Source organism: Miniopterus natalensis, chromosome 4, assembly GCF_054644295.1.
Source record: "Miniopterus natalensis isolate mMinNat1 chromosome 4, mMinNat1.hap1, whole genome shotgun sequence".
Taxonomy (NCBI): Eukaryota; Metazoa; Chordata; class Mammalia; order Chiroptera; family Miniopteridae; genus Miniopterus; species Miniopterus natalensis.
Window position 1 is genome coordinate 78,681,278 of NC_142084.1, and position 60,948 is coordinate 78,742,225.

The 60,948-nt window shown below is 53.4% G+C and overlaps 1 protein-coding gene across 1 annotated transcript; it reads right to left on the reverse strand.

Moving 5' to 3' along the window:
• Positions 1-33,477: 33,477 nt before the first annotated feature.
• Positions 33,478-60,410, reverse strand: WNT9A (Wnt family member 9A). Its single transcript, XM_087816078.1, has 4 exons — positions 60,300-60,410; positions 39,432-39,688; positions 38,485-38,747; positions 33,478-36,442 (listed from the first exon to the last, which is right to left on the reverse strand). The coding sequence occupies exons 1-4, from the start codon at positions 60,392-60,394 to the stop codon at positions 35,963-35,965; spliced, it is 1,095 nt and encodes a 364-aa protein (XP_087672204.1). The 5' UTR covers positions 60,395-60,410; the 3' UTR covers positions 33,478-35,962.
• Positions 60,411-60,948: the final 538 nt, after the last annotated feature.

The window sequence follows — 60,948 nt, forward strand, 5'->3', positions numbered from 1 at the left end:
GTCTCTGATGCCTTTTGAGCTGCTACCCCAGCCCTGAAGCTCAGATTGACTCTGAGTAAGTCCAGACACAGGCCCTTTAAGAGGAACACCTGGCTCTCCAGCTAACTTCTGTCTCACTCAGCTACAATCCCTGCTGGTTTTCACAGCCAGAAGTTATTGGAACTTCTCTTCACAACACTGGAACCCTGGGCTGAAGGCATTTGGTGTGGAGCTGGGACTCCTCACTCCTCAGGGGTGACCTTTACAGCCCAGATATCCCTTCTGATGTTTAACCACCACATATGGATGTGGAACCAGCCAGTTCCCCGCCTCTATCCTTCCTACCAGTCTCGATGTAGCTTCTTTCTATCCTTAGTTATACAACTTCTGTTCAGCCAGATTTCTGGCCATTGTGAATGATGGTTATTCTATAGTTTAGTTGCAATTTTTATGTGGTTTTGGGAGGATGTGAGTACCATATTTACCTGTTCTGCCATCTTGATCAGAACTCTCAATGTCTTATAATTTTCTGAGTACAGGTCTTTAAGCAGGTTCTTGATTAAATTTATTCCTATATATTTTATTGTTTGATTTAAATGTAAATAGGAGTTGCCTTAAGTTCTCTTCCTGATAGTTCATTATTGGTGTATAAAAATGCAACTGATATCTGAATATTGATTTTGCATCCTGCTATATTACTGAATTTATTTAGCCATTCTAATAGTTTTTTTGTGAAATCATTATATCGTGTCATCTACAAATAATGACATTCCATTCCAATTTGGATGCTTTTTGTATCTTTTTCTTGTCTGAGTGCTGTGGGTTTGACTTTCAATACTATGTTGAATAAAAGTGCTGAAAGTAGACATCCTTGTCTTGTTCCTGATTTTAAGGAAAATGCTTCTGGCTTTTTCCCATGAGTATAATGTTAGCTGTGGGTTTGTCATATATGGCCTTTATCATGGTAAGGTATGTTCCATCTATTCCCACATTACTGAGAGTTTTTATGCTAGGTGGATACTGGATTTAGTCAAATGCTTTTTCTGCATCTATGAATATAACTATGATTTTCATCTTGCATTTTGTTGATGTGGTGTATCTCATTAATTGATTTGTGGCTATTGAACCAGCCTTGCATCCCAGGAATAAATCCCACTTAATTATGTATGATGTATAACATTTTTAATGTGTTGCTGATTTTGGTTGGCTACTGAGGCTTTTTGCATCTATGTTCATCAGGAATATTGGCCTATAATTTTATTTGTAACATCTTTATCAGGTTTTGGAATCGATGTAATGCTCATAATATAAGCTTGGGAGCCTTTCTTCCTCTTCCATTTTTTTGGAATAGTTTGAGAAAGATAGTCATTAAGTCTTCTTTGCATGTTTGGTAACATTTACCTGTGAAGCCATTTGCTCCAAGACTTCTGTTTGTTGGAGTTTTTAAATTACTGATTCGATTTTATTAGTAGTTATTGGTCGGTTCTGATTTTCTGTTTATTCTTAATTCATTCTTAGAAGATTGTATGTTTCTAGGAATGTAGCCATTTCTTCCAGACTGTCCAATTTGCTGGCATATAATTGTTAATGGCATTTTTGTATAATCATTTGTATTTCTGTGGTGTCAGTTGTCACTTCTCTTTCATTTCTGATTTTATTTATTTGGGTCCTCTTGATGAATTTAGCAGTTTATCAATTTTATTTATTTTTTTTAAAGAACCAGCTCTTGGTTTCATTGATCTTTTGTATTTTTTGCTCTGTTTCACTTATTTCCACTCTGATCTTTATTATTTGCTCACTTCTACACACTTCAGGCACTATTTGTTTTTCTTCTTCTTCTTTTTTTTTTCCTTCCTTAAGGTATAAGGTTATATCATGTATTTGAGATTGTTCTTGTTATTTATTTTTTTAGGTATGGCTGTATTGCTATAAATTTCCCTCTTAGCACTGCTTAGGGCTCTTTCCCATTGGTGATGAACTGCACTTGATATTGGGTCATTGTGCCTTTATTTTCATTTGTCTCAAGGTATCTTTTGATTTTTTCCTTGATCTCATTATTAACACATACATTATTTAATAGCATGTGATTTAACCTCTGTGTGTTTGTGTTTTTCATTTTTCTTCTTGTGATTGATTTCTACTTCTATACCATTGTGATCAGAGAAGATGCTTGATATAATTTCAATCTTCTTAAATTTATTGAGACTTGTTTTGTGGCCTAATATGTGGTCTGTCCTGGAAAATGTTCCATATGTGCTTGAAAAGAATGTATATTCTGCTGCTTTTTGGTGAAATGTTCTAAAAATATCAATTAAATACATCTACTCTGTCATTTAAGGTCACTGTTTCCTTGTTGATTTTCTGGTTGGGTGATCTGTCCACTGCTGACAAAGGGATGTAAAGTGCCCTACTCTGACTGTATTACAGTTGCTCTCTCCCTTTATGTCTGTCATTATTTACTTTATATATTTAGGTGCTTTTACATTGGGTGCATAAATGTTTATAAGGGTTATAATTCTCTTGTTGAATTGATTTATTTCTCATTATGAAGGGTCTTTCTTTGTCTCTTGTTAAAACCTTTGTTTTAAATCTATTTTGTCTGATAAATATTACTACCCCAACTATTTTTCATTTCCATTTGCATGAAATATCTTTTTCTATCCCTTTACTTTTAGTCTGTGTGTGTCTTTTGCTCTGAAGTGGGTCTGTTACAGGCAGCATATGTACAGGTATTGTTTTCTTATCCATTCAGCCACCCTATGATTGGAGCATTTAATCAATTTACATTTAAAGTGATTATTGATAGGTATGTACTTATTGCCACTTTATTATTCATATTTTAAATTTTTTAAATTTTTTCTTCTTTAAGAAATCTAGTTAATTTATTTCTTATAATAGTGGTTTGGTGGTGATGGACTCCATTAGCTTTTTCTTTCTGGGAAGCTCTTTATCTCTCCTTCAGTTCAAATGATAGCCTTGCTAGGTAGACAGTAGTCTTAGTTGTAGGTTTGCTTTTCATCACTCTGAATACTTCATGCTAATCCCTTCCGGCCTGAAAAGTTTCTTATTGAGAAATCAACTGACAGTCTTATGGGAGCTCCCTTGTATATAACTAACTGCTTTTCTTTTGCTGCTTTGTTTTTTCATTTTTATATCACATAATTTTTTAATTTTAATTTTAATTTTTTTCAATTACAGTTTACATTCAACACTACTTCATATTAGCCTCAGGGCACACAGCATTCTCTTGCTGCTTTTAAGTTTCTCTCTTCATTTTTAACCATTGGCATTCTAATTATGAAAAGCATAGACCTCTTTGGGTTTATATTGTTTGGGACTCTCTGTGACACCTGGACTTGTATGTCTATTTCCTTTGCCAAGTTAGGAAGATTTTTAGTCATTCTTTCTTTCTTTTTTTACCCTCATTCAAGGATATGTTTATTTATTTTTTCTTAGAGAGACAGAGAGGGAGGGAGAGACAGAGACACACAGAGAGAAAAACATCAATCTGTTGCCTCCCGTACACACCCCAACTAGGGATTGAACTTGCAACCTACATATGTGCTCTCACCAGGAATCAAACCCGTAGACTTTTGGTGTAAGGGACAACATTACAACCAACTTAGTCACCTGGCCAGGGCCATTATATCTTTAAGTAGGTTTTCAATCCCTTATTCTCTCTCTTCTCCTTCTGGTACCCCTATGATGCAAATGTTGGTGTGCTTGATTTTGTCCTAGAGATCCCTTAAACTGTCCTCACATTTTGAAAATTTTTTCCTATTTGTTGTTTTGATTGGATCTTTTCTACCTTGTCACTAATTCAGTCCTCTGCTTCATCTAATCTGCTATTAATTCCATCTAATATATTCTTCATTTCAATTATTGTATTATTCATTTCTGACTGGTTCTTTTTTATGGTTTCTTAGCACTGAGTTGATCTATTTTTCCTCTAAATTCATTGAGCATTCTTATACCCAATGTTTTGAATTCTGTATTTGGTAGATTGCTTGCCTCCATTTAGTTTAGTTCTTTTTGTGGAGGTTTGTCCTGTTCTTTTAATTTAGGACATGTTTCTTGTCTCTTCATTTTGGCTGCCTCCCTGAGTTAGTGTCTATGTATTAGGTAGATCAGGTGCATTTTTCAATCTTGGTAGAGTGGCCTTATGTGGTATGAGACTTCTGGAGTCTAGTTGCATAGTCTTCCTGATCACCTGAGATGATGTCCACTCCAGGGATGTCCCTTGTTTGGGTTGTGTGTGCCCTCTTGTTGTAGTTGAGCCTTGATCGCTGTTTCACGTCAGTAGATGGGATTGACCCTCCTGCTGACTCCCTGGAAGGACTGGCCATGCCTACAATGGATAAGTGGTGGTGCAGGGGCTAACCTCACAGATAGGGGTTCACTTTAGTAGGGCTCTGGTGTCATTTGTGAAACTAATTGAGTGGTGCTCTGGTGTGGTCTGAAGCTGGCCACCAAGTGTGTTGTTTCTGGGTTATTTTCTATTTTTTGATAGTAGCCATCCTAGTGGGTGTGAGGTGATAGCTCATTGTTTTTAATTTACATTTTTTAAATGATTAATAATGTTCATCTGTTCATATGTTTGTACCCTGAGGAACTAGACAAAGAAGAGTGAACTAAACTTAAGCTAGCAGAAAATAAAGAACTAATGTATTAGAGCAGAAAGCAAGCATCTAACCATGAAATCCAAGTGGACATGTGGCCAGAGTTGCCCAGGATAAGCTTACCCACCAGACATACAGTGCAAGTGGGCCTGCAGCCCACTACCATGGCTCCTTGGGATTGGGTCCACTCAGGTTTAGAGGGGACAGTAAGCTGCATAAACAGGTTCCTCCATGACACCCCTGCCATTGTCCAGGTGTATTTTCTCAACCCCCCCTGGCCTCCTGGAGGCCCCCAAATCTGGCTGAAAGAAAAGGAAGAAGCCAAAGCTTGGCTCACAGATGGTTTGGCTTCATGAAAGAACTGCTGCTGCATCCAGGGGAAGCCCTGAAAACAGTGGTAAGGGGACCTCCCAATGGGCAGAGCTCCTGGTGGGACACCTAGCCATCTACCTTGTGGCTCAAGATAAAGATATAAAGGATAATGAAAAATATATAGCTAAAAATAAACAACAAATGGCTTAGTTGGCTGGTCAGGGCCCTGGAAGGAGGAAACTAGAAGAGTGGGGAGAAGGAGGTCTGGGGAAGATGCCAGAGTGGTGGACTTATGGGAGTATGTACAAAGAGTGAGATTGTCCCATCACATGCTGAGGTCACCTGAGAACATCCACTGCAGAAGAGGCAGCAACCACCATGTGCTATGCAGAGAGCTCATGGAGCCTGGGCTCAGCCCTCCAATATGGATTTCTGCCTCTCACCAAGGCTGATCTGGCTGCCTGTGCCCCACTGAATGCCCACTTGTCAGCCAAAGAGACCAAAGCTGAAGCCCTATACAATAAAACCCCCTGAAGAGGCCAACCAACTTGGGGCCACGTTGCCTGCATGGGACAAGGCTTCCTTATCAAGACTGATTGGTCTCTGAGGATGGACTTTCCTTTCTGGCCTAAAGTGGTTTAGCCAACCCCAGTCTCAGCTCACTGATTTACCTACACAGGATCCCATAGAACCTCATCAAGGGGTTTCCTTTACAACAATCATTGGAGCCACTGGTCTCAACTCTTGCACAGTACAGAAGCTGCCTTTGATTGGCCTCTGGAAGATGCAGCGGAGGTACCAGCTTAGAGGTGAAACCCTATAAGGACAGGGTGCCATCTCAGGATGTGGCATGCACCTTAACCAATGGTTGCCATATGGTGCAGAGCTCTTGGTTTCCAAAAGTAAAGATACCTCCACCAAGGAATGCAGTAAGAGTCCCACCAGACTTCTAGGGATAGATTCCACTTGATCAATCCCTCTACTGCCAGGCGTAGTGGGCCTTGGTCACCACCACAAGATTATGGTCTGGGGCTACATAATGGAAGCAGAGGTGGAAAGACCTGTGTGGGACCAAGGTGAACCCTGGGGGTGTCCCTCTTCCCATGCCTGGTTGTGACTATAAGTGGCAAGTGCAGTCACCATGGCCTAAGAAGGGTCTCAGAATCCTCAAGGAAGAGGACCTGGGTTACCCCACGCAAGCCAGAAGGCCAGCGAAGGGGAATGAATGTAGAATGGAGGGGACGGGGAGATGGCGAGTATCAGGGCTCAGGACCAATGGCCACAGCCAGACCATGGCTTATCCCACTAACTGTCCTCCTCAACCTTTTTTCAGAAATTGTGACCAGCAGAATCCCAATAAAGCTGTCTAGATAGAGTGGATTAATAAGGGAAGCAAGGGAGTGGCTTCCTCTCAGATCCTCTATAGGAGAGGTGTCCACTGGCCAGCTGCTATTAGTGTTGGCTGGAGCAGCTCACAGCTGTCCTTTCTCGGAGATCTATCCTCCCTCAAGTGGGAGTGCCTGGCCTGGGAGGCTAGCACCACCCCTTGAGGGCAAACTTCAACCAGATGGACTGCTGGGATGGCCAGCCACCAGCTCTTGGGCAAGAGTTTTCCTGTGGCTTCAGTGCAGACCACATCCTGGCTCGGATCCCTCCTCTGCCTGCGCTGCTCCATGCACTTTTGAGAGCACCCCGCCCTCCGTGAGCCTGCTTTAATAGTTTAGTCAGTTCAACCTAAGACAGGTCACCATTTACAGCAGAATAAAATGTATTACCTACCCAGGAATAAATCTAGCAAAGTATGTATAAGGTCTCTACCCAAAAAACCACAAAAACAGTATTGAGAGAAATGAAAGAATCTGTAGATAAACAGAGAGCTATGTCATGGCCATGAGTCGGAACACTCAATCCTGTAAGGTGTCAATTCTTCCCAAACTGGACTATAAAGTCAATGCTACTGCAACAAAAATTCCGCTATGTTGTGTAAATTGACAAGCTGATTCTAAAATTTACCAGAACATGGTAAATTAGAACATGGTAGAAGGATTTTCTCCACAAGGCATAATCAAGCTTACAGAGGTAAGACAGTGAGGTGCTGGTGTAGGTTAAAAAAACGAGCTGGGGTGGCAGAACAGAGAGAGCTGAGAAGTAGACACATCTCCATGTGGACACCTGATATAAGAAGAAATAACTCTGTAGGGTGGTGGAGAAAATGGTACTTTCAATATCTATGTGGAAAAATGTTGAAACTCAACCCCTCCCTCCCACGTTGTCAGTTCCTGGCCCACTTGGATCCAACTGTGAAAGACAAAACAAAGTTTCCAGAAGGCGATGTAAAGTATCTTCCCAACCTGGCTGTAGGCAAATATTTCCTTTAAAGGGTGAACGTACACAGGAAAAACATTACCCATGAGGGAAAATGTAAAATTTTTGAGATTATAATTAAAATTTTATATTCATCACCCCTCCCTCTGCTTTTTGCTCCTCCTCTCTGTTGCTCCACTGCCCATCTCTCTGGCACATGGACACCCATCGTCTGATGGTCCACCCTCCCTCTGCCCACCTCCACTGTGGCCCAGGCTGACCTCTCGGCCTCTCTCAGCCTCAATAGATCATTGTGTGGAGAGCACCTGGTGTTGGGAGAAGGGTGTGGCTCCTGCTGGCCCCTTGCCTCTCCCCTGGGTTCTGTACCTCACACAGTGGTGTTGGGGGTAGGGACCAGCAAGACTTCCACTCCCTAGGAGTTCTCTTTTCTCAACAGAAAAGATGCTCTCGTGTCCCCAAATCCCAAAAGTTGGACAACACCCCTACCCCAACCAAGACCCAGCCAGCCTCTCAGCTTCCAAACTAAGGGATGAGATGGCCTATATACTGCCCCCAACTGCCAGGTAAGGGGACTCCATGGGGAGTCAGCCTAGCTGCACCCCTACCTGGGAGTAAGGAGGTATTTTTAACCTCTGAGGTTATTTCCTCACCTGTGAGCTGTATCGTAACACACTGCCCTCAAATAGCACTCTCAGCTAGTGCTCACAGTCAAGCCGACTCCCAGTCCCTTTCTGCTGGGCCAGTGGATGAGCCTCCCACCGGGCAGGACCTAGCAGGTCCCTGGGGAAGGTATTCTGCCCCAGAGCCCCCATGCTCAAATAGACAAGAGGGTATGGGGACAGATGAGCCCAGCACAGCCCTCTCCACAGAACAGCCTGGAAGACCCTCCAAGAGGCCTAGGGGTTCAGCCAGTACAGCAGCTGCCAGCTGTTCCTGGGTCAGAGAGAAGGCTGTGTGGCCAACTTCAAGGTCAGGGCTGTGGCCTCATGGTGAGGCACCAGGAAGGTCACAGAGACTAGGCCAGTCACCCCAGGCACCAGGCTGTCCTGTGGTGCTACCTGCCTGGGATCCCATCGTAGCTGTCCCCTCAAGGAATCATTCCTGGGACAAATATTCGTATCTCCTGCAGGCCTGTAGCTTCTGAGTGGATGTTTGTTTGGCAGTTCACCTGGGGTCCCTGGCACGGATGGAGGTGGGACCTGAGGCATGGGGGTAGCAGGAGGAGGGCTCCAGGGCACAGGAACCCAGTCCTTCTCAGGACTAGGCAGAACAGTTGGGTGGTGGATTTGCTTACCCCGCCCCTAGCCCTGCTGATGTGGCCACTGCCTCAGCTCTGATCACCCTGGGGTTTCCAGGGGGCCCAAGCCCCTCCCTAGCCCTCCCAGGAAGCCCCCCACCTCTGCTAGAAAAGCCCCTCTCCACCCCCCACCCTTCCCAGGTGCTCTGCCTGCTCCTGGGTTCAGTGCATTCAGTGCACAGGGTGGGCCTGAAGCCATCCTTCGGGGAGAAGCACATTTAAATTTGATATCTATCCTCTGCAAACTGGAGTTGGAGTGGTGCTGCTGTGGGCCATTGTCCTGCCACCCCTCACTCCACAGGGTCTGTGGAAAGGCACCGGCACAACCCAAGGCCAGAGTCCTCTCCCCATTTGCAGGTGAGTAATCTACAAGAATGCAAACCAGTCCATCCACTTAGACCCCCACCATGGCTCTTCCTATTAAGACTGTCCTTCTTCCACTCAGCACTGCTAGGGGTGCTGCATACTGTGAGTGCTTAATAAGTGCTGGAAACTGACACCCAACTGTGGCCTTCAGAAGCGTCAGAGTAAAGCCATCCACCAAAAGGAAATGGGTAGAAAGGATAGAAAGGTCTCCTCACCCATCCACTTCAACCTGGATCCCCCCACCGACCCTGGGTTGGGGGGAATCTTCCACCCGACTGTCCCAGGACTGTTTCAAGAGAGAGTGTGTTAAGTGCTGCACCCCTAGCCTACCTCCATGGTCAGGCCAGCTCCCCAATCCACAGCCAGAGGTCTCACTGACCGCTGAGCCCTGAGACCCCAGGCAGGACTGGGATGGGGGTGAGCCACCTTTCACCAGGTGGGCAGGATCCAAGTGCCTACTTCCATGAACCACCACCCCCTAGCCCCCAGCCCCAATCCCAGTCAGGCCTGCCACCCCACAGCAGAAGGGAGACCTGAGTAAGAGGTTACCTCTGGGGTCATGGGGAGGTGGGCCCTCTCAGGCTCCCCTCCCCCAGTGATCCAGGTGACACAGCCCCTGCTGACCACCCAACCCCCCTGCTACTACAGCTTTCATGCGGCTTAGTACCCCAAATGGACCCAGGCCCAGGGCTTTTGAGGCTGAGCCAGGAGAGACCCCAGAGCCAACTGCAGAATCCCTTCCCTCCATCTCCATCTCAGAGGGTCAGGGGTCAGCTGGGGTGGCCCAACAGGGGTGGGAGCATGTTCCCCAGCCAGAGCTGGGGAAAATACATACATAAGTACATGCAGCTTTTATGAAAGCAGCCGGTATTTCTGTGTGGAATTACAGCCGAGGAGTGGACTGGGAAGGGTGTGTGGCCACCACAGGGAGCATGTGCAGGACCAGAGGTGGGCCTGTGGGGCTCCAGGTCTGAGGGATCCCACCCACACTGGCTCAGTCCTGGAGAGGAGAAGATCCTGGGTGGTTTCTGGAGCCCTACCAGGTCTCCCCTCCCCAGGACCCTCTCTTCTACCAGGCCCCCTCCCCCAGAAGCCCTGCCTGGACCTCCCTCTCCTTGCCCAAGGAATCAGCCCCGCTCTCAGCTCCTAAGTGGGGCTCTTGGTTCTTTACGAGTCTCCCACTCCATAAAAAGATCACCGCTGTGCACAGCCCAGAACCTCTGGAAACAGCTGGCCAAAACCCTGAAGGCCCTGCCAGGCCCCTGGCAGCGTCTCTCCCACCTGCCCCACCCTGAGTTCTCTGAGCGTGGGAAGTGCGAGCTGAAGACCCACAGAGGCGCTCTCTTGATCTTGGTATTGGTCTCAGCTGGCCCGGGCCTGCGTGGTTGTGACAGCCTCAGACACAGCCAGCCTGGCCTCAGACAGTACAGACAGCGGCAGCCCTGCACCACCGGCCCACCCCTCCGCTGACCCCAAGGCAGGGCTGGACACCGCAGGCCGAGGCCCTCTCAGGAATGTCCAGAGAGGTCAGGCAGGGGTTAACAGCAAATGCCTCCATTAATAAAGATTTGATGGGAATTTCATGTGTCCACAAGGATCCTAAATATTTTCCAGGAACATCTAGTGGAGGTGGAGCCCTATTTATGATTCACAGTGAGAACACTCTTTCCAGGTCCTCAGCCTGTCTTCTTCCCTCTCCTCCCACCTGGCCCACGTCTTACCTGGGAGTAGACACTCACTGGGATAGAAGCCAGAGTGGCCCACCCATGGGAGGGCCTGGGGCCTGCTATTCCCACTGGCCTCTGCCTCCCTCCCTCCCTCCCTTCCTCCTTTCAGTATCCCAAACCCCACACTATGGGGATGGGGCATCCTTCCTGGATGCTGTCGTGGCACAGGTGCATGGCCTAGGAGGGGCTATAGGGGCAAGATGGGTGAGTTGCTGGGAGGGAGCTCCCAACCTCCACTCTGTGGGGTGGGGGCATGGGCTGTAGCCCCCTTTGACCCTCCCCCACTTTTCTGGGTCCAGCACCTGCTGGGGCTTCAGGAGTCCTTGAGAGGGGCTCCAGCCCAGAAGAGACAGGGCCTTGCAACCCTGGGTCTGTCTGAGGTAGTAACAGGAGAGCTGAACTCCTGAGCATAAGGGTACCCAGGGCAGAAGTCAGCAGAGGGGTGTGCCCAGGGCTGACCTGGAGGTGAGAGGTTAGAGGTGGGGATGCGCCACCCGAGCAGCAGCAATGGGACAGGCCCAGGGGCTTCAGGGACTCTCTGCAGATGCCTCCCTTAGGAGGGAGAAGGGGGCTCAGAACAGATCTTGTGACAAGTCAGGCTCCAGACAGTGGTATGTGAAGGCAGGAGCCAGGTAAGGCTTGCACTCGAAGGACCCTAGGCCTCCAGCCCTAATCCCAGGGCAGAGCCGACTGGGAGGGGACTTCGGGCAGAGCTAAAGGATGGGACCCAGGAGCAGGATGGGGCTCACTGTCTGGAACCTTGGGCAAGGAGACCCTGGGGCTGGCACTGGGATCGGAGTTCATCCTGCATCCCCGAGGAATGAGTTGGTGGAGAGAGGCCTACCTTTCTGTCCCCCACTGCAGGGCATGTGCGGGCCTGTGTGAGGGCACTCGGCTTCTGTGGGGTGGTCAGTGCCCCTGGGAGGGAGTAGCCCACGGGGGATGGGGGCAGAGAGAGGAAACAGCTGGCCCCCCACCCTATGAGGCAGCTGGGGCTCTCTCTAAGGGAAGTATCTCCAGGATGCCCGCCCCTGGGCCTGACGGTACTGAGTCCTGGGCTGGGGCTCAGGGTCAGGACTGGGAAGTGTGAAACCTTTTCAAAGCTGGCCTGGCCCTGAGCCACTGATTCTGCTCAGCATCCCCTGGGTGTCAGCTGCCTGCTGTGTTCACTAAGCAACTCTGTGACCAGCCTTCTCCATGTGGAAGCAAAAGATGGGCCTCCTGACCTTTATGCCCTGGAGGTCTCTTCCTACCTCGAGCCTGGAGTGAGGTTAGTGCAGCTGAGGCCGCTGGACTGCCTGTCCAACGACGCCTGCCACCATGTCATGGGGACTTGGGCGGCATGTGAAGAGATCTATGGGAAGGACACTGAGACCCCAGCCCAGCAGTCATGAGCAAGTTCCCCACTGGAGAATGGATGCAGCCCCAGCCACCTGCAAGAGGCCCACAGCCAGAACCACCAGGCAGACCCCCAAAACAGGCAGTGAGCAGTTGCGATTATTGTGTCAGTTGCCCACTTTGGGGCTGTTCCTTATGCTACCAGCACATTATCTCCCAAAAGCCCTCTGTGGGTTTTCCAGGCATCATGGGGATGCTCTGCCATCCCAGGTAGCTGTGCACACAGGCATCACGGGCTGCAGTGCCCAGTCACCCCAGAGTAGCCATAGGGTTGTCCATCCATCTATATCCCAGTCCCAGTGTGATGTGAAGCCCCTGCAAAGTGTGCATGGGGGGGGGGGGGTGTCGGAGCTGCTCTTGTGGCTGAGAAGAGGGAGGGTAAGGATAGGCCCTCTGGAGTGGGGATTCAGGACCCGCACTACATGCCATGGCCCCAGGAGAATGAAGGTGCCAGGGGCAAGCGGAGCTCACAGCACTCAGCTGCCCTGACCCAGGGCCTCTGCCTAAAGCAGGGGGTTCAGGAGTGACGTACAGAGTCTGCAGCTGGGGGGTGAGTAAGGAAGGCCTGAGGCCCTAACCCATCATATGTGAGACCTGCTGGTCTTCAGAAGCTGTGTGTTCCTCCTGGTCACCTCCTCAGGCTCCTCTTCAGAAGCAGGTATCACTTTCCCAAGCCCCCCTCACCTCATCACACAATGCCAGAGCCAGCCTTGTGTGCATGGGGAAATTGGGACACAGAGAGCTAGGGAGCAGAGCCTGACTCAGTATGGTCCCCTGAGACCAGAAGACACCCTGGAACTTTGGGGAGCTGCCATCTGTCTGCTCTGGGGAAAGCCTGGGGTCATTCCCTGGGGCTGGGGACCACAGTGGGGTGTGAAGGGCCCAGTCGAGGTAGGGCAGGTAGAGAAGGCTAGTACTGGTCCATCCAGGCCAAGGGTGAGGCCTGCAGGGCTTCAGGAGCTGGTCTGGAGTAAACGGAGACTACTCAGACACATTCACACACACACACTCTCACACACATGCACACACACCCAGGAGAATGCACACTCACACATGCATGTAGGCATGGCTGCCAAATGAGCCTGGGCGTTCCCTTAGTTTCTGGCCTGGAGCTGGGGGCAGCTGTCACTGGCCAGCCCCCTCCCTGACCATGACTCAGGGATACTTTGTGGGAGGCAAGTAGGATGGGGCAGCTAGCAGTTGGACCGCAGACCCAAACTAGGGAAGCTTGGCGCCAGCCCTGGGGCCTGTGCACACGTGTGAAAGACACAGGGGGCCACAGCATGTGTGTGCAGTGGACCTGGGATCTGGGCCTGACGATAGGTCCTGCACATGTGTCAAAGGCATCGTATTAAGCACCAGCATAAAAATAATATATAGATCACCACAACATTTTTATGACCTTCCCATCCCTGCCCTAAAACGCTGGATCCAGCAGGTGAAATAACACACATGTCAACGGCTGCCCTGGGCCACTGCACACACGTGGCCTGGACAGCTGGGATGCTGTGTCAGGGCTCACATCCTCTTGGGGAGCAGAACCAGGTCCATATAGGTGCAACCCTGAAACCCAGACTCCCAGCTTAGACAGGCCGTGCAGATTTGCAGCAGAGGGCAGCCCATTGGGCCTCCCTTCACCTCTCAGTCTGTGCCATGGGCAGGCTACGGAGGCCAAGCAGGGAGAGTACATAGAGCCCTCCACTTTGGGGTCAGGTAGGCTGAGCCATTGCTGGGACCCTGTCACAGGAAAACATGACCCTTGCCTTGGGGACGACCTCTGCTATAGGAGAGAGGGCAGGTGATGTGGGTGAAGGGGGAGCTGCAACCTCACCCACCAGGGAATATGAAGATGTATCAGTCAACTATGGTTATGAAAAGGCATCCCTGTCACACCAGAAACATCCCCAAGGGGAGGGGCATCTCCACATGGAGGGGTGTCCCCACGTGGAGGATTATCCCCACATGGAGGTTGTCCCCACATGGATGGGTGTCCCCACATGGAGGGCATTTCCACTGGGATAGTCTTCATCCCTGAGTCTGTGGGAAGCCCTGTGGAAGCCTGGTCCTGGGCTTTCACAACACTGTCTGGAGGGGGACTGGGCAGCCCCAGCCCTGGCTTAACAGCCACAAGGATCTGCTCTTTCTCTCTGGGGCCACAGCAGTCGATGGAGTGGCCATTCTTTGTGCCCAGGGCCCTGTGCCCACACTCACAGGCCTACTGGTTCCCTCTGGGCTGGAGCTTTTCCTCTGGAGCCCTCCTGAGTTGACCAGATAGATGACCACTAGGCTCCAGCCTCTGCAGTAGAAGCAAAGTCTCTGGCCAGCTCCAGCAGCTGTCCTGACCCCGGCTGCCCAGCAGGATCTAGACTCAGGGTGCTTCCCACATTGGGGTCCCACACACTGCAAGGGCTCCTGCAGGTTAGGGACTTGGCCTTGGCTACACAGAGGCCACGGTGAGTCTGGGATTGAGGCTGTGGCCAGGACCCCCTGGACCTGGCAAGGGCCAGCTCTGGCAGGACAGAGAGGGACACATCCATCCATCCAGACGGCACAAGTCTGAGGCTGGATGAGCCTGCAAATGTTCAGTGGGTGTGGGCAGGCAGGGAAGGTGGTGATAAGGGCAGCTCCAGAAGTGCAACAGAAGGGAGTCAGGGGAACATGAGGGTCCCTCTGGGTTCAGAGGGAAGGCCTGGCCAGGAGAGACAGTGTGGGTGGCCCACAAAAGTGGATGGGGCAGAAGAGACAGCCTCTCCTGGGGCTCATCCTGAGCCTCAGAATCCAGGCCTCATCTTGAGGCCCCCAGAATCCCGGCCTCTCCACTCAGACTGGTTGCAGGCAGATGGAGTGTAGGCACAGTCCTCCAGCTGGAAGGGCCCTGGCCTAGCATGGCCCTGGTGCCCTCCAACCCTACATTCCTCTGACCCTTGCCCGATGAGGGACCCTGGGGTGGGAAGACCTCTCTGAGTGTGAAGCACTGTTAAGGTGGCTGGGGTTGGAAGTGGGGTCTGCTCACAGGCCATATCAGGCGTCATGTGGGGGCCTCATGTGGGGGTCCCAGCACCCCATATCCAAGAGGGCCAAGAGTGGGGGACCCATGAGGGGGTGGCACAGTCCAGGACCCTATACACCAGGGCAGGGTCCATAGAAGTGGCTGCGGTAGGGCCTGGAGGATGTCCCCAGAAGCAAGCAGGTCCCTCAGGAGCAGAAAGTGGGCTGTGAGGCACCACCCACCCAGGAGGGACCCTCATGTAGGCTCCCAGGCCCCACAGACACCTTATCTACACCAAGCCTGCTGGGGCCCTGGGAACACCATGGTGATAAAGCCAGCTGGAACTTCCAGTGAAGGTGGAGTGGGGTGGGGTGGGCAAGGGTGGGGGTCTAACAACAGACAAATACGGAATTAAGATGTGTAATAAATGCCAAGAAAGAAAAATGAAGACCCAGAGAGAAGACGTTAGGTGGGTGGCTAAGACAGGACCCTCCAAGGACCAAGAGGACAGAGCTGCCCACAAGGCCTCACCATGGGAGGGAAGGAAATGACAGGTGAGGAGGTGCAAAGGCCTTGGAGTGGGGGTTGGGGGCTGGCTTTCCCTGGCAGCAAGTCTTCCCTTTGGGTGCCGGTGGGGGCTGTGCACTCCTGGCCTGGTGCATCCACGTGGCTCTTGCATTTTCCAGGAATGTTACCAAGATATTTTAAGCCAGAACCTCAGACCTTCCCACTGGGAAGTGGGGAGTCCCCCGTCAGAGGGGGAGCTCTCTGATCCCTTGGACATGAGGAGGATGACCCCAGGGGACACAGCTTCCACCTGGAGCCCCCACAATGCTGTGAGGAAGCCAAGAGTGGTCAAACCCACAGGCCCTGTGGGGCTTCCCAGACCCTATGGCTGCATCAAGTGGGGACCGGCCATCCACCAGCTCCTGTCCCAGCCGAGACCCAGAGCAGAATGAATATTGCTGCTGGGAGTGGCCCTGTCATGGGGCAGGCATCATGCAGCCCCCACCCTGGACCCTAGATGGTGGTGACTCTGAGGCAGTAGGCTCTGAGAGGCTGTGGGCACTGCTGAGCGCTGGCCTGGACCTGCCTGGAGGCCACAGGGCAAGGACTGGACAGAAGTGCTGGGGCTATGGCTCCTGGTCCCACCAGCCAGAAAGGAGACTGAGAAGGAATTTCGGGAATCTGAGGGGAGAGGGAAGAAAACCAAGGGAGGAGGGATGCCCCGCCTGCCAGATTCTCTGAGGGGTGGTGCACACTTTTCTTTCTGCTTTCCTAATCAACAGACAGAGTCTGTGTTATGTTTATAACCAGAAAAAGCAACTTTTAATCCTTAACAGCTCCCCACCCTGAGGCTAAGGCCATGCTTTCAGTTCCTGCTGACCACTGTGGCTACTGCCACCTCCAGGTCCCACCCAGGGGCCACAATGGCTTTGAATGCTTTCCGTGCCAGCATCCAGGTGCAAAGGTGAGACAAAACCTCCACCCAAGGCCCCACCTTGGAGTCCAGGGGCAAGCAAAGCAAGGACATACAGCCAGGGCCAGATATTCTCAGTGGCCAGCTCAGCAGGTGACACCACACAGCACCACAGGGTCTGGGGAGGGCCATCCGGGTCTCAGAGCTGTGTGCCTGGCCCCTGGGGAGGGCCTCTGTGACCCCAGCTTCTGAGTGTGGCTCCAGCAGACCAGGGCCTGGCTGGCAGCAGGCATCTAGCTTCCACACAGCCCTGGGGTTTGATGCTGGCAGAAGGAGGCAGGTATGCACACAGCCCTGGGAGAAAAGAATAGAGCAGCACTGCCCCCCCTCACCTGCCCCCACAGCGGGCAGGTGGTGGGCGCTCCCGGGATCCTGTCTGCACAAGCTGGTGGGCTGTGGTCCAGCTGCAGCCCTGCTGGACAGTGAGCCACAAAGACAGGAGAAGGGAGGAGGCTCATGTTCTGTCCCAACAGCCCACTCCCTCAGCAAGTCCCCCTGTGAAAACCCACAGGCTCTGTGCATGGGGCCAGAGCAAGCATTGCAGCCTCAGGAGGCGCCTCAAGGAGGGAAGGTCTCCCAGAAGGGGCCCTGGGAAGGCTGTGAAGAGGGGGGAGGGCATTTGGGGGTCCCTGAGGTCCCCTCCTCTTGGCCACACTGACTTCCGCAAACCCCGGGGAGGCGGGGCATCATCCTAACAATCAGCACCTCCTCCTGCAGGAAGCCCTGACATCTTCCCCTTGGAGCAGCCACTGTTGGGGATGCAGGGTGAGTCTGCAACGTGAGGGTCCCGGGGATGGGGTCGGCCTGGGAGCTAGAGTCCAAGTTGGAGCATGTAGGAGGTCCCCAAATGACCCCCTCCAGACATGATTCAGGGGCCCACCAGCCTCTCTACCACTCAACTCACCATACTTGAACCTTCAGACTCTGAAAGAGCAAGAACAAAACACAGAACAAGGTGAAAGGAGACGACTTATCTCCTGGTGCATTTGGGTCTGTTTCTCCTGAACCTTAGAAAAACAAACTGTGCTTTGCAGTGTGGCCTGGAGAGGGGGTTTTCTGTATGAGAAGGGGAGCAAGTGGGGTGGGGGTCGCAGCCTAGGATCGCAGGACAGATGTGAGCCAGAGAGCCCAGGAGCTCAGAGGTCTATACCAGCCCCACACACACCCAAAACTCCTCGCTGTGGGGCCTCTGGGAGCCTGGACAGGGGAGGGCCTGAGGGGCTTGGTGGACAAAAACAAGAGAGAGGGGGGCTGGCAGAAGGAAGGGGCACAGGGGACGACAGGCTGAGGCCAGCTTCTCGGAGATGGTGCACCTGCTGCCCTGGAGCCCTTACACCTCAAAGGCCCAGGGGCCAGCTGGTGACCAGTGTTCAGATGTTCATATGGTGGCCCCAGTTGGCCCTTCTCCCTTGCCTGTCATCCTATGTGACCCTCTGGGTCATGCGGTTGCCACTGCTCTCAGTGTGGGGACTCAGGCAGTTCCCTGTCCTGTCTCCCCTCTCCCAAACATTTACAGGGGACACAGAGACCCTGGGGGTCCAGGTGGTTACCTTAGGCTTTTGGGGCAGCCTCAGAGCCCCCCACCACATTCCAGGGAGGGAGAACAGGGGTCTGAGTTTTACATACAAGGCCTGCATCCTGTGCCTCCCTCACCCCCCAGGGCCTCAGTGTCCTCACCAGAGAAATAGGTGAATGAAGGCCACCCCAGGATGGCCACGAGGGCCACAGGAGCCCTGGGTGTGTTGTGCATGCCCCTTCCCTGTCCACCCTCCACCCAGGGCCCCCAGTGTCTCCGTCAGAGGAAACAGGCCCGGCCCAAGCCCATCTCCCTATTTATTCCTTCAAATTCATTTCCCACTTACAACAGGACTCTGCCTTTGGAGTATTAAAGAACCACATCAATTTGTTTGTTTTTAAAAAGTACTGGAACTTGATTTTTAAAACCGCCCTCACACAGTGAGACTGGAAGGAATCAGAAAGGCCTAACAATGGGGGTCAGCGGGTTTCCTAGGGAGCAGTGTAGCCCCCGTGGGGGGATTTCCAGGCCAGTGCCTGCCCTCCTCCGGGAATTCACAGAACAAAAAACACAGAGCTCTCCGTGATCCCCGCCCCGCCCCTTGTCAAAGGCAGGTTCTGCCCACTGGACTGTGGGGGCTGAGGGCCTGGCAATGCCAATGTTCGGCTCACACTCTGAGCAGGGGCAACATAGGTCCAGCCTTGCTGGAAGGGACAGAGGGGCCACTCTGGGCCAGGCAGGGCCCTGTCTGTGCAAGAGTCTTGGCCCTCTCCTCGTGGTCCAAGCACGGTTGCTGTCTGCCAAGTCTCACATCTGTATCCCAGGTTAGGACAAGGGAAAGAGCACAAAAACCAGAATGGGCCAGAGAGCTTCCTTCATCTTCTTCCTTTTAATATATGTCTTTATTGCTTTCAGAGAGAGGAAGGGAGGAGAGAGAGAAACAGCAACGATGGGAGTCGTTGATCGGCTACCCCCTGCATGCCCCCTGCTGGGGATCAAGCCGGCAAGCTGGGCATGTACCCTGACCGGGAATCAAACCTCCATCTCTAGGTTCATGGGTCGATGCTCAACTGCTGAGCCACACTGGCCAGGCACCTTCCTTCTTTTGTGGAAGTTTCACCCAGGCAGGTGGGCAGGCCTCCTTTCAACATCTGCAATATCTCTCTGGCCACAGGGGCTCTACCAGGGGCCTCAAGGCCCAAAGAGGGGTGGATGGGATAGTGCTGCCCCTCAGTGAGTCCCATGTAAGTACAGGCCCAGCGCTCAGAACAACCCTGGGGTTCAAGAAAACATCGCTGAGGTGACACCTGAGTGAAGGTGTGGAGTTGATGCTGAGGAGGACTGTGCCAGGCTCTGTCCTGGGGCCACAGACCTGGCAGGTGGGAGCTGTGGGAGGGAATAGGGGCCTGGGTTTGGGTTGTTTGGAGACTTCATCAAGTGGCCAGGAGGAATGGGTGTTCAGGGGTGGCCAGGTGGGGGACATCTGAATGAGAGCTTGGCAAAGCCACTCATTGGGTGCCTCTAGCCATGGCAGATATCACTAGTGGCAATGTGTGCTTTACCCAACATCGAGCTACATAGGAAGCTAGCCCCAGGGTCCCAGGGTGACACACCACAGGAAGCAGGGCCCTGGCTGACCCCTGGGTCACCCACTGAGGTCCTGAGTGACTAGAGGCAGAGCCTTGATGAGCAAGGGGAGCAGGCCAGGGTCTGACCATGAAGGACCAAGGCCCGATGCTGGAGTAGGCAAGGCACTGGGGATGCCACCAGCAGTGGGTACAGCAGCTACCCCTGGGGTGCTCATCCCACTGTTCAGTGGACAGAGGGTCACAGTACTGGACCCTGCTCTGAGCCAGATGCTGGAAGGAGGATCTGCCAACTACTGACAGGTTCCAAACTGTCTGCCTTGCAGTGGGAAACCCCTTCCTGGGCTCAGGAGTAAGGGGCTGAGAACAGGGAGAGGAAGGGAAGACCTTGGGTGGAGGTGCATGGCTGGATTGGGGTCAACCTAGGACTCTGTGTCCAGCTGACCCTGCCTGGAAATCCTTGCAGTCTCCCAGCCATGGAGAGCCCCCACCTCCTAGAACATAATGATTCTGTAGAACAATCCTCCATGTTGGCTCTACCAGGACTGGAGATCATCGGCTCCCCACGTGGGGTGGGTCTCAGGCGAAAACAGGACTGGGTCCTTCCTGCAGGCTGAGGGGTCTCTGACCTGGCTTTACCCAGAGGCTCAGTGTCAGCCTCATAGCAACCTCATTAGACAAATGAATGAATGAATGAATGAATGAATGAATGAATGAATGAATGAACAAGTAGATAAATAAATGAACACATCTGGGTGACCACATTTCCTCAGCCTCTTGTCCCCACAGGTCTCATGCTTAAGGACCAGCCTTCTCTGCTAATGGCATTTTTCCCGGGTTACTTATCCCTTTGCTCCTGGGTTCTCAGTCACTGTCGCCCCTCCTAGAATGTTCTCTCCTGAGGTTTGTTGGTACCGTGGGTACCGTGGCTGAGTCTGGCATGAGCATGGCTGTCTGATCTTTCATTCTCTGAACTGTCCTTGGCCAGTCACCATGGTCATTGTCCTTCAGTGTTAACTTTTACAAAATGGAAACAGAAACCTCTGACCTAAAAGGCCCCACTGGGCAGCCGGGCAAAAAGAAACATGTGCCCTGTCATGTGGCCCCTTTCAGCCCCTTTCCAGCACCAACGCCCCCTCACCAGCTCCCTTCATCCCTGTGCAGTTATGGAGCACCAATGGTGTGCAGGCCCATCCCCCGGGCTCACAGCCTCCTGGAATAAGGCCAAGTCACACAGGAGCCTGGCTGGGTGTCAGCCACCCCTGTGAGCAGCCCTCCCTCCTTGGATCCTCCCTCCTCGGGCCCTGGGAGAAGGTCTGGGGCCAGGGAAGGAGCAGGCAGAGACCCCACCCTCTGAGTCCCTCTCCCCTGATGTGCCCACCTCAGGTGGCCTCTGAGGGTTTTCTTCTCCCCATCTTGCTGCTGGTGCTCCAAGTGCTGCAAGGCCTCCCTTGCTGGACCCCACTCTGGGTGGGCCTGGGCCTGTCTCAGCCCCTCCCCAACCCTCCCGGCAAGCTCTAGCTACACTCCCCTCAGCGAGAGGAGGATGACTTCACCCCGCCAGAATCTGGCAGCACGAAGTATTTACATAAACACTTTGCTCCCCCCATCCCCTGCCCCTGGAACTGAAGTGCAGAAAGGTGGGTAAGCTGCTCAGCTCCCCACCCCCTGGGTCCAGGCAGCTGGCCCAGACCACTGTCCCTCTCTGGAGCTACTTCTCAGGCTGCAAATTAGGCCAATTAGGCATCCCCTCCATGTGCAGTCCCAGCCGGCAGAGTGCCAGGAGTCCCGTCCTCTGGCTTTCCATAGCTAGCCCACCCTGACCCCAGAAAGGCCCCCTCTCCCTGGACAGACCCAGCTCCACTGAGGATAGAAACATTCTCACTCAGGGGTGCACCTAGGCCTGGAGCAGGCAATCTGGGAAGGCTGCCTGCAGAAGGCAGCAGCCATGAGTCTTGCATAATGGGATTTCATCAGGCAGATGAGAGGGTCAGGACCCAGGCAGAGTTCAGAGGCCTCTAAGGGGTTTGGGCCACAGGAAGGGAGAGGACGCTGGCCAGCGGGGCCAAAGCACGAGGGCAGGCCACACAAAAAGAAAACAGCAGCCTGTTTCTGCATTGGAAGCTCTGGGAGAAGACTAACGGAGAGAGACTGCAGGGACCAGCCTCACAGGTGCAGATAGTGTTGGGAGGTGCCCAGGGCAGAAGCTTGACGACAACTTCAATGAGGGCACCGGCTGCCTCTGGGCCTCACTCCAGCATCCCCCCTGCTCTGTGGCCACTCTCCTCTAACCCCTTCTGGTCACCACCTAGACCTGGGCTCCTGAGGGTCTCAGAACAGGTTCCATCAGTTTTGGGCCTTTACTCCCAGTCGTCATGCCAGAGGGGGCAGCACTGGGTCTTCCTTGGTGACACTCCTCACCCGGTGGGGCTGAGGGCCAACCTGGACCTGGGGCCCAATGCCAAGGCCCCCCAGGTGTTAAGCTGGACCCCTGGGCTCTTGAGCACTGTCAGAGAGAGGGGGTCATGCTGGCTCCAGCCCCTCAGGTCTCAGTTTCCTTACCCATGCATTGAGGATGTCGAGAAGGACCCTCCTGAAGGTCCAAGGTCAGATAGATGGACAGAAGACTATGTCTGTCCTGGAATCCTCAGGACTGCCTTGAGACAGGGGTTTTAGGCCAATGCAGAAGGGAGGCTGTCATCACAGCCCCTGACCCACCCACCTGAGGGGGAAAGGGTCCTCCAGGTCGCACGGGGACCTGGGCAGCTATGGTGACTGGATGGAGATCAAGTGAGAGCCAATGCAGAGAGGAGTGAAGGGTGAGGGGGCCTCAGGCCCATGTTGCCATTCTGAGCCCAGGGAGTAGTAGAGACCACAGGCAGGAGAGGCTATCCTGGGCCTCACAGACCTCTTTCTGTGGGTACCTGGGCCAAGACAAGGATGCTGTCCCAGGTGTGGAAACCCAAAGGACCTGGGAGCACAGGCGAGCTCGCCACACCCCGCAGCAGCACCAGGCTGAGGTGGGCACAGGACACCCAAACGATATGGGGTGAGGGGATAGCCAGCTGACTGTGTTCACCCTCCATCTCCCCAAGGACTATGGGTTTCAGACCCCACCTGGAAGAGGTGCAGATTCAGGAAGTTAGCCTCAGAGAATCTGGAGCTGGCCCTGGAGTCTGGGGGACACAGCTCTGCTCTGTGGTCTGGTCTGGGGGACACAGATATGCCCTAGGGTCTGGCCTGGGGCTCCTGGATGTAATCAGAAGGGCTGGACAGTCCAGGTGCCCAGCAGAGTCAGAAGCTAAGCTGTTTCCAGGCCATGGGTGCAGGGTGGCTCCCACCCTCGGGCATGTGGAGGGGCGGGGCTCAGCTGGCCATACAGCAGGCCCTGCATTCCTCTCAGCCGCTGGAGCGTGTCCCTGCTTCAGTCCAAATCTCATCTGTTCAAGAGCCTTCTTCCAGGCTGGGACCAGCCCTCCTGACACCCTGGACCTGAGGCCTGCATGGTTGGGCACTCACATGGCCTGCCGCTCTGAGGGTCCTGCCACCTGGACCCATAGCAGAAGGCAGGAGAATTTGGGGACAGTCCCTTCAGGCCCCACACAGACCCAGCCTGGGAAGCATGTCACTGCCAATAGATATGGTCCTGGGTTTCTACAAAGCCTCGTGTGCAGAGCAAGCCGGGCACCTCAAGGTTCCCCTGGGTACTGTCCAGCTGCACTCAGCTCTTTTTCAGGAACAGTTAGGGGGCTGGGGCCCTCACACAGCTGTCCCCTGACATGAGTCCAGGGGACTCCACCTCCATAAAGACTGGCTTCGATGGGGCCTTCCTGTCTTCCCTGAGTCTGCTCCACATATGAGCATGCATTGAGCACTCTGTGTGCCCTGAGCTCTCAGCCCCTCTCAGCTGGGTAGGGGAACACAGGCACAGCCCCTCCCCCTCCCAGCCCTGCTGGACAAGGGAATCCAGCCAACCACGGCCGCTAAGACATTCCCCAGCTTGACAAGTTACATACTTGGCAGAAATTGGACCCGGGCAGCGGCCGGGAGGACCATTCAGCCCAGACGCCTGTAATGAAGTCAATACAGCCCCCTGTTGTCCTAGTTTCATGTGTTCGTCACATGTGGCCCTGCTGAGCTGTCTGGCATGGAACTGCCCACCTCCCAGAGCAACATAAACGTCACTGGCCATGGACACCATCAGCAGTGACATGACCAATATCCTAGCCAGTGCTGGGCTTCTCCTCCTCCCTACCTGTTATGTGGCCTTTGGAAGCTCTCACCCTCTCTGGGCCCCCACCTGAAATGAGTTTGGAAAGATGCAAGAGGCGGGGTGGGGAGTAGGGGAGAAAATGCCTCAGAGTGCAGGACTGTGGGTCCAATGCAGAGTCATGGCCACACAGAGAAATGGTCAGGGTGACACTTGAGGTCCCCTCCCAGTACCACCACCCCTGCCCTGGGCAAGAATCCTTCAGCCCCCAAGCACTAAGCCTGACCTGATAGGGCTGGATCTCTTGCTTTCCCACAGTGGTCCAGCCCCTGGGTAATCCCACAGGGAAGGTGGTTCCCGAGTTCACATACTGGAAGCTTCCAGGCTCTGCTCCAGCTGCCCTGCCCTGGACACACCCATTCTCAGACCCTAGGAAGCCCTGGCTCAATAGCACCCAGCCCAGGGCTGGAGTCCCTCTAAGCAATCTCAGCTCACACACCCACACTCACAGACACTCCCACTCACAAACACATACACACACACACATATGTATACCCACACATGAGCCCTTTACCTCCACCCCTCCCCATAGCTACTCTCTGGGTCTGCCCAGCTGGCCCTTCTACCAGCCTCCCCTCAGGCAGCCCTCAAACCCTCAGCCCCCGCACCACTCTCTCACCAGGCAGCCTTATCCCAGGTTCCCCAGCACCTATGCCCCTATCTGGCTGAGAGAAGCCCTGGCTCCTCTCATCCTTAATCTGGAGGTCCAGATGCCCACCACCACCTTGCAGGGGGCAGCATCTTCAGGGCGTAGTTATGAGTCCCTCAGGCCTCATATCCAGGCTCAGAGGACACCTGCCTGATCACCCTGGAGTAGTCCAGTGCAGTGACAGGAACACTGTGGGTAGTCTGCTCGAAGGAGAGAGGGCCTCCAGGAGTCACCCTTAATCAGCCCACAGCCCCATCACCCAGGGTTCCCCCACCCCAGCTTCACTGTGGGGCCAGAGGCCATGGCCCAGAGGAGCTGCACCACAAAGTGGGGACCTGCTCATTGCTTATTGCCCCAACTTGGCTCTTCTCCAAATTCGGGATGCAGGGGATGCCTCTGAGGGTGGGTAGGAACTGGCTCCAGCTTTGGTGAAGAAGCCCCTCCCAAACACCTGCCCCTTGCCAGGGCACCTCACCCCTCGCACCTCCACAGCCACCTCCATTTAACCACAGCTGACTATGGCCCTGCTGAGGCTCTGGGCCCAGCCCCCTCAGGGCCCGCTCTCACTGCCCCTAAGCCTTCCGCATCCACTGTTTCTCCAGGGAGACCCTCAATGCTCTGCCTCCAACAATCCTACTGGGCCAACCCTCACCTCATCTGTCTGCACTTGGACAGCTGACCATGGTGGGTGGCCGGCAGGCACACCCTCACCATGACCTGTTCCCGGGGCCTGTGAGCCAGCACCACCTGCTTACCTATGGCTCCTGGCCCCGACTCTCTCCTGCAGGAAGGAATGCCCTCTTTTCTGCACATTCAGTTGCTCTCTGTTGCTCTCTCATTTCCACTCACCCAGAACAGGGTATGAGTGGTGGGGCACCCTCACCCATGTTCCTGTCTTTAGGGTGCCTCTATGCTGAGATTGTACCCGTGATGGATTGTCCTGTGCCTGTCTGTGTAGTTTTTTAAATATGTTTTTATTGATTTTAGAGAGAGAAAGGGTGAGAGAGAAAGAGGAACGGTAAGAGAGAGAGAGAAATAATCGGTTGCCTCCCGCACCCAGTTGGGGATTAAACCCACAACCTGGGCATGTGCCCTGACTGGGAACAGAACCCATGGCCTTCGGGTGCACAGGATGATGCTCCAACCAACTGAGTCACACCGGCTGGGGCCCTTCTATGTATTTTTAATTTACCTGAGTGGCGCTACTCTGAACTTTTTCTTCCAGATTGTGCTTTTGGACCAGCCTGTATTGCTGTTTGGCTCAGTTGGTGTCCATCATCCCCTCCTCTCAGCCTTCCAGCTCCCTGGAGATGGGGGGGCCCCAGGTGGACAAGAGGCAGCAGCAATTGGCTCTCTGCCCCTGCAATCTTGTGCTTGAGTTGTGGCCAGTACAAAGATGTGTGTCCTGCCCTCCAGGACAGTGATGGGGACATGGTTCTGCTGGTGGCTCTAGGAGCCTCCACAACTCGTTTCCTGTGGGGTGGCTTGTATCTCTGGCCCTGGCAAGAGTGCCTCCGTGGGCAAACACTGGAGATGCCTTTCTGCTTACTCCCCCAATATAATCAACATTAGCACTCTGATTTCGCCTTGTGTTCTTGTGGTGTGTTCACAAAGGTATTTCCCTCTGTTAAGCTGATAGTTTTAATGTTTACATCTTTAATTTCAGCATTTGCATGTCTCAGATGCTCAACAGGTATTTGAGTGAGTGAATGAATAAAGCACTCTTTTTTAAAATGGCCTCTAGGCTGCACTCCCTCTCCCTTCTCCCCCACAGGGGTCTACACTCCTCTTCCCAGCTGACCTCTCCCCTGCCCTGGGGTTCCTGCCCCTGCCCAGCCATTCCTGGTTTCTCTCTACTCTCCAGGCAGAACTTCATTTTCAGCATCCCCTGAATCGTTCCGTGCAGTGCTTTTTCAAATAATTTACCAGAAAGAGTGTGTAAACAGGAGTGAACTTTCTGAGAACTTGCCTGTCCCCAAATGCCTCTGTTCTGTTTTTATAATGCAAGCCTGGTGAGGCACGACTTCTAGGCTGGAGATGGCAGTCCTGAGTTTGAAAGGTATGGCTCCACTTTTGTGTAGCGCCCCAACTACTGACGATGTCAGATGCCTGTCCATCCTTCTCCAGGCTCCACGTGGGGTTAGGAATGATCTGGGTGGCAGATAACAAAACTCAACCAACTGGAGTTTAAGAAAACAGAAGTTCATTTGTTTTCAATCACTTGGGAACACACACACGCGCACACCAGAAACAGAAGAGGCAATGTGGGGGTAGCTCTTCGGAGTCACTAGGAAACCAAGCCTTTTCTATTTTTGCCTCTTCATTCTTCATGCGCAGCTTCCATACTCATGATCCCAGGATGGCTGCTGCAGCTGCTCTATCATGGCCTATGTCCCAGGCCAGAAAAAGGTGGAAGGGTAGAGGTGATGAGCAAAACGAGCATTCTCTTAGTAAAGCTTTGCCTTTTCATTAGAGAAGGGACCCTCTCCACAGGAACTTATCACAACATCTCCTTGGCCAAAACTGTCAGGGGAGCTCCATGGCTGCAAGATAGCCAAGGAGAAGTTGTTTAAATTTCATTTGCTATATTTTTATTTCCAATAGTTTGCTTTTCTTTTTATTGTTACTTTTCCATTGATTCTTGTTTTGTGTAATTCCTTCACAAACCTTTCTAATGATGCTAATGATTTTACTTAAAACTCCTTTCTGTGTCCTGAATTATCTCTATTTCTTCCAATGTCATCTTTTTGTATATCTCCCAAGAGCATCCAGATTAATTCTGTAACCACATTTCACTTCTGTCTAAAACCCCTGGAATCCAGAAAAGCAGGACATCCTTACAGACTGAGAGAAGGAAGGAGAAGCCACTTGGAGGGGCCTCCCAGCCATGTCTGGAAAAACTGTCAGTCCTCAAAGCATAACAACAGCATTGTAATATAAACTTCAAATGGAAAAAAAGGCAATCCGTGTGTCTACAAGAGTAAAAAGTCTGTGAAGGGAAGTTTCTTTGCAGAAACAACATGTAGTAACTGCAGCTGGAATGGCAGGATTAGGACATTGCCTGGAGAGCTTCTGGTGCCCGTAACAGAGCAGGGGAAGGCTGGCTATCGCCTTGCCCTGGACCCACCTCAGCAGCCCTGAAGGGCAAACAGTACATGGTCTATGGTCCCGGATCAGGAAACAAAAAACAAACAAGCTACACAATGAGGTTTTTCCTCCATGTTCAATTGTTGGGAGTCGTGGGTGACTGCCCATGTCACGGGAAGATGCACTGCAAATGACAGGTGATGTGTTGGGATGGGCCAGTGACTCTCAAAGGGTAAAATAGATGTGTGTTTTGGGGAAGAGAACAAAGCAAATGCGATTAACAGTTGGTGAATCGGTACAGGATCTGGGCTTCCAGGAGGCAGACAGGTGCCCGTTCCCTGCCCATAGGCAGTGCTCATTGTAGGTCGGCTAGAAAGTCTCCTTCACAGTTGGAGGCAGAATCACATAGAAACTGCACCATGCCCCTGTGACAAAATCCTCACTGAGGCCCTGCAGGCTACCTTGCCCCAAGCCTTACCCCACTCTAGCTCCTGCCCTCCAGGTCCCAACATTCCAATTCCTGTCCTCCAGGTCCTGCAGCCTGTCCATGCCCCTGGTGTGCAGGCTTCCCACTGTCTACTCCAGTGTCCTGATATCAAGCCGCTGCCCTCTGCCCTCCTCCCTCCTCCTCTCTCTCCTCCTTCCTCTGCTTACCCCTCCCTCTTTTGCAATCCCCCCCTCCTCCTGCCTCCTCTTCCTCTCCCTTCCCCCTCCTGTTTTCTCCTCTCCCCTCTTCTCTCTTGCTCTGGGAAGGGCCTCTGGCTACCCAGCTAATAACCACAGCAGGAGCCTCTGGGCTCCTGCTCCAGCCGTTTCCATGGACGAGGGCCCAACACAAACATGGATGCTGCAGCTCCCCTGCCAGCCCAGGACCCCCCACAGCACAGGGTTGGTGGGCAGATGAGGTCATTGCCACAGGGGTGGCAGGGGGAGGGGTGCGGATATTTGTTTGGTCTTGTTACCATGGAAACCTGCTAGACCCCTCCTCCACTCCACTCACAGTTTGCTGGTTCAGGGGACTAAGCTGCCCCAGGCCCCTAGCTCCACTTCCCACCCTGGCCTGGCCCCACCCAGAACCCAGGGCTGTCAGGGAACAGCCATAATGGTCAGCCCCACCTCCAAATGGGGAAAGTGAGCCTGGGAACCAGGCAGACCAGGACACTTGTCCTCAGACTGGGGTCTCCCTCTATTATCATCAAAATTAACTAGTTTATTAATATTAATAGTAGGAAAAGAGCAAAGACATTATAAGCAAGGTCATCTGGGCAGCTTCACCGGGAAGCTACAGCTTCACGCTCCCCAGGGAGTCACCAGTTCCCTGCAGATCATGGGAAAAGGGATCGAACAAAGGGGGAGATGGATGCCTGCGCAGTGAAGTCAGGGTGATGTTGGGAAGGTGCTTGCCTGTCAGTCTAGCATGGGGAACAATGGATTAGCTATGGACCCATCAGACGTGAGTGAAATCCTGGAAAGTTGGTGGGTTAGTATAAAGAAACTCCTGGTTAAAATCACTAAGGTCCCCTTGCTCCTCTCCTGTTCTGTCTCGTTGGTGCTTGTTGCCTGTTGCTCTCTCTGGCTCCATGACCCACACTCGCCCGTGTGCTCACCTGTTCTCTCTCCATAGCCATGTGGCCTTAACCAGTGGCATGGCCCATGGCAGTGCAGACCCCACACGAATGGACTGCAGCTGGGAACACAAGCTAAGTTAGCCAGATGCTGGACTGGACTTCAGTATGGAGCAGAAACTATGGGCAGTGGCCTTAATTCTGGTTCTGCTGAAGATAAGATTGGACTTCTTCCATGGCAAGATGGACAGGACCTCGGAGGGGAACCCCCTTAATTTTACATCATCAATAAAGTTTTCCACAAAACCCATCCTCCTGTGGGGGCCTCAGGAAATTATTTTCCTTGCACCCCAAGAACTCCATTTCTACCAATAACACCTCCACCTGGGAGCTCAGGTGGGCATGCAGCCCCATCACCCAGAGTTGGGGGGCCAGGCTATGCCCCAAAGCTGACTTGTGCACTGGACAGTGGGCTGAGAGGATCCCATCCAAGAGAGGACCCCCCAGGCAGTAAGCAGGAAGGGACTCAGAGGAGCACAGTGGGAGAGGGCATTTCAGGTGGGGAGGGAGAAGGCAGCTGGAGTGGAGCTGAGAAGCTAGTTGAGGCAGCGCAGCCTCAACCAGCCTGGACATCCAGAGCACTAGCACACAAGTCCAATGCAACGTTGCCACAGTCCCATTTGTGTGGCTTCCGTCGCAGCCAAGAGCCTCAGGAGGGGTGGGATTCACTCAGGCCATGGAACACCCAGAGCAGGGCCAGCAGTAGGGACTGTGTGCCTGCCAGGGTGGTGGTGGAGTGACCCTAATCTGCCCATGGACTCCTAGCTTTCAGCCCTCCTGGGCAGCCTCCCTCCTTCTTCTCCCATCTATCCTGGGCTACTCCCCGAGCACCTGCTGTGTGTGGCTCAGCCAGTTCCTGATGGTCCCAAGTTCCCCAGGGTCTCACAGTAAGGTGACACAGCCCCCGCCATGGCCAGTCCCATCACTGGCCTCACTTTTTTCACTCTCTCCTCTCCCCCTCCTCCCCTCCTCACCCTCCTCCTCCTGCTCCCAAATGTCTCTCTCCACCTCACCCTCCATCTCTGTGTGTGTTTTTTAAAATCTCACCCCAGAATATTTTTTCCATTGCTTTTCAGAGAGAGTAGAAGGGAGAGAGACAGAGAGAGAAACATCGATGTGAGAGAGACACATCAGTTGGTTGCCTCCAGCCAGGGCCGGGGATCGAGCCTGCAACTGGGGTATGTGCCCCTTGGCTGGAATTGAACCGGGACGCTTCAGTCTGCGGGCTGAGTTCTAATCACTGAGCCAAACCGGCTGAGGGTCACCCTCCATCTCTGAAGTCAGTCTGGGAAGGCAGGCAGGATACAGCTGAATAGCTTCCTGTCCGAGCCTCCTCCCCTAATTCCCAGCCATCTCCCGACTCCCCGCTGCCAGATTTACCTCTGGCCCACCTGTCCATGCACCTGGGCTGCCTCCACACCTGCAAATAGTAGCGGGGCCAATCAGAAACAACTCTGAGCAGCCTCCCAACCTGAGCCCTGAGCCCTGCAGGCTCCTCTCCTTTTTCTTCTCACCTCACAGGGCCTTGCCAGTGAGCTGCAGGGACAGTCTGTCCTCCGGAACTTCTTGAGGCCTCTTGCCTGCTTCCCTGCAGACGGGAAGCGCCTTGTAGTGTCCTAGGTGTCTCTGGCCACCAGGCAAATGTGGTTGGACAAGGCAGGTCTTCCCCTGCCTCAGGTGCTGGGCCAGGCTTTTCAGCCAGAGAAGGCCAAAGATGAGGCAGGACACCACCATCACAGGGCAAGGCGAGTGGCCAGAAAGGACAGCAATAGCCCAGCACTTTGTCCTCACAACACACACAGGCACACACACGTACACATGTGTAGACACACACACATGCATAACCATGCACACACATGTATAGGCAGATGCATGAACCCAGTCCACCTCCACACACTCATACACAAGCACACACGCAGATACAGAAACACTCAAGACTAGTCAGGTGCACAAGGTAGAGCGACCATAATCAGGGCCCCAGGATCCAGGGAAGACCCAGGTGCCCAGAGAGGGCTCCTCGGCAGGGGGCCACGTGCCCAGGCAGGAGGAGAGTAGGCCCTGGTAGAGGCTCTGCCTGTCCTGCCCAGCAGCCCCTGCTCGCTTCGGAAGCCTGACCCCTGCCCTCTCACACTGGGTTGATTTCAGCTGCAGTTTCGGCCACCATTGCCTAGGAAGAATGGCCTCATTCAAGCTGCCTGCTCCGTGCCCGGGCAGCTCGCAGCCCCCTCCCACCAGGCACAGGGGCCTGAGACCCCTACTCAGGAGGCCTCAGTCTTACAATATGCAATGAGGAAGAACTAGCCCCCATGGGTCCCCCAAGTGGTGGGATTCTCCAACCCCCCCTCTACCCTGTTGCCCCACTGTCCCCTATCCCTCACCTACAGAGCTCAGTGCCCAGCTGAGGGGCCTCACAGGGCTGCCTGGTGGCCTTCGGCCTGGCACAGGGTCTGATGCCAGGAAGTGCCCCTCAGTCTCTTCATGGCAGTGTCCATGGGCTGGAGAGGGGATGCTGCAACCCTCTGCCTGGGCACAGAGGTTAGAAGGGTAACCCCACATTTTTCTCTCAGGGAACTAGGGGGTTCATGTGAGACTGGAGATAGCCTGCCCCCGAGGGTCCAGCAGGGCACATCACAGCTCTGGGGGGACACACGAGGTAGTTCAAGGAAAGACGCAGGCCAGCAAGGAGGGTGGAGGGGTATGGGGACTAGGGACCAATGAGGGTTGTATGTTGTGCACAGAGCACCCCAGACTCAGAGCAGGTGGACGGACGGACCAATGGGCCCTGTTGGGGACCTGCTGCTGTAAGGAGGTGTGAGGAACCTACTTCTGGAAGAGGCTGCAGACTGAGGGCAGGAGGGAGAGCGGGGCCACAGCAGCCATCCTGAGGTCAGGCTGAAAGGCCCCCAAACACTCCTGGGGGAGGGAGAAGGAGGCAGAGGCAAGTGTCCAATGTGCTGGGAGGTGGGCTACCCCTCCAGCATTCTGGAGGCCTCTCCCCACTGACCAACAAAGGACATGGGCCTTGAAGTGTGGAGGGAAGGGTTGCCCAAGAAACTGAAGCCTTGTTGAAGATCAAGAGGAGGTCTGCGTCCTGCTCAGCCAGCCCACCAGCAGAGAGCTCAGTCCTCCCAGCCAGCGCCCGCCCCTCACCCAGGTCTCCATGACTGCCATGGGTAGAGCTGTGTTGCCCAAAATTCACACCCACTTGACTCTCAGGGTGGGACCTTAGTTGGAAATGGGGTCTCTGCAGGTGTACTTAGTTAATGATCTCAAGATGAGAGCATCCCAGGGTGTCTGTGTGGGCCTTACCTTCCATGACAGGCGTCCTCACATGAGGGCATGAGGGGAGAAGACGTGGAGAAGGGAGAAGCCACATGATGAAGGGGGCAGAGACAGGGACGCCAGGAGCAGCAGCTGCAGGGGGAGCAGGAAGGACCCTCCCTTGGCGCCTCCAGAGGAAGTGTGGCCCTGCAACACCTTCATCTCAGACTTTTTGCCTCCAGGTTTGGGGAGACAAGGGTCTCAAGGCTCACTCGGCCCTCCCTAGTTTGAGGCTATGCTGGGACAGAGGCCAAGCGGAACACAGCTGGGCACGTGGACCCCAGTGATGGCACCATGAGCGAGACAATGCAGCCACTCGGTAACCAGGGATCTCAGATAGGGTCTCCGCACCTGAGAGCTGTCCCTCTCCAGGTATGACCATGGATAAACCACCCATCCCACGTGTGGGCCCAGCTGTGCTGTGCTTGGGCTTCAAAAAACACTCAGCTCCCTAAACACTCTCACATCATCAGGGTCCACCACACAGGTCCTCAAGGCAGCCCTCCTACCTCATTCTCTTCTATGTCCTGCCCCAACACCCTTACTTGATCTCTTCTCCCTCAGGCCCTCCTCCCTCAGGCCCCTCTCCCTCGGGCCCTCTCCCTCAGGCTCTCCTCCCTCAGATCCCTCTCTCTCAGGTCCCTCTCCCTCAGGCCCCTCTCCCTCAGGCCCCTCTCCCTCAGGCCCCTCTCCCTCGGGTCCCCCTCTCTCAGGCCCCTCTCCCTCAGGCCCCTCTCCCTCAGGTCCCCCTCCCTCAGGTCTCTCTCCCTCAGGTCCCTCTCCCTCGGGCCCTCCCTCTGACCCTCCTCTCTCAGGTTCTCCCTTACGCCTTATCTCAGGCATGGGTCCCCCTCTCACCCAGAGTCTCACCATAACTACTCTGAAGTCATCGGACTGAGTCGGGCTATAATTTAAAATACGTTTATTTAGTGTTTCCATTTGTTTCTGTTGTGTTACACAAAGCCGTTAAATAAATACATTCTCCTAGTCACTCGAGTACACACCTACTCGCTATACAGATGAGGTAGAGAAGTGGGTGGCCGGCAGGAGCGGCTGAACACCGAGCAGGGTTGTCGTGTGTAAATGCCCCTCTCCTCCCAACCTCCGGACCTGGCTGAACCACGCCCAGGACCCACGTCTGAGGGGCTGGTGGGAGCAGGTGGCCGGGACCCGCCTGGCCCTCAGCTCGGCTGCCCACCCCCACAGCCCCTAGAGAGGCTGAACCCGGGGACTGGCCCCACGACAGACATGTTTTCTTCAGAGATCTTCTGCCACATGAAAGAGAAGCACTTTAGGAGAGGCTCCATCAGCGGGAGTTGCTTCTTTGCTTAGCAAGACATTCTGATATATATTTATATATAAACAAACCAGCCAGCAGACATTTTCAGTCTGCCTTGTTTTAAAAAATACTTTTCTTAATATTTATGACAAAAATAGCTAAATGTGGTATTTAATTTAAAAAATATATATCCTTCCTCTGACTTGCCACCTTTCCAGACCCAGTAGTGACTGGCTACAGTCTTGTCGAGGGAGCGTGCCGCTCCACCTGCTCTGGGCCCCAGCAGCTAGGGATGCGTGGGGACCACCAGGATGCACCATAGCTCACCCCCTGTCCAGCCAGGCCTGCAGAGACTGGGGGGCAGGTCCACATCTCCTGCCACTGAGGAGCCCGCCTGGCTCCTTTCCAGGATGGGCCTCCACAGCAGTTTTTCACGGGGTGTTCTCTGAACCACAGGAGAATAAACTTTACTATTTACACTATAAAACAGGGACAAAGAGACCCACATCAACATAAATAGGTTTTCTTTTAAAAACACAGTTCCCTGGGGTTCCTGGAGCCCCTGGGACTCCAAGGAATGCCCTAGCTCAGTAGTTCCCGCTTCCACACTGCCTGCACCCTTGGAGCACAGTCACCCAGCCGAGCAGGACAGGCCCAGGGCAGAAGCTCCAGAGCCAAGGCTGCCATTCACGTCAATGTGGGAAGGAGAGGCCCACGCTAAGGAAGGGCGCAAGGTGGACCAGGCCACACCCCAGCCACCCAGACCACACCAACACACACGCACGGGCACATGCTCACTCACATGCACACATGCATACACATCACCCGTGCTTCCACACATACGCACACATAACACATGCATACAGAACAGGCATATGCTCAGATGCATGCATCCATGTACGCACATGCACACCCATGAACACCTGCATATGTTCACACAGTCGTGCCACGAGTGCATACATGTGCTCACACGTATGCACGTGCACTCAGGTATGCATACATATCACACGTGCTTGTGCACATGCAACTCATACAAGCACACACTGCACATGCATGCACACACCACCCCCATAGACATACTTAAGCACACATGCACACGAGTGCTCACACTAAGACCTAACCAGGTCAGTGTCGGCCATCCTTTCCCCTTCTGGCCAAGGAACACAGCCGTCCATCTGCCAAATCCTAGCCCCAGACACACTCCATCACGTCTATCCCCACCCTGCTTCCCCCACAGTGACACAGAGCAAGCTGTGCCTTCCTTGTGAAATAAACGCTCCAAGGGGCTGACCCTGCCCCTCTCTGCCCATGAATACCCCCTGGGGAAGGCAGGCCAGCCTTGCCACCCCAGGCCCCAGAATCTGCATTGGGGGGCTGGAGTGCAGGGCTGTATGCCCACAGGCGCCCTTCCCAGGATGGCTTTCCTGGGGGCAGCAGCCTGGACCTGACTTCCAGAAGCCCTGAGGGAGGTGGCCAGACACAGCTTGCTTTAATTCTTTAGAACAACGACAGCAACATCTCTCTTGACTTAGTGGTTTCAAACACAAAGCAGATCAGGCAAAGAAGTCTGGGGGGAGGGGGGGAGGAGAGAGGAAGGGGGCCCTCCAGACTGGAAGAGTCACAGCCTGGAACATACTGGGGACAAAGAAAATAATTATTATATATTAGTTAAATTAAAATAACTTAAAAGTCACTGATATCACTCCAAAGAGAAGTGCTTGATGTCAGAGGGAGACAACAGTGCCCTCCCTCTACACCTGGGTAGCTGGCTGTCCCTCTCCTAGTGGTTTGACTCTAACCAGAGCTGCTGGAGGACAGCCAACAGGCTGCCACAGAGGCCCTGTGTGGTCACGAAGGTGCACCCGTACTCCTCAGAGGGAGCCTAAGTGGTGAGGGGCGCTGTGACACAGGAACTGGACTCTTAAGGACAGACACAGCCTGGAAAGCATCAGTGCAATGCTGTCAGGTTCCGGGGAGGGAGAAGCAGAGGGTATGCGGAGGTCAGACCAGGCTGGGCTCCTGCCTCCGCCTCATGCCCAAATGTGCTGGGGGCACCTAAGCCGGGGCTCAGTCTGCAAGTGTAGATGCCTCTGCTGCACACTCTGCCTGCAACCCCATGGCGGCCTGGCACCTGGCACTAACCCTTGCAGGTGTAGACCTCCTCCCGCTGCGTGCACTGCCTGCACTCCACGTAGCAGCACCAGCGCACCTGGCACTGGCAGGGCCGTGTCACCACCCGGCTCTGTGTGTTGTGGCCTCGCCCGCAGCAGATGCTCTCACAGTTCTTCTCGCGGTGGCACCTGCGGCCAGCAGTGCCTGGGGAGAAGCGGCCGGCCAGGCAGAAACTGGGCGAGTCATCCAGGTGCACAAGCTCCGGTGTGTGGGGCAGTGGGTCACCACCTGTGCCCGAGGCCCGGCCCCTTGGCGGTGAAATGGCACCCGCCTCTCCGGCAGCCTCGTTGGTGGTGCTGCCCACCTTGAGTGCTGTCTCATACTTGTACTTCAGGCGCTTGCCCACCTCATGGAAGGGTGCCAGCTGCCGCCAGCACGTCCGCACGGTACAGGAGCCTGACACACCATGGCACTTGCACGTGGTCTCCACCCCAGCCTTGATCACCTGGAGAGAGGGATGGAGGAAGGTGAGCATGAGGGCCATGCTTAGCAGAACAGAAACCAGACCCCACAGATAGCCCCAGAGGGGCTGAAACCGGCACCCACTCTAGGCCCAAACCCCAAAGCCCCCAAACCCAGGCAGGGCCCAGAGGGCCACCACTACCCATCACCCAGGCTCCCTGGCTTACACACCCATCCCACTGCCACAGGTCGCAGAAATCCTATGGCCAGGAGTGTGACCTCTAGAGTGGCCACCACAGCACCTATGGCCCTGTGGAGACACTCCACTCCCACCCGGATGTCCTTCCCTATGTCTATGGCTGCCCCTACAAGGGCAGGGAAGGCTACCCTCCAGCCCCACCATCAGCACCCCATCAGCCAGTACCTAGCAGTCTACTCTCTGGAGAGTTGCACACCAATGGGCAGGACTGGCCACTGGTGTCTATAATTGAGCTGACCACGTCCCTGCCTGAGCATTGGGAACTGGTGCTACTGCATGAATAGGTGCCACCCAACTGAGCCAGAGGTAAAAGGCAGCAGGCCAGGGCAGGAGCAGGTGTGGCCCAGCACCAAGCTCTGCTCAGGCTCTGGGAAGCTGCCCGAGACCCACACAGGGTCCTTCCCCTTCGAGGACTTGGGTGTCACCTGCAAAGTCAGGAAGTCAGGCCAGCTGCCCCATTGAGTCTCCTGCCCAGACTGCCCACACAGGGGTCCCTGGAGGGATGTGGAGAGGAAGGGCAAGGAAGCCCTTCCCAGTGGCCCAAGCCAGGCGTGAATTCCCAAGGAGGGCCACATAAGGGGATTAAGAAACATAGCTGCTCCGGGGCCACGCAACGGAAGAGTCGCACTTAATGATACTTTGCTGAGAAACATGACAAATTTAATTAAAACACTACTTACCCAGGCCTGGAGCTAATGGAGCACTTTTCATATTCTAACTTTTCGTTTATAGCTACACAAGGGAAGTACAAAGGAAAAGAAAGGGTCTTGCCTGGGGGATTTAATCTCCCCACACCCCTCCCCAGAGGACTGAAGGAGGGAAGGAGCTCCCATCCATGACTCAGAACTCCAGCTGGTCAATAAAGAGGCTAACAGTAGGCTCGCTCTAATTACATCCCCCAGGCTAGGGCTCCACATTCCTGGTGTCCCCTGCCAGTCCCAGGCAATGGCTGAGCTGGGGGGGGGGGGGGTGCGCAACTGGTGGCCCAAGTTGTTGGGGAACTAAGGGGGCAGTGATCCACCCACAGAAAGGACCCCAGGTAAGGTCTGATGCCTACTCCAGTGTTGTGGACCCAAGAGCCAAGGGACTACAGGGAGGGTAAAGGGTGGCAGGAGCCAGGCCCAGCCATGCTTGCAGCAGCAGCCCCCAGAAGGGCCCAGTCAAAACACCAAGATATTTCTTTTCCTGAGTCTCCTGAGCTGGGTTCCCTCAGAAGAGAGTCCTGGCCACAGATGAGATCCCTGAGGCAGAAGCATCCCCCAACAAACTCTTGGACCAGCGCTGCACTCCAGCTCTTTCCTGGGACCTCTGGCTTGCACAGTTTCCAGACTGCCTCCACCTAGTTCCCTGGTAACAGGATCACCTACCTCTCCTCCCTGACAGGCAGGGCTCTCAATCTGTCATAATCCTAGATAGATGGTACTCATCACAGAGACCCTCCTGGTGGCCTTGACCACCCAGGGCCAGACACAGATGGGCCCAGACCCACCTGGCTCTTCCCCAACCAGCAGAAAGTAGGCTTTCCAGTTCTACCTCTCCATGGGGGGAGACCACAGGGCACTCTCCACAGCAGGCCATGGGCACCCTTCAGGGGAGGCCATGGGACACTCTCCATAACAACTAGAATCTCCATCTATCTGGCAGGTAATGAGCCTTACATAAACAGGAAGACTGGAAGACAGTGGCTGGTACCACATGGCTAGAACTAAAGCACAGAGACAGTAGATCTCACCTCCTCCCAGCCCCCCAGCCTTCTCTGAACCTGGCCTGCCCCTTCACTCCCACCCCCACCCCCCCACCCTGGACCCCACCCCCGCCCCGCTTGCCTTCACACCCACGAGGTTGTTGTGGAAATCCACACGGGCACGCAGGTCCTTGCTTGACCGCCGGCCCAGGAACTCCTTGACGAACTTGCTGCTGTACTTGAGGTTGTCTCCGCAGCCACCCCACTGCCAGGCCTCTCGGTTCTCCAGGTCAGGGGCCTCATCGCAGGTACAGCGTTCCATGCGGCCTGCACTGCAGGCCTTGGCCAGCGCGTGGGTCAGGCCAGCCGAGGAGATGGCATAGAGGAAGGCAGTCTCCTTGAAGCCTGAGGGAGCAGCAGGGCTGGTCAGTGGTTGCAGCGGAAGCAGCCCCGTCACTATATGCAGCTGAACCACTGCATTCCAGATGAAGCCCCAAATCAGAAACTGCTCGAACCCTCTCATGATCAACTTGGTGGGGAGAAGGGGAAATACCTGCCTGGGCTGACAGCTCTCTTATATGCATGGGGAATCCACAGGTACTGTGGCCTTGATTTTGCCTGGCGATCAGAGACCCCATCCATCCGGGTTTCCCACCCACCAGAATAGCCTGGGGCCCTAGGGGAGCCCTGTCTGAGCCTCAGGTACCCAGTTTTTAAACAAGACCATTGAGAGGCTCAGATGAGAGTCCCCAGCAGCTCCCAAGTGCAGAGGGAGACAGGGGAGATGAGGCTCTGTGCTCTGGGCACCAGCTGAACCCCTCCCGTCCCTGCCACCACTAAGCCTTGGCCACAGGCTTGTGGAAAAAGCCATCAGAGCTCCCTAGTGCCCTGTCAAAACTGCCAAAGGTTCCTAGTCCCACCAGCAACCATTCAGGCCTGTCTGGGGACAGGGCAGGAGGAAGGGATGGGGGCCAGGGGGTGGGGACAGAGGAGTTGGGAGGGGAAAGGAGGGTCTTCTTCTATGCCCCCAGCTCCTCTCCCTTGACCCGGGCCCAGCCACCCCGCCGCCCTGCCTCCAGTGCACCACACCTCGCTTGAGCAGGCTGGCACGGTAGCGGCCCTCCAGGGTGCAGTTCCAGCGCTCAAAGCGGAACTGGTACTGGCACTCAAGGGCGCTCATGCTGACCGCCTCCACCAGGGTCTCCGCCACACCGGGGTCCCGGCGGCACATGCGCCGCTGCTTCCGCTCCAGCTTCAGCCGGTCGCAGGCCTTGTAGTGCGCCTGCACAGCTGCCTCTGGCTCCAGGGTCAGCGGGAGGATGGTCAGGGGCTCGCTGCCGGTCAGCCTGTGCAGAGAGACCAGGGTGAGCACCACCCCAGAGGAAGAGCCATTGTGCACACCCTGGTGAGGGCTCAGGAGGCCAGGCCTCCAGAAGGCACATACGCCACACCCACTGTCTTGCCTGCTTACCCAGTTGGGGAAGCCCTGCTTCTGGACACCCACCTCTGCTGTCCCAGCTGGGGTGGGCCCTTGGGAGGGCCATAACACATTCCTTGCCCTCTAACAGTCTGTACACACAGCCCGACAGATCTCCCAAAACACCTGCACCACAGCAAACCTCCCAACCCAGAACCCAGGTGCCACTGAGAAGCTGGCCAGTTTCTCCTGTAGCTCTGCCCAACGCTCTGGCCCACAGAGTCTGTAGCCTGCTCTCTGGCCTAACCCGCCCCCCCCCCCACCACCACCTGCTCCATCCAGGGAATGACAGGCCTGGCCTTCTCTCTGCTATGGCCTCAGTGTCCCCAGATAGAGCAACTGTACATCTGGGCCCCAGGCATGTCCATGCCCAGCCACATCCAGACCCTCAGCCCTTCAGAGGGAGAGATGCCCACCTGGGCAGGGGAAGGGGCAGGGTTCAGAACCCCCATTCGAGCATCTTTGGAAACAAGCCTCCCATCCCAGCCCACCTATGGGAACCAAGGTCCACTCACCATGCCCCATTCTCCCTCCTGCTACCACTCGAAAGGCCACTCAGGGGCACAGTGGCCACCAGGCTAACTTCAAGAGCCACAGCTTTCTGTAGCAGAAGGGATGTGGTGGGCCCTCCTAGAACCCCACCCTATAGCAGACCCCCAGAAGTGATGCTCCTCTGGGGATAACCTAGGTCCTGGCTTTCAAAGCCTCCCTGCCCTCCGCTCCCTCTCACCCACCCCCCATACACACTTCAGCATGGCCTCTCTGGCCTTGCCTGGGGTGGGTGCATCTACCCTGCTGAGGGCCCAGTGGGGCTCTTAGATTCTGAAGGGACTGGGCCTGCCTCACTCACTCCAGTCAGCTCCCTGAAGGCAGGAGCCCCAGCAGGGAGCCAGGAGCTGCTGCAGGGACACCAGGGCAGAAGGCTTCAGAGTGCAGAAAGGAGTCGCAGGCAGGCAGGAGCAAGGCACCCCTGAGGGTGGGGCCATACAAGCAGGCCCCAGACCAAGGATGCGCCCCCATACCCCACCCCTTCCACACTCTAGCTCTATTAGAAGACACCCCAGGTCTGGGCCCTGTTTGCCACATGCTCAGAGAAGGCATGGCACCAGAGCAGAGCCCTGGAAAGGTCCCTACCAGCTTCAGCCCCTGCAGACTTCACTGCAGGGCAAGCTCTCCTCTAAGTGATGCTCTGAGCCAGGAGCCCCCTTTGCCACCACCACCCCCATGCACAATGGGAGACCAGCATGGGCGAGGGCTGGGGGAGAATCCCAAAGGTCCCTGAGGCACAAGAGGGGCCAGAGTGGGTGGCCCAGTGGTGCAGACAGAGAGACAGCAAAGCCTTGGAGGAGAAGGTGCCTGTACGCTCTGAGCTAAGCTGCTGTGCTAGAGAGGCAAGCATGCCAGCCAGTGACCTGCACCCCCAATGCTGCTGCAGGAGTTAGTGTTTCATGCCTTAGGGCACAGTGACACAACAGGGACTGCCATGGGCGGCTTCGTGGACTTCCAGGCCTCCTGCCCAAAGACAGCTGCTGAGGCAGACGGGGAACAGGCTGGGGCCTGCAGACCCCAAGCTTGAGGCTGGAAAAGCCATGCTCCCCACACAAAGGCAGCTCACACAGTGGAGACTTGTCCCCAGACAGGAATGTCAACAGCTGTGCCCAGAATGAGTGCCAGGCAGCAGAAACCCTGCAGCCTCCAACCTGCACGAGATTAACCAAGCTCCAGGCAGTGCCAAAACATTCCAGCATCCAAGAGGACCCCCTAAAGGCAGGTCCAATGTGGGGGAACCTGGGGCCAGCCTAGAAAGGGCAGCTGTGAGAATGAACCAGGAGAGGGAAAGGATGGTAGATGACAGTGCCTCCCAGTCCCTTGGAGGCTGAGGGCAGGAGTCCCAACACACCCAGGGCCACACTGCTTCCTAGAGAAGAGGGCAAGGGTCCCCTTCCTGAGGTTGCATCCAGTCCATGCTGTACATGGGGGCCGAGGGCAGGTGCCCACCTGTACCTGGGGCCATGCTACCTCTCAGTCTAGGGAAGCTGAGGACAGGGGACCCCCATACCCAGGACTTCTTCATCCACACTGCATATGGGGGCCGAGAATGGGTCCCCGACACCTAGGGCCAACTGTGCCCATACTATACATGGAGGTTGAAGGCAGGGTTCCCCCATGCTCTAGAAGTGGTGTGAAGCTGGAACCCTGCTGCAGCCACACTGTTCTGCTCCCAAGGCAACCCCTCCCTAACTTTCTAACACCAGCACCCAGATGGCCCCTGCCCCAGACCCCCTACACTGCCAGGGTGTGTTCAGTGTGTGGCCTGCCTCGGGGCTCATGGCCTGGGATGCAGAGGACAAACCCTTGTGGAGGTGACAGGTGGCAAGATAAGTGGGCAGATGATGTGCCGGGTGTGGGGAGGAAGGCTGGTCTGGGTGAGTGGAAGAGGTTCCAGTGACAGGGGCCAGGGATCCAGGACAGAAAACCCAAACACATAGAGTAACCACAGCAGCGCTGGAGGAAAGATGAGAGGTTTATAAAACACTCCTTGAATCAGGAAGGCTATTCTCAGAGTGAATCAGAATCTAGAAGACCTTGAAAAATTAACAAATTTAACTCTAAATTACAAGAATCTCCACAAAGTGAAAAAGTAGCATAGAGTTTTAAAAAACAATAGACAAAAGTCAGGAGAAATGTTGCAACTCTAATCCCAAACCAAGGGCCAACTTCCTTTGCTTGTGCTTGTGTGTGTGCGCATGTGCACCTTTGTGTATATCTTTTCCTAAAGATAAATAATAAAAGGCCCTGCTGCACGTGGCTCAGCAGTTGAGCATCGACCTAGGATCTGGGAGATTGTGGTTTGATTCCTGGTCAGGGCACATGCCCGGGTAGTGGGCTTGATCCCCATCAGGGGGCATGTAGGAGGCAGCCGATCAATGACTCTCATCATTGATGTTTCTATCTCTCTCTCCCTCCCCCTTCTTCTCTCTTAAATCAATAAAGACATATTTTAAAATAATAATAATATAAAAGGAGTCTATTGCAGAGGACACAGGATATCAACATAGAGTTCAAGGGTAGGAAATACAGCTGCTGTTAAAACTTTTAAGAGACTCCGCCCTACTCAAAGAAACACAAAATAAAATGATATTTTTATGTTATTTTTCATTCATCAGATAAGCGCAAATTGGTGTCTGATAAGATTATTGTCAAGGCCAGGAGAAACAGATGTCCCTCCATGGCTGGAATTCTGGACTGGCATATCTATAAAAATCACCCACCAGTTCTCTTTCTAGAAATACAGGGTACAGATATATTACCTTAAAATGCACATGCATAGGCCCTGGCCAGGTAGCTCAGTTAGTTAGAGCACCATCCCAATACACTGAGGTTGTGGGTTCAAACCTGGGTCAAGGCACATAAAAGAATAAACCAATGAATGCATAAATAAGAGGAACAACAAATCAATGTTTCTCTCTCTCAAAATCAATAAATTAAAATTTTAAAAATGTACATGCATGCACCACTCACACATTATCCAACACAATGCTGTCATACAAAAACACTGCAAGTACTGTATGTTATACAGTAGTCCCCCCTTATCTGCAAGAATATGTTCCAAGATCCCTAGTGGATGCCTAAAACTGAGGATTGTACGAAACCCTTTATATACTGTGTTTTTTCCTATATATACACACCTATGATAAAGTTTAATTTATAAGTTAGGGGCAATAAGAGATTAACAACTAATAATAAAATAGAACAATTATAAAATATGCTGTAATAAATGTTGTATGAACATGGTCTCTCTCTCTCTCTGACAACCAATTTGATCACCAAGACAGGTACTCAGTGTCTAACAGGTGGGGAGTGACTACAGCATGGAAACACTGGACAAAGGGACAAGTTATGTCCCGGGTGAAACAGAGCAGACAACGTAAGATTTCATCATGCTACTCAGAACATCACACAATTTAAAACTTATGAATTGTTTATTTCTGGATTTTTCCATTTAATATTTTCTGACCACAGGTAACTGGAAATATATAAAACAAAACTGAACACAAATTAAGGGGCTACTATACAAAAGACTGGAGACTGACTAAGTAACTGGGATCCATCCCTCCATGGCATACTTGATCTGCCTGCTTCAATGCTGTGTATATGTCTACAGGTACACGGCAACCCAGGACATAGATGGCCTAGGGCAGAGGAAACACTCCTCTCCCTCTACCCTGTGAGCTTCTCACACACTGTGCTATGCATGCGTGACCTATTCGAAACAACATTCAGCATATAGCAGGTGGCACAGGTGAGCCCCCACCTTACCCACTCCCCAATGCAAGCTCTCAGCCCTGCATGCTAGCCTGGGTGAGGAGCCTCTGCCCACTCAACCTGTCTCAGCCCAGAAAATGGCCCAGGTTTCCTGGCACAGCACAGGCCTCGCCCGGCTCACCCAGCCAGCCCAGCTGCTCAACGCAGCTGCTGCACCTCCCCTGCTCCCCCCACACACACCCCAAGCAAACGTCTGGCCCAGGACAGACAAGCTCACAGGCCTGCACAGGCAGCCAGTAGAGGCAGTGAGCCCCGGGAGACTGCCCACAGGCAGCAGCCCCTTGACAGGCAGCAGAACCCCTCAAACCCTGCTTAATCCAGCTGACCGCTTCTCACAGTGCTGAGCCCACTTCCCAGAAAGAAATAACAAGATCTAAATGCACTTTACTACATTCAGGCATTTCCCTTTAATCTTCAGCATTCTCCTAAGATTCAATATGGCCAGGGAAGTATGAAATGCAATTCTCACTCAAGAAAAAGTCAAATACTTAAAGAAAAATTAATATGTATCCTTCTTAAACTATTTTTAAAAATTCATGTGGAAGGAATACTTCCAAACTCATTTTATGAAGCCAGCATTACCCTGATACCAAGACCAAATAAAGACACTACCAAAAAAAAGAATTACAGGCCAATACCCCTGATAAACATAGATGCAAAAATTCTCAACACTCTATTAGCAAACTGGATTGGACAGTACATTAAAAGGATTATACACCGTGACTAAGTAGGATTTATACCAGGAATGTGAAGGTGGTTCAACATCCATAAATCAATTAATACAACACATCACATTAACAAAATAAAAGATAAAGCCCATCATCTCAACAGATACAGAAAAAGCATCTGTCAAAATTCAACATCCTATTATGATAAAAACTCTCAACAAAATGGGCATAAAAGGAACATACTTCAACATCATAAAGGGCATATATGATAAACCCACATTAACATCATACCCAATAATGAAAAACTAAAAGTGTTTTCCTTAAGGTTAGGAAAGTGGGGAAAGGATGCCCACTTTCATTGCTTTTATTTAACACAGTACTGGAAGTCCTAGCCACAGCAATAAGACAAGAAAAAGAAATAAAATGCATCTAAATCAGAAAAGAGGAAGTAAAACTCTCATTATTTGCAGATGGCATGATACTATATATAGAAAACACTAGAGACCCAGAAAGAAAAAAACTATTAGAACTAATAAATGACTTCAGTAAAGTTGCAGGATACAGAATCAATATACAGAAATCAGTTGCAATTTTATACACCAATAATGAACAATCAGACAAATTAAGAGAACAATCCCACTTATAATTACATCAAAAAGTATAAAATACCTAGGAATAAATTTAATGGAAGAGGTGAAAGATCTGTACTCTGAGAACTGTAAGACAATGAAGAAAGAAACTGAATTCAAAAATAATTGGAAAGATATATCTTGCTCATGGGTTGGAAGAATTAAATTGTTAAAATGCCCATACATAAATCTACAGATTCAATGCAATTGCTAGTAAAATACTAATGGCGCCCTAGCTAGTTTGGCTCAGTGATTAGAGCATTGGCCCTGGGACATACCGGCCAAGAGCATGTACCTTGGTTGCAGACTCTATCCCGGGCCCAGGTTGGGGCACTTGTGGAGGCAACCAATTGATGTATCTCTCTCACATCGCTTTCTTTCTCCCTCCATCCTCCCTTTCTCCCTCCCTCCTTCCCTTTCTCTCCCTCTCCTTTTCCTTCTCCCTTTCACTCTCTCTGAAAAGGCAATGGAAAAAATATCCTCAGGTGAGGATTAAAGAAAAATACTAATGGCATTCTTTTCAAAACTAGAACAAATTATTCTAATATGTATATATGGAACCACTAAATACCCTGAACAGCCACAGCAATCTTGAAAAAGAACAAAGTTAGAGGCATCGCACTACCTGATATCAAACTATACTACAAGACTATGGTCATCAAAACAGCATAGCACTGGCATAAAAACCGACACATATATCAATGGGACAGAATAGAAAGCCCAGAAATAAACCCACCCCTATATGGTCAATTAATCTATGACAAAGGAGGCAACAATATACAATGGGGTAAAGGCAGTCTCTTCAATAAATGGTGTTAGGAAAACTGGACAGATACATGCAAAAAAAAGAAAGAAAGAAATTAGACCACTTTCCAACACCATATACAAAAATAAACTCAAAATGGTAAATGTTAGAACTGAAACATTTTCTATAAAGTTCCTAGAAGAAAATATAGGTAGTGAACTCTTTGACACTATTCTTAGCAATATATATACACATATGTGTGTGTGTGTGTGTGTGTGTGTGTGTGTGTATCCTTGAGCAAGGGAAACAAAAGAAAAAATAAACAAATGGGATTACATCAAACTAAAAAGTTTTTGCACAGTAAAGGAAATCATCAACAAAATTAATGAGAGGAGATATTTGCAAATGATACATCCAATAATGGGTTAATATCCAAAATATATAAAGAACTCATACAACTCAATGCCCAAACACACATACACATACACATACACACCCCAATCTGATTTTTAAAATAGGCAGAGGACCTGAATAGACATTTTTCCAAAGAGGACATATAGATGGCCAACAGACATATGAAAAGATGCTAATAATTGTCAAGGAAATGCAAACTAAAACCACAATGAAATATCACCTCACACTTGTCAGAATGCCTGTCATCAATAAATCAAAAAACAAGTGTTGCATTGTTGGTGGGACTGTAAATTGGTGCAGCCACTATGGAAAACAGTACAGAGGTTCCTCAAAAGATTAAAAATGGAACTGCCATATGACCCAGCAATTCCACTTCTGAGTATCCAAAGAAAACAAAAACACTAATTTGAAAAGCTATATGCACCTCTATGTTCATTGCAGCATTACTAGTAAAAGGCAAGATACATAAGCAACCTAGATGTCCATCAATAGATAAAGGGATAAAGAAGATGTGCTGCATATATGTGATGGAATATTATTCAGTAATACAGAAGAATAAAATCTTGCCATTTGTGACAACATGGATGGATTTAGAGGGTATTATGCTAAGTGAAATAAGTCTGACAAAGACAGACAAATACCAAATGATCTCTCCTATATGTGGAATCTAAAAAAAACGAATGAATAAACTAAACTAAACTAAACAGAAAGATCCACGATATAGAGAACATGATGACTGCCAAAGGGGAGGCAGTGGGGGATGGAAACGATAAAAATAAAACAGTCAAAGCAACTAAAAAAAAAAAACAAAAAGAACGAAGTTGGAGGGCAACACTACCTGATTTCAAGACTTATTATAAAGCTCAGTAACCAAGAAACTATGGTGTTGGTGTCAACACAGACAAATAAATCAAAGGAACAAAATACAAAGTCCCAGAAATAGGCCCACACATATATGGGAAACAAATTTTGTTAATAAAGTTGCAAAGGCAACTTGGTGCAGAAAGAATAATATTTTCAACAAATGGTACTGGAGCAATAAGCAAATAAACAAATAAATAAGTAACTTTGCTCCATACTTTCTACAATATACAAATATTAACATATTAATTCAATATGGATCAGACCTAAACGTAAAGCCTAAAACTTTAATACTTCTAAAAAGAGAAAAGAAAAGAAAAGAAAAGAAAAGAAAAGAAAAGAAAAGAAAAGAAAAGAAAAGAAAAGAAAAGAAAAGAAGAAAAGGGAAGGGAAGGGAAGGGAAGGGAAGGGAAGGGAAGGGAAGGGAAGGGAAGGGAAGGGAAGGGAAGGGAAGGGAAGGGAAGGGAAGGGAAGGGAAGGGAAGGGAAGGGAAGGGAAGGGAAGGGAAGGGAAGGGAAGGGAAGGGAAGGGAAGGGAAGGGAAGGGAAGGGAAGGGAAGGGAAGGGAAGGGAAGGGAAGGGAAGGGAAGGGAAGGGAAGGGAAGGGAAGGGAAGGGAAGGGAAGGGAAGGGAAGGGAAGGGAAGGGAAGGGAAGGGAAGGGAAGGGAAGGGAAGGGAAGGGAAGGGAAGGGAAGGGAAGGGAAGGGAAGGGAAGGGAAGGGAAGGGAAGGGAAGGGAAGGGAAGGGAAGGGAAAAGAAAAGAAGCCTTGTGCTCACAAGCTCCTGAATCCCTCCCTGCAGAGCGCAGTGGGACCACCATCCAATCCCCACAGCAACCACACCAGGCACAGACGTCCTGCAGGAAGAGTGGGAGTTTCCCCCCTTCCCCGGGGATGACTATCTTTTCTATTCTTTTCGGTGACTTTCCATAACGAAAGTTCTTAACTTTTTTAGCCTTCTTCTATGTTACTTCTACCTGGTTTTAAAACCCACCCTATTATAATATCATGAATATAGTCCCCTAAATATCCTCCAAAAGCTCCCCATCTTGCTGTGCACCAGCGCTAGGAAGTGAGGATCCTCTAACCTGTCACATCCCCTCCACATGCACAAGCTCACATGGGAGACAACGGTGCCCTAAAGGCTGGCAGAGAGCTACAAGGCCAGAGACTGGGAAAGTGTGCCCGCAGAGCCAGAACACGCTCACTATGTAAGAGAAAGATACTCATCTTGCTTGAGGGTCTGTTAAGACAGCTGGCATCACCCTCATTCAGACAAGGATGGCCACAGGCATCCCTGTCTACTCTGGGTCTTAAAGAGAAGCTTTTACCATTTCACTGTTATGTATAGTTCGCGAAGTGTCTTCCCTGTATCAGGTTAAAGGAGTTCTCTCTGCTTTTAGTTTGCTAAGTGCCTTTTTAAAAATCATAAATGGATGTTGAACTTCATCAGATGTCATCCCTGCACCTTCTGATATGTGACTTTTCTCCTTTGATCTGCTAAAGTAGGGAATTCCCACATTGGACACCAAGTGGTCCTGGAATGATGTATCTTGGCGTTGCTTTGTCTGGGCCTTTTGCATCTGTTTGTAATTTTCTTCTCTGTGTTCTTCCTGCTGAGTTTAGGTGCCTTAGTGAATGTTCTTTTTAAAATTTCCTGGAAGAGCTGTGTCAGATTAGAATTGTGTCTTCTTAACTATTTGGTAGAACTTGCCACGAAGCCATGCAGGCTGACCTTTTCTCAGTGGAAAGATTTCGTTTCTGGTCCAGTTTCTCTCTACTGGGATTTTTATTTTTCTAAACAGCTTTATTGAGACATAATTCGCTACCATAGAATTTAAACTATACCATTCAGTGTTTGGTAGGATATTCACAGATATGGGCAAACAGTCAATTTTAGGATATTTTCATTGCCTCAAAAAGAAACCCTTTACCCTTCAGCAATCAACCCCACTGCTCCCCCTGCCCTTGCAACCACTAACCCACTTCCCGTCTCTGTGGATTTGCCTGTCCTGGATGATTCATATAATGGAATCACACATTATGAGGCTGTCACTGAGCACGTTTTCAAGATTCATCCATGCTGCAGTGAGTGTAAGTGCCTCACCCCTTTTTATTTTCAAATAACGTCCCACGGTAGGATGGAGCACATATTGTTTCTTCCTCAGCTGACAGACATGTGAGGTGTTCACTCTTTAGCTCTTATATACAATGTCACTATGACCACTCATATACACATTGGTGCTTAGACATGTTTTCATTTCTCATGGGTTTTGTCCCCAATGGAACTGCTGTGTCATAGAATAAATCTCTGTTTAATTGTGGAACTGCCAGAGCTTTCCACATAGCCTCACCGTTTACATTCCAGTGCCCCAATTTCTTGACTTATTATGGTATTAGTCAACATTCTATCTTGAATTTGTTTCTGTTACTTTTCAGGGTTTCTTTATTTCCTCTGAATTTTCAGATTTATTGGCATAAAACTCTTCATTACATTCCCTTATTTTATTCTGCAGAATGTGTGAGATGTTCCCCACAGGAGGACCCATGTCCTGAGCCTCCTCCTCAGTCAGGCTCCTCAGATGTTTCTAAGACCTTCACAGACACAGATCTGTTCATCTCGAATGCAGGTGTGTTTTTATTTTGTTAACTTCTCACTACTGCTTCATTCTCTCTGCATTCTTTGGATTTGGCTAACTGTTCTCCTCATTTCTGTGACAGATGCTTGCTGAGGACTTTCAAGTCTCCCCATTTCTAAAATATGCATTTAAGCTGCCACTGTGACTGCTTTAGTCTCTCCAAAACTGCAGCCTCAGGTCACCAAGCAGAGCCTGAGTCATAGCTCAGGTATTGAGTCTTGGTCACATTGCATCCTTCACTCTCCTCCTTTGTTTCCTTATCTCACGACCCATTGAGTTGGTGTATTAGCTCCTTATGTCCTCTCTGGACCTGTCACATGTAGCCTAATTAGCTAGGACCTGACCACAACCCTGCCCCTCAGTCTTAGGCCTGGGCATCCTTTCTACTGGCGATGCCTGTTTTGTTTCTCTTTCTCTCCTCTCTTGCCTCCTTTTAGATTGTTTTTATTATTCCATTTTCCCCTTTGTTGTCTGAAGTTTTACATTTCTGTTCTTTTCATGAATACCCTCAAAATGACATGAGTCTATAACTTACCCACATCCAATATGGTCACCACTGGCCCCTCTGGGCAATAAGAGGACTGAGAGCACAACTCCACTGAGGCCGTTGAATGCTGTTGTGTACTTAGTTCTACTTTTAGGACCTGACAAGAGGTTGTTCAGTGCTCCCTGTCCCTTCATGTGACTGTCTCCTCACTTTATTCCTTCCGGCGTCGGGAGTGCAGCAGGGCACTCCTCAGGCCTAAGCTGCGTATCTATGTGTCCTTCAGAGCAACTCTTGCTATAGCTGAAAATGTCTTTATTTCACCTTACTCTGGCCAGTTACTTTCTTTCACACACCAAGTGGACTGTCCTGCTGTGTCTCCTGTGAGCGGTCAGCTCGAGGACCCAGAAGGGTAACCTGTGTTTTGTTTTCTCAGAAGGCTTTACAGTTCTCTTGTGCTCAGCGTTTTGCACTTCCAAGTATATTCCGGCCCGAATCTTCATGTTTCTGCTTGGAAGGACACTGGTGCCTCTTGAGTCCTCTTGATTGCTCCCAGCAGTTTCAGGAAATCCTTGGCCATTCTCCCCAGACACCACCCTGTCCCCACCTCTGGGCCCTGAAGATGCGGGGCCTCGCCTGCCCAGGTCTCACGCCCTCTCTGTTTTCCATGTGCCTCCTGCCCAGGCTTCCCTCCAGTAATTTCTCCTGACCTATCTTCCAGTTTGCTAATTCTCTTCAGCAGTTTCTAATGTTTTCAAATCAGCCCATTACTTAAACTTTCTCCCCAGTTCTACTTGGTTTTTCCAGACTTGCTAGGTCTTGGTGAGACCTGCTTTGTGCCGCACATTGACTGATCTGCTGCCATCATTTCGGCAGTGCTTCAGATGCATTTCCTCACAGAAACTGTTCTCAGGGATAACCTGAATCAAAGGATAAAGAGACCCACATTCGCACCCATACAGAACCTCAGAGTGCGACCTTATTTGGAATAAGGGTGTTTGCAGATGTGATCAAAGTAAGGATCTTGAGACAAGATCGTCCTGGATTAGGTCCCGTACTTTTGAGAGCCCACCCCTTGACCACCTGAAGCAACTCTGCAGAGACTCCACCCCAGCGCCAGAGAGAGTGTGAAAGAACCCAGGATAGACAGAGTCAAGTCTGGGGATACCCATCCCTGAGGGCCAGGCCTGAGGCTATCATGCCCACATGCTTGGGGAGAGGGGCTGCCCCTCTGAGGGCTCAGCTGGTCACATGCCATCACACTTGCCCCCAAGGGCAGCCAGGTGGCAGATGGACACTGCTAGATGGGGGCTGGGGGTACAGGTATGAGCCAGGCCAAGGCCAGAGACGTCCTTGTCCTCAGGGTCCCACCCCTGAACAGCCTAGCAAGGCTCAGCCCACCCTGCCCAGCAGCTCCTGTCCAAGTATCTTGGTACTTCCTGCTGGGGGTGGGAGGGGGTGGCTACAGATTTTGACGGCCCTTCCTCCTGCCAACAGGCCTGGCCATCCCATGGGCCACCCTGCCCGCAAACTTAGCTCGCTGCGCGTGGGGGGAGCCGAGACCCTGAGTTGGGCGGAGGGGAAGAGGCTGGAGTTCCAGAAGCCGCAGTGCCCTGCCAAGGAAACCTCAGCCCCACCAGACGGCATTTAATTTCTGTGTGAATCAAATTCAAAACAAATTCCAGCGCTGAGACACAGGTTCCGAGATTAACCCTCCACTCTCCTGCAGCCTGTGGCCTCCACCCAGCACGTGAGCGGCAGAGGCACTGACAGGGTCTGGGGGCTTCCAAGGGCTCTACCATCACCCAGTGTCCAACATGCAAGGAGGCCGAGACAGGAGGCTATGGACAGAAGGCCATGGAAAGGATGGCAGTCCCACATGGACAGGCCAGTCACACTGGGTGGAGACCTCGTGTGTATAATGGTTGTCGTCTCCGTTGGATGGGAGAACCACCGGACCCCAGCTTCCCCACCTTATAGGACCCCAATATTCCAGGGCACAAAGAGCTCTCAGCCCCCAGTTCTATCACTGACCAGCCACCCAACGGGAGCATCTCACCCAGGTCCAGCCACCCTGGAGATCACCTGGCAGACATATGACTCAGCAAACTCCAGGGCACCAGGACCCACAGCACTAAGAGAAATGTCCCTGTCCACCCTTGGTGGCCCCCAGAGAAAATAACTCGCAGGACCTGCAGACCCTGAGGACCTCTAGTTGACTGGCCCCTTTCAGGAGCAGATGCTGGACCCCAGAGTGGAAAGGGGGGACTGTGGAACCCCAGCTTCACTGATGCCTGAAAGGAAAAGATGAGCAGCAGTGGCTTCATGGAAGAACCAGAGCAGCCAAGCAGCCTCTGTGTCCCAGTTACCACACCCCCGCAGGCCACCTCTGTGTCCCAGTCACCATACCCCAGACCTCACAGATGGTCATAGATCCACAGGGATGTCATATGAAGAGACAGGTAGGAGACCAGGAAGGAGCTCAGATAGCCCCCAGGGGGACCCCATCTTGGCCACCACCAGAGTCACCTCGATGACTGGCTTCCTTCCTGGAGCTGGCCCACCAGGTGCAGGGCACAGACAGGGTGGCCAGGGCCGGGAGGAAGCAGCTCTGACATGCTCTGATCTGGGAGCCCCTGGCAGCCTCTCCACACGGTCCAGACCACTTCCCTGGCCACATCTACCTCAGGTATCGCTAAGAAAAACAAATGCAGCTTGAGGCTTGCCTTTTTCCATTCCCTCGTCCGGCTGCTGGTCTCGAGGTGCAGGGCCTGCCAGCTGGGCGGCCGGGCTTCCTCCTGTGGCCAGAGGCACCAGGCCAGCAGAGAACCACTGGGAGGGGCAGGGGAGGACGAGGGCTGGTCCTCGGGTCATAGAGCCTGGCGGCCTCATGCCACCCAGGTCGGGGGCTGCCCTTCTGTGGCAGCCCCAGCACAGCCACCTGCCAACCAGACTGGCCTAGCCCACAGACGTCCCTTAATGATTAGCCCTCTTGGGAAAGCAGGCTGGTCATCGCCCAGCCCAGGCCACCAGGTCTGCAGTACAGCCAGCCACCCTGCCCCACCCTCATCCAGCAGAGCCCCAAGCCTTCACCTCACACCTGCACCCTGGGGACTCCAGGGAGCCCTCCACCCCTTAGCACAGTGCCCATGCCACCCGAAAAGTCAGCTTCTAGATGTCCAGGTTGGTGGTCTGCTGCACCTGGCCCACCATCCATGCACCCAAGGGCAGCAGGTATGGGTGCAGTAGGCAGACGTCAGAGCCAGAGGTAGCAGGGGGGCTGGCCTGCCTGGTGAATGAGTGTCTCAAACCTCACACTGGGCTCCTGGGCCTAGAGCCAGGGGGAAGGGACCACCACAGGCCTCCAGTCGAGCACAGTTTGGAGGAGATCCCATGAGGGACCTTCCTGGCCTCCTTAGACTTGAGCTCCAGCTACAATAAAGAATGATGCTACTGGGCTGTCCTATGGCTTCCTAGAAGAGTTGACAGCTGAGGCCAACCTAAAGCATGGCGCCCTGCCCCCTACCTGCCAGAGGCTCACCTCCAAGTGGGGCCTGGCCTTGCCCACTTCCCAGACAACTGTGCCTCCTCCTAATCTCCCCCTCCCGCAGCCTAGTGAGAGGGGTGGGTACCACAGGGGTACCCACCACCTGCAGGGACAATACACAAAGGGAGCTAGTAGTGCCCCCAGGCCAGGATTAAGGGGGCTGAGTGCTGGCCCTTGACAGGTGTCATTTTTCTGGGACCAGGTGATCTGAGCCAGGCCCTTATCAGCTCATCACTCCTCCTGAGTCCAGGGCCCAAAGCCCACGGGGAGGAATCGTGTGCGCAGATTCTTTCCCAGGAGAAAATCTACCCACACACTTCCCCTATTGTCCTCGACATCAAGAGGCCCCTGGGCGGGCGGCAGGCAGTGCCCTTGGCTGGGGCCACCCTGGAGTCAGGGCAGGGTCCTGCTGGTGCCCAAAGTACTGCAGTCAGGTCCAAGACCATAGTGGCAAGGACAGGAGCAAGATTAGGCCAGCTGTCTAACCCCCCCAATCCAGATGGCCACCGGCTGTGGCAGGACGTCTGCTCACACAGCTGAGGGAGCCAGGTGGCCGTGGCTTCCTCCTCACCTCAGGCCCCAGCGCAAGGCCTGCACATAGCACCACTCGTCACAAGGCCCCAGCCTAGGGCCCCATTCTGGCCCCATGCTCCCACCTGCCTCTATCTGGTCTGGTTTAGGGGGCCAGGATAGAGGCCCCCAGGGACTGTGGAAGGGGACCAGGGCTGGCTGGGGCCAGCAGGATGGGGGGTTCGTGGCACCCCAGAGAAGACTGGCTGGGAGAGGGGAGAAAGGAGGGGCAGACACTGGAGACCAGAAATGCAGGAAGTGGCTGGTCCCCCCAAAGAATCTCCTCAGTCTGTCCGCCTGCTCCTTCCACCTGCCTCCCCACTCCTGCCCCAGGCCTACCTAGGGGACCTCAGTCCCTCTGAAGGGTCATGGGTACTGGTAGAATCCCCCCTCCTTTGAAAGCTGGAAACCAGGCCCTTCCACACACCACCCTCTATCCTCCCTTGACCTGAGTGTGCCCCCCAGCCAGAAGCCCCACCCTGCACACCCCCTGCCTGACTTTTGGAGGTCTCATCCACATCCAAGGGCCCTCAATAGTCTCCTTGTGGCCCCTCGGCTGCCCTAGATATGGTGATAAGGTCCTTCACCTGGGTACCCCTCCCCTGGTGCAAAACCACTCCCTCCTGACATCCCTCCCCCCCAGTACTCTGCTCTCCATGGCCTCTCCCTGAAACTCTGGATCCAGACACAGCTGTCCTGAGGTGGGTCTCCATGGACAGCACCATCCTGACTATCATCCAAACTCCTAACTGCTCAGCTCCAGGCACCCTTGGCCCCCAGCCAGGGAGTCACCTCCCTTACTGCCAGTCTTTCTCTGGTCACCCATAGATGAGCTTCAGCCCCCAGCCCCAAACAGAGGCCCCGGTGCCCCATTGGGGCTGTCCTATTTTCTTGGCAGCACCCTATCTTGCTCCTCGCCCCCTCACAGGCCCACCATGCAGCCCCATCATTCTATAACAGGGTTGCCCATCCAGGGACCAGCTGGGTGCCCCCCCTCTGAGAAGCCAGCAGGCATGTGGCCACATGGACTCCCTCAGTTGGGCTGGGTTCATGGAGAAGCAGAGGGAGCCCTCACCTCCCTGATCCTGCATACACAGCCCCTACGACAGCAGCCCCTCCAGAGCAGTGCTGGGGCAACCTCTTCAGCCAGGGCCCCCACCAGGCTCCCAGACCAGACTCTAGTAACCCAGCAATCACCTGCACCCTGGCTCCCCACACATCCAGGGCTGGGGGCCAAGCTATGAAGACCGGCGGAAGCAGCCTCTGCATACAGGGGTCAGACACCATGCTGTCACGGGTTAAGAAACCAGGTTCTCCCCAGTCCAAGAAAGATTCTGAACATATAAAGAACTCTTACAACTCAACATCAGAAAGAGAAACTCAACCAAAAATTGTGCAAAGGAACAGAATAGACATTTCTCCAAAGAAGACACACAAATGTCCAACATGCCCATGAAAAGGTGTCACCTTACCAGTCACCAAGGATGTGCAAATAAAAACCACAGCAAGAAAGCAGTCACACACACCAGGATAGCTAGAATAAAAATAATTAAAAATTATAAAACCAGAGAATAGCAATCATTGATGAGGATGTGGGGAAATTGGAGCCTTTGTATACTGTAGTTGGGAATGTGAAATGGTGTCCCCACTGTGGAAAACAGTTTGGTGGTTCCTCAAAATATTAAATATAGAATTATCATGTGACCCAGCAATTCCACTTTAGTGTATACCCAGAAGAATTAAAAACATACGTCCACAAAAAAACTTGTATACCAATGTTCACAGCAGCATTACCCACAATAGCCGAAAGGTGGGAACAGTCCCAATATCAACTGAACAGATGAGAAAAACTGCATGTGTCCATCCAATTGAATATTTTCAGTCACAAAAAGGAACAAAGCACTGAAACACACTATAACATGGATGACTATTGAAAATGATATGCTCAGTGAAATAAGCCAGACACAAAGGCCACATATCATATGATTCCATTTCTATGAAACATCCAGAACAGGCAAATCCAGAGACAGAAAGTGGATTAGTGGTTGCCAGGGGCTGGGGGTGGGGCGGTGGGATATGAGGTTTCTGGGGCGATGAAAATATTCTGGAATTAGATAGGGTGCTGGCTGCATAGCCTTGTGGATGAACTAAAAAACACTGAACTGTCTGCTATAACAGGGTAAATTTACAGGATGTGAGTTACTTTTCAATAACAAAAAGTCTCACACCTACTTGGCCCCTACAGTGCCTTAGCTGCCTTTCAGATCTGCTCCAAGTACCCCTCATATGTCAGTGCCAATGCCCATCCTGGCTGGGGGAGCCCTCAGTGCCACACCTGGTGCCACCTCCTCCATGCAGGCCTCCAGGCAGCCTGGACCAGAGAGGTAGGACCAGCCTGCAGACCTCACATCAGGGCCCCACTCCCCCAAGCAAGCCTATAAATGCTTCCTGCAGAATGGGGGGGGGGGGGCAATACTATGAGACAGCCTTGGGGCTCATGATACCCCTTTTGAAGAATAACCCCGTTAGAAGCCACAGGCCTGATCACCTGGGGCAGCCCTGTGATGCAGGTCTAGCCACCTCCTGGGGGCCTCTGCTGGGGGCTGCCTAAGCATGCACCTGGATCTCTAAGAAAAGGGCAACAATGTGCCTTGGAGCCAGACACAGTTTGCAACAAGCCCCAGACCCAGATCCTGGCTACCCACTCAGGAAGTAGCAGGGCCCTTGTCCTGGGGTCTGGGGAGTTCCTTCCTGAAGGTTTCAGCACACACCTGAGGATAAGGCCAGGAAAGGGGCCAGGTGCTGGCGGGCCACCCCCCCAAAGGCAGGCCAAAACTTTCAGTCCACCCAGGTCCATGAGTGTATATCCCCAACTCACCAAGAGACCCAGGGCAGCCCTCCTGCTAGGAGCCAGGCTCCCCCCTCCTTCCAAGAGGGCATTCAGCCAAGGGTTCTAGGCCCCCCAGCATAGGCATCTCCAAAGCCCCGGGAGAACCAGATGGAAATGCCACCTGCTAATATGCCAGAGAAGAAGAGCCAGGCCAGGGGGAAGAGAGGAGAGCCAGTGGGCGGCCTGCAAGGTCCTGCCTAGTGGCCAGAGGCCAGAGGAGGGCAGCAGGAACAGGGCAGCAGCTCATGGGTTGGGTTGCAGCCTCAAGAAGGGGGCAGGGAGTACTCCCACCGCCCACGTGACCCTCCCCCAGGCCAGCCTCTCTGGGTTTCTGGGCTGTAACTGGAGCTGCCCTGACTGTGAGCCTCGGTGCCAGGCAGAGATTTCGGAGAGGGGGAAGGGATAAGAGGGCCTGGATCAGGTCCTTCCTCCTGCTCCCTCTGCCCTGTGCACTGCACAGGGAGGCCCCTGGATCCAGCCAGACCCTGCCTCCCTTGGGCCATTTCCTCCTCCTTCTCCCTCTGGCTTCTGCCTCTTTGCTGGGCCAGGAGAAAGGACCTTAGACCTCAGCTCAGCAGGTCACCATGGGCCAGAGGCAGGACCTCCATACACAGTAGCATAGAGCAGAGTGTGTGTTGCCTCCTCTCCTCCTCCCAGGTCTGGACCCCCTTGGGAATCAACTCTGTCCTGACATTGTCCTGAGGAGTATGCTGGGCATGGACCCATCCAGTACCTGGTCCTTTCCTCCTTCTGCCTGTCCAGCTGGTGCTGGGCCTGCTGCCCTTACCCTCCAGATCCACCAAGCAGAGTTTTGGCTCTTGCCTGCTGCCAGGGGTGACAAGTGCCTCCAGCAGAACCAGCTGTCACCAGGGCAGCACATCTGCCTCCTATACTCCCCAGGAGCCTCACTTGATGAGGCCTTTGAGGCCAAAAAGGAGAGCCAAGTCAGCCGGCCGGAGGAGCCATGGGGCGCCTAGCTTTCCCCACATGCCACGTGCCTACCAGGACTTTTCTCTGAGAAGCAGCTAAAATATACACTAACAGCTCAAAGACTTCCCCAGAGATGCAGAGTGAAGGAAAATCAGGGAAAGAGGGATGCTGCCTGGGGGAATGGGGGGTGGGTAGCTGGGAGCTAAGACCCCAACCTCCCCCTGAACTGATCCTCCCCAGGAGGAGTGGGGCAGCAGCAGAGACTCTAGGCAAAGCGCAGCTGGAGCAGACAAGCCAGAGCAGACAAGCCCCGGGTGTGTCTGGAGCCTGGGGAACAGACCTGTGGCTGGGCCAGGACAGCAAGAAGGCACAGCTGGCTGACAGGCCGGTGTGACTCACCCATGGACCTGTGGCCAGACGGCCATCCTCTGACCCTCCCTCTGCCCATGAGGGTGAGGTGAAGGCTGCACAGATGGCGTGCAGGGGTGTGCCAGCCTCCACACAGCCTGGGCCCCAGGCAGGGCCAGACCCACAGATAGCCAGGAGAGTGCCTTGGGGTGGGAGCTCCAGGTAAGACATGGAGCTGACCCTGGAAGACAACCCCCAGGAGAAAGGAACAGAAGGAGAAGGGGGGAGAAAAACACAAAGGAAAAGTTTCCCATGAAAATATTTTATTTTCTTTGAGAACAGGATACACCTGCAGGGCTCCTCGCCCAGTCGGCCTCTCCCTGCCCTGGCGGTGCCACATTTCTGGACCAATAGGGCCCTCTGCCGGCCAGGCCACCGCCCGCCGGCGAGGGGGCCAGGGGCTAGGGAACAGGTGAAGGGTGAAGGGCGGAGGGCGGCGGCTCGGGTGAGGCCGAAGGGCACCTCGGACTGGGGCCAGGGTGAGACAGTGGGCCATAGCTTCAGGGTCAGGAGTGGGGCGGGAAGTGGCGAGGCTGAGAAGAGCGAGAAGGCTGCCCTAACGGTGCCACCCCAAACTTAAGTATGCCCATATGCGTATCATAGCGAGGGTCCCCAAAGGTTGCTGGGTTGGATATCCCAGATCTGGGAGCAAGGGGCTAGGAAGGGCAGGAAGGAACGGCGGAGAGGGACGCGCGGAAACCACGCACACTGCTGCTGCGGAGAAGCGCACAGGGCAACGACCCCCAAGACGGCGCGCGATGGCTTTCACGGCCCCGCTGGGCCCTGCGCTTCGGCCGGGTCCCACAGACGCGCTCCCGCGGGCCGGGGCCGAGCGAGCGTCAGAAGCAAAGCGCAAGAAAAATAAATTCCTCCGGCTTGGAGTTATTTTTTTTTCCTTTGGGGCTCAGTGCAAGGAACATCTGGATTTTGTACGTATTTTTTTGTTGTTGTTAAATTAACTTCTCGAGGAGAGAAAGGAGGGGGAAGCTGCAAGGGGGGTGGGTGGGCAGGGGCTGGGAGGTTCCAGCCGTTTGGCAAGAACTCGGCGGCCTAAGGGATCCGGGACCACACCTTGGTCCCCGAGCTCCAGGGAGCCCAGCGCTCGGCTGCGGCCGCGGCAACGACGACTCCGGACTCACAGAGGACAGCAGCCCCACGCCAGCCCGTCAGGTACGCGGGCCCCTGTCCCCGCGCGGTGCGGCGGGGACACGGACTCGCGGACCCAGCGACGCGCGCGCCGCAAACAAACAGCTCCAGGCAACCCGGCAGCCCCCGCCAGCCGAGCCCCGCGCACCTGGTCGCCCCCGCCCCCGCGCCGCCCCCGCCCGGGGCCTGCCCGCCCGCCCGCCCTCCGGGCCGCCAGGCACCTACCCGAAGTAGGCGGCCGAGGGGCGCAGCGCGGCAAGCAGCAGCGTCAGCGCGAAGGCCACGGCCAGCCAGCGCGCCAGCAGGGGCCCATCCAGCATCTTGCCGCGCCACGGCGGCTGACCATCGCGCTCCTGGCCCCGCGCAGGGCGCCCCGCGGCCGCCGCCCTCTTATAGCGCCCGGAGCGCCAGGCCGGGGGCGGGGCCGCCAGCTGGGCCGGGCCCGCCCCGCCCGGGGAGGGATCACGCCGGCGCCGGGGGCGGGCCGAAACCCGAGCCAGCCGGCCCGCCGCACCGCCTGCTGTCCTCGCGGGCCTCGGGGCGCGCCCGGCGCTTGGGGAGGGGAGGCGTGCGAGGGGCAGTGGGACCTCGGGGACCGGCGGGAGGGGCGGGAGCGTGCAGCGGGCCGAGGGAGGGGACGCGCTCCCGAGCGGCTGTGGAGGCGGAGCCCGGGCGGAGCGTAGGCGGCCCCGGGACAGGACGGGGGCGGAGGGGGGCGAGCACCGGGTGGACGCCGGGCCGCCGAGGGTCGGGGGAACTGTCGGGAGAACTCCGGGCAGCGGCGGTGGCAGGGTGGGCCGGAGCGGGCCCTGGTAGGAACTCGAGGCTGGGACGCCGGGGATTGGTGCTGCTGGGGACCCGTTGTCAGCCCGAC

Excerpts from the sequence above, each read along its gene's own strand:
- WNT9A (XM_087816078.1), bottom strand. The coding sequence starts at position 60,394 with ATGCTGGATGGGCCCCTGCTGGCGCGCTGGCTGGCCGTGGCCTTCGCG. Across the intron at positions 38,748-39,431 it reads TGCCAGCCTGCTCAAGCGAG|GCTTCAAGGAGACTGCCTTC; the intron begins GTGTGGTGCACT and ends CTGCTCCCTCAG. Across the intron at positions 36,443-38,484 it reads ACAACCTCGTGGGTGTGAAG|GTGATCAAGGCTGGGGTGGA; the intron begins GCAAGCGGGGCG and ends CCCTCTCTCCAG.